This window comes from Bombus impatiens, unplaced genomic scaffold (genome assembly GCF_000188095.3).
Source record: "Bombus impatiens unplaced genomic scaffold, BIMP_2.2 scf_0418, whole genome shotgun sequence".
Taxonomy (NCBI): domain Eukaryota; kingdom Metazoa; phylum Arthropoda; class Insecta; order Hymenoptera; family Apidae; genus Bombus; species Bombus impatiens.
Genome location: NT_176837.1, coordinates 2,498,433 through 2,569,385, shown reverse-complemented (window position 1 = coordinate 2,569,385; position 70,953 = coordinate 2,498,433). Strand labels below are relative to the sequence as shown.

The 70,953-nt window shown below is 32.9% G+C and overlaps 8 protein-coding genes across 22 annotated transcripts in view; 2 read left to right on the top strand and 6 right to left on the bottom strand.

Annotated features, from left to right (window-relative positions):
- Positions 1-1,499: 1,499 nt before the first annotated feature.
- Positions 1,500-5,692, bottom strand: LOC105680892. Its single transcript, XM_024368345.2, has 4 exons — positions 5,106-5,692; positions 4,805-5,030; positions 3,962-4,464; positions 1,500-3,507 (listed from the first exon to the last, which is right to left on the bottom strand). The coding sequence occupies exons 1-4, from the start codon at positions 5,408-5,410 to the stop codon at positions 1,518-1,520; spliced, it is 3,024 nt and encodes a 1,007-aa protein (XP_024224113.1). The 5' UTR covers positions 5,411-5,692; the 3' UTR covers positions 1,500-1,517.
- A 20,571-nt stretch (positions 5,693-26,263) lies between these two features.
- Positions 26,264-28,768, bottom strand: LOC100747455 (N-acetylglucosamine-6-sulfatase). Its single transcript, XM_012386870.3, has 9 exons — positions 28,353-28,768; positions 28,226-28,285; positions 27,924-28,130; positions 27,682-27,843; positions 27,438-27,611; positions 27,176-27,377; positions 26,807-27,099; positions 26,606-26,722; positions 26,264-26,530 (listed from the first exon to the last, which is right to left on the bottom strand). Exons 1-9 carry the CDS (start codon positions 28,461-28,463, stop codon positions 26,363-26,365), a joined length of 1,494 nt encoding a protein of 497 aa, XP_012242293.1. The 5' UTR covers positions 28,464-28,768; the 3' UTR covers positions 26,264-26,362.
- A 147-nt stretch (positions 28,769-28,915) lies between these two features.
- On the top strand, positions 28,916-34,846 carry LOC100749125 (methionine--tRNA ligase, cytoplasmic). Of its 5 annotated transcripts, none has more exons than XR_004461878.1 (17): positions 28,983-29,379; positions 29,854-30,008; positions 30,094-30,210; positions 30,292-30,441; positions 30,520-30,636; positions 30,698-30,819; positions 30,905-31,021; positions 31,099-31,137; positions 31,215-31,379; positions 31,465-31,741; positions 31,822-32,203; positions 32,299-32,512; positions 32,595-32,831; positions 33,298-33,616; positions 33,692-33,916; positions 34,007-34,386; positions 34,548-34,846. XR_004461878.1 is itself a non-coding variant. In XM_012386867.3 (17 exons), the coding sequence occupies exons 2-17, from the start codon at positions 29,271-29,273 to the stop codon at positions 34,154-34,156; spliced, it is 2,895 nt and encodes a 964-aa protein (XP_012242290.1). In that variant the 5' UTR covers positions 28,997-29,113; positions 29,186-29,270; the 3' UTR covers positions 34,157-34,846. The 5 variants fall into 5 exon arrangements, 4 of the variants coding, with proteins under 4 accessions (XP_024224067.1, XP_012242291.1, XP_012242290.1 ...); XM_012386867.3 differs by having other exon boundaries at positions 28,997-29,113; positions 29,186-29,379; positions 34,007-34,846; XM_012386869.3 differs by adding an exon at positions 29,461-29,652 and having other exon boundaries at positions 29,006-29,379; positions 34,007-34,846.
- LOC100747334 lies at positions 34,422-40,975 on the bottom strand. The gene is made up of 16 exons (XM_024368358.2): positions 40,610-40,975; positions 40,168-40,295; positions 39,935-40,096; positions 39,477-39,688; positions 39,175-39,389; positions 38,721-38,992; positions 38,165-38,371; positions 38,009-38,099; positions 36,847-37,056; positions 36,469-36,777; positions 36,155-36,282; positions 35,921-36,085; positions 35,562-35,773; positions 35,244-35,458; positions 34,866-35,134; positions 34,422-34,777 (listed from the first exon to the last, which is right to left on the bottom strand). The coding sequence occupies exons 1-16, from the start codon at positions 40,901-40,903 to the stop codon at positions 34,429-34,431; spliced, it is 3,438 nt and encodes a 1,145-aa protein (XP_024224126.2). The 5' UTR covers positions 40,904-40,975; the 3' UTR covers positions 34,422-34,428.
- Positions 40,976-41,231: 256 nt separating this feature from the next.
- Positions 41,232-45,995, bottom strand: LOC100747215 (ionotropic receptor 75a-like). Its single transcript, XM_033321247.1, has 10 exons — positions 45,820-45,995; positions 45,563-45,741; positions 44,931-45,239; positions 44,673-44,800; positions 44,340-44,501; positions 43,890-44,104; positions 43,618-43,832; positions 43,109-43,377; positions 42,670-42,879; positions 41,232-42,508 (listed from the first exon to the last, which is right to left on the bottom strand). The coding sequence occupies exons 1-10, from the start codon at positions 45,959-45,961 to the stop codon at positions 42,382-42,384; spliced, it is 1,956 nt and encodes a 651-aa protein (XP_033177138.1). The 5' UTR covers positions 45,962-45,995; the 3' UTR covers positions 41,232-42,381.
- Positions 45,996-46,205: 210 nt separating this feature from the next.
- LOC100749003 (pancreatic triacylglycerol lipase) lies at positions 46,206-51,799 on the bottom strand. The gene is made up of 7 exons (XM_024368320.2): positions 51,609-51,799; positions 51,259-51,361; positions 49,700-49,848; positions 48,152-48,397; positions 47,317-47,523; positions 47,056-47,212; positions 46,206-46,586 (listed from the first exon to the last, which is right to left on the bottom strand). Exons 1-7 carry the CDS (start codon positions 51,652-51,654, stop codon positions 46,529-46,531), a joined length of 966 nt encoding a protein of 321 aa, XP_024224088.1. The 5' UTR covers positions 51,655-51,799; the 3' UTR covers positions 46,206-46,528.
- Positions 51,800-54,050: 2,251 nt separating this feature from the next.
- On the top strand, positions 54,051-55,658 carry LOC100748883 (cyclin-dependent kinase 7). Its single transcript, XM_003490251.3, has 5 exons — positions 54,051-54,290; positions 54,354-54,413; positions 54,496-54,604; positions 54,679-55,124; positions 55,201-55,658. Exons 1-5 carry the CDS (start codon positions 54,237-54,239, stop codon positions 55,546-55,548), a joined length of 1,017 nt encoding a protein of 338 aa, XP_003490299.1. The 5' UTR covers positions 54,051-54,236; the 3' UTR covers positions 55,549-55,658.
- Positions 55,659-60,016: 4,358 nt separating this feature from the next.
- LOC100746979 (phospholipid-transporting ATPase ID) overlaps positions 60,017-70,953 on the bottom strand; it is a 70,906-nt gene continuing 59,969 nt past the window's right edge. For 6 of the 11 annotated variants that reach the window (XM_033321289.1, XM_033321290.1, XM_024368310.2 and 3 more), the window contains 13 exons: positions 68,711-68,769; positions 68,376-68,588; positions 67,757-67,962; positions 67,511-67,666; positions 66,780-67,422; positions 65,927-66,103; positions 64,676-65,417; positions 64,406-64,598; positions 63,148-63,299; positions 62,694-63,046; positions 62,226-62,451; positions 61,905-62,140; positions 60,017-61,823 (listed from right to left, as the gene is read on the bottom strand). In XM_033321289.1, coding sequence (XP_033177180.1) covers positions 61,407-61,823; positions 61,905-62,140; positions 62,226-62,451; positions 62,694-63,046; positions 63,148-63,299; positions 64,406-64,598; positions 64,676-65,417; positions 65,927-66,103; positions 66,780-67,422; positions 67,511-67,666; positions 67,757-67,962; positions 68,376-68,588; positions 68,711-68,769 — 3,773 coding nt within the window. In that variant the 3' untranslated portion in view covers positions 60,017-61,406. Of the gene's footprint in view, positions 61,824-61,904; positions 62,141-62,225; positions 62,452-62,693; positions 63,047-63,147; positions 63,300-64,405; positions 64,599-64,675; positions 65,418-65,926; positions 66,104-66,779; positions 67,423-67,510; positions 67,667-67,756; positions 67,963-68,375; positions 68,589-68,710; positions 68,770-69,041; positions 69,335-70,953 lie in introns of those variants that run through there. The other 5 variants (XM_033321298.1, XM_033321293.1, XM_033321294.1 and 2 more) reach the window with 5 other exon arrangements.

The following is a 70,953-nucleotide window of genomic DNA, read 5'->3' as shown; positions in this document are numbered from 1 at the left end:
TGAAACATTAGAATTGATTCAGGATATGAACAAAATTTAAAAGTAAGATCAAGAAAATGATTAAGATACGAAAGTCTTTGGAAAATCAAAAAGAATATCGGTGTCTGAAAAAATTCAATACCAAAGAAATTCTTCCAGCAAAGTCTATTGTAAAAAGAATATTCTAGAAACAAAGTAGATTGTCAGTGGATATAGAAACTTCTAATATCTGGAAAAATCATGAAGAATCTTAATTAATAATCAAAAAATTATATCATAAAAATAATATCTTATAATCGAGATAGATTATCAAAAACCTTTGACGACTAATGTCCATTTTACACACGATGACTTAATGTCCGTCTTAAAATTATCAATTTACTTTATTTTCTTTTTTTTGTGTGTGTGTGCATAAGTTTTACAAATAACACTACTTTCGAAACCGATTAAACGACGGTGGAAAATTAGATTCTTTAAAGAAGTATTCCCTGCTTCTTCATTCCGTGATCAATTACGCAGGAATGTGTCTAGCATGATTTCCACGTTACACTATGGATCAGTGATTAGAATCGCTGAGTAGTTTCTCTGGCGTTGTAGTTGGAATTTAGTTCTACGTGCCTTGACGATTATATTATTAGTATTGTGCGATAGAAGTGAAACAGCAGTTAGCCCTGTGCGGTAGTAGCGCCGTTTCCTGGTCACAGTAAGTTTCGCCGCTAGAGGAAAGTTCCAGCCAAGTTCGGGGTAAGTACATAAATCCCGAGGGCGACCAAGAACTAAGACGTTCTCTTGCGGTACAACTTTAATAGGTTCCGCGCCGTTGCTACACTGAGACGTAAAGACGATCGACTTAAGCACGGTTTCTTTTATTTTCACTCTTCTGTTCGAAAGATTCTCACCTTTTCTTTCTTCCTTTTATTCGAAACCGACGAATCTTTTCCTTTTCTCTCTTGGTAATTTCCTTCGAATTCGATAAAGATATTGTTGATCGAGTGCTTAGCTAATCCTCCCATCACTATTGCAGATTTTTTATATCTTTTAATTTAGAGTATAGATAAAATGATTTGGTTAGAAAGTTTCGATACTTAACAAATATTCGATGGAATAGAGTAGATTTATTTTGATATAAATAAAGGTACTAAGCTACAATGAGATACTTAAATACAAGCTGAATGAAGCTTGGGAATATCTTTTGAAGTACATCTTTTCGTTACAGTCCACTATGATAACAAAACGATTGAAGATTTGATTTACCATGATTTATCATTCAATTAGTAAATACATAAAATTACTAATTTATAAAAATTTCATTTAACATATTCACAACATATGATAATCCCTTTATTAATCTTCTCAAATGAAGATTACATAAATACAATGACTTCAATAAAACTAAAAACCTTTATCGAAATAAGTCACATTCTAAAGACTAAAACGAGACTAAAAAATGCTAAAGTAGAGTTCGAACTAGACTGCATGTAGGTATTACATATGAACAATTTAAATTTTACAAAAGGAATTAAACAAGAATCTAACGATCATCCTCCACCTTTACAGCACAATTTATCGATAGTTCGTGCGGTTTCCGCTCTCTTATGCTTCCACTTTTTCATCTGTTTTTTCTTCTCCTCGTCGTACGGGCACTCGACTTTGGTACCTCTTTTAGCTCTATCCTTCTTCTCAGCTCTTCCAACAGGAAACACAGAAGGACCTACATCGACGACCTTCAATATTTCGATAGGGTTCAGAGCAAACTGACTGCATTCCGGTGAACCGATCGTCAACACTAGAACCGTGATGAATTTCAAAAAATACGTGGCTCTTAACAGATAAACTGCTCCCTCTCCGTACGGAAACAACGGCGGGCCCAAGGAGTTAACGTCACACATATAATAAGCGCCACAAAATTTAAACACGCCTAAACAGGAGCTTTCGCACGTTAAAATACCAAATTTATACTTGAGGAACATCTGTTCTAAAGATTGCCATAAATACTTGCCAGATTTCGCGTACAATCTACCACAAATCGCTGGCAGAACCTTTGCTTCGAACATCGTCTCGCCGATCTTAAAATGACTCATCAAATATCTGTTCCAACAATTCACGTGACTATACTCATTTTTTGTGGACTTAAATTCTGCTTCTAATTTGCTATGCGTGTAATATCTGTCTCCGCACATAACAATCACGTCCAGTGTCTTCGAACTCCAATACTCAGGCGCCATAATTCTTGTCATACCAGCGCAAACCACGTAACAAGCGTACGTTTGCATCCCGCGGTTTTCTCTCTCGAACATACCATCCGTGATATGAATCTCACCCCATAAAGAAAATAATTTGTTTGATTCTTCTACGACGTATTGATGCCAGCGCATCTTCCCTAGACCGAGTTCCTTGCTGCCCTTTTTCTTCTGAGGAACAGCTAGTGATTTTGTCCAAGTGATCTTGTACAGTTTCAGCCATGTTGGTTTTTCGATCGATTCCTTGAGGTCACCTTCCTCTTGCTCGATCGTGCACGGGTCTCTCATGTCTAGAGGATCGAAAGGACAATCGTCGATGGTCTTCTTCTTCACGTAGCGTTTAGGTGGCTTTGGTGCACCTCGTTGAAGCAATTTAAGATTGTGAATTTGGCAGCAGAGATGGGACACGTGGAAAATTTGGATCGTGAAGAATTTTTCTTCTGCCTCTTCTTCGGCTGTTTCTGGTTGCTGTGCAGCGCCCGCTTCCTTCCAATAACTTATTCCTGATGGCTGTGTACGAACCGATTCGTTCGGACCACTTGCTTGCCGTTCAACGTTGGGTTCTTCCGAAACGCCCGATTCTGTTGCAGTTTCTGCCTGTTCCATGGTTAGCGATGGTTCCGTAGGTTCAAGATCTTCTGCAGTTACTGGTTGCTCGGTTTCTGCTACTGGTGTATCAGTTTCTGGTTTCTTTTCTGGTTCCTCTTTGCTCGGTTTTGGAGTAGTATAAACGTAAGCTCTTAATAAAAGAATCATCAGATGCCTTGTAAGAGATTCTTTGGAGCAAAACTTCAAGATGCAAGCATATCCGTTATCGTCCCAATAGCCGAATTCGTCGCATCGATATGGATTGTATAAGTACCAGAATAGATTGTCTTTCCAAAATGCTACGGAGAATCGAGTGGTGCGGAATATACAGTTACGATAACGTACTTTAAGTTTGTCGAACCACTCCTGCACTCTCTTGATGCCTCTGTGAACTGGCGCTATTTGTTCATCGGTTATTTTCTCGGAACCGATTTCCAGTTTAACGTTCATCAGCTCCTTTCGTTCCAGGATCATTTTTCGTCGCATGTTCCTTTCCTCGTAATCCCATGGAATATCAGTGACGATTGGAACGTCGTTTAATTCTTGAATCAATCTTACTTCGATGCTGTATTTGTAGTTGTACACGACGATATCGTCTAGCCTTTGCTTGTCCTTGATATTGATCATACCCATGTGGGTGTACAGCAACCACGCGTGATCGTACACATAATCGATGTTCGCGCTCCAGGCATACTTGTATCTTATAGAAATACATCTATTCATTACATGTTATAGAGGGACAATTTATAATTTACGTGATTTAATGCGTGAAAGATTAAAGGTACAATACTCTATACGAAACAGTTCTACTGTATAATATTTCTCTTGTCGTAGAAATACCTCTGATTATTCTATGTAAACTTCATATTACGAATCTTTTATCGATTGATAAAATATTCGCACAGAACTTTCCAATTTCATCCAACAAAAATAAAAAGAAAAAAGAAATCTCTAAACCTCTAATTATTCCAAATACAATTTACGTTATTAATCTTCTATCAAAAAATTAATCAGACATTCACATAAATCTTTTCAATCTTTTTATAATACAATTCTACGATTCATCTAATAGGAAAGAAAATAAAAGATCCTAAATCTCAAAAGTGCAAATTCTCCAAAAACTTTAAGCTTTATGAGATGTGTTCAACAGATACCTCAGTTGTGTCTTAGCTAGAAGAGCAACGATCGCCTGATAAAAGCAGAACTTCCACGTCCTTTTGCGCGCTCGTAGAACTCCCAATTCTGGCAAATGCATACCCTTCAACCCCCGAAGACATACATCTGCGTAGATCCTGGTTCCCCGAGCTTTCGAGGGTAACTCGAAAATGATGTAATCACCGTCTACTAAACCGTGCTGTTCACCAGCAGCACGATCGACTAGCATCTCCTTGGTTGATAGGGGACAAGATTGTGGGATTCGAGCATGACCTAATTCCTTACGATCGGAATAATCGTTGTTCGGATCTTGAAAACCATCGCGTACATAGTCCGGATCGCAGGGAAACAAATCTTTTCGTTTCATTCGCTTCTGCCTTCGTCTCTCCAGCAATTCTTTTGCCATGTCTCTCGTCGTGCACGGCCACATTCCTGGCCATCTATCGTCATCGGTCTTTGATATCTGTGGCTCTACCGCTGTGTCGGATTTGGAGAAGTGTACCTGATGAAGTACTCGTAATTGAGGATCTTTTTATATTGGAATATTTCTGTATAATTTATTTTTAGTTATTCGTTATTTTGGGAATGCTCTACATATGCAAACGAAGTGTAATTTTAAATAAAAATTCAAGATACAATACCTAATTTGAACATTAAGATTTTAATAAAAAATATATAAAAATAGTCTTGCATGAGTGATATAATTGCCTGGAGCAAGACCACTGTAATTGATTTTCATCCCATAAGATCATTACTAATTATCGTTGACAAAATATGCCCAATTTGTCTCAAATATCTCTATGTAATTCATGTTATAAATTACACTTCGATTATTTACTAACAGGTATGTTTGTACGCATGTTCTTCCAGATTCGTATCATCTTCGATCGATCTAATTTGTCAGGCAATTTCGATTGATCCTTCAACTGGAAAACGTTAAGTGGTAAACACTTGTAATGGGTAGGCAGATCTTCCGACGATTGAACACGAGGAAATTTTCGAAGATCAGCAGGCTTTCTATGTTTAAAAATATCATCCTTCTCTCGTTGCTTGTAGTCTTCTACGAATCTGAGAAAATTGTGAAACTGGTCACACGAAACATTAAGCATATAAGAAATACGTGGCTGCTTCAGCATTTCTTACGTTTTCATGTAAAGTTGCCAAAGCGGCACGTCGCATTTCCATTTCTCTCTCATACATCGTTCCATCCAACTTTTCAGTTTCTTCTTCCCGTGTTTCTTTCTAACTTTTGTGGATGCATCTTCATATTCTACGACATCTTCGTCCTCTTCTTCCTTTATTGTTTCTTCCTCGGTTACGGTTTCTTCGTCTTTTCCTTCCCGCTCTGTATCTTCTGTACCCTCTGTATCCTCCGTAACCTCCATGTCTGTAGTGTCATCGAGGTATTCGGTCGTAGTATCTTCATCGGTTGGTTCAATCTCGGCCATTTTCCCTCGATTTCTTCTTATTTACTTCTCTATCGATGAATTATTAACTCTTGCACTTTAACTTTCCAACTTTTGCGCCTTTTAATTTTTCACTTGACAATTTAACACGATTTTACCGAATTTGTAGATATTGTATCTCAAGCAAATTAAGTCAACTCATTTTTAACTAGCATTAATATCAGGACAATATTTCACGATAATTTAGTTTATAAGATTAAAGGATCATTCTGAAGCTCTTTTTATGTCATTTTTTACATCTTTGTAAATGATTTAACCATGATTCGATAGAAAATTTTGATATAACCTGACAAGTGATAAGCGGAATCGACTACACACGTGACATACGTTTTTCTCGTGGAATTTGAATTTGTCATCGAAAAGTATTTTCGATGCGAAAAATTGAAAAATAATTTTGTTCTATATGTCAATCGATTCGACACGGATGGACATGCAAGCGGAGACGAAAATAGGAAGAGGAAAAAACACTGTAATAAAAATGCTTTATTGTCTCTCTTGCATTCTGCGAGTCTATTTAATAACGAAGGAATTGCGTCGCGCTTAAACATTTTTTCCCGCTTAAATATACTTCCCGAAATATGAATAGCTATTTGGGAACGTCGGAGCCAACCGGGGAAGCTGAATAAATGCAGCTTCTCAAAAGGGCTGACGAAAGATTTAAAGTGTTCCGTTCTGTGATTTTGTAATTATTTTCCTCCGTAGTAGACGAAACCTTAAAATGGCAAGCAATCTCAGCGCGCGAAGCCAGACCGTGACACAAAATTTTCAAAGTGTTTATAAAATTACGCCGGCACACGATAGAAATAACGTGAAACCTTACTTTTCGGGTAATATTCTGATCATTATTTAAGAGCCCTGCTCATGCATTGACCACAAATAATTCTTGTTGCAAATGTTTCGAAACATATTTCCGTCATTTAAATAAAAACATTTGTACTTCAAAATATATGTGAATAGATATACACTTTCGCTTACAAGTAACAATTAATAATTAGAAGCAAAAGTTACTACCGTTTCGTGATATCAACGAGCTATAAATTTACATTGTCCGTTAAAAAACGTTACAATAAGATATTTTATTATTTACCAAATACGCTGCTGCATAAACATATTTACAAAGAAGTTTGAACTAATTAATCTTGGTAAATATTACGATATAATATAATATATTTTTAATATGAATATAATTGACTATATTAACAAAGCAGGAAATTTCTATCTAAATAAATTATTGATGAATGATGAAATTAACTCGCCTTTTTCTACTGAAAAAGCGAAAATAATATAAAATATCGAAAAAGGTTATTTACAATATAACAAAATCTAATAAGTTCCAATCGAATCAATTTACAGAATTTAGTAGAAGATTTGAGACAAAATCAAAATATTTTATTTCTAAGCAAAAAGTAAAATAATCATAACTACATTAAGAATTATCAATAGAATTACTAAAAATATATCTCTGGCTAAATGACACGTATACACAGAGCGTCGAAATGGAGTGGTCTTCTCGAACTTTAAGTGCAGCTAGATATATTCTTTAACGGCTATCTATCTATCGAGATAACGAAAATGGAGCAGAGTGTCGTTTGCTCGATTTTTCTAGTAAAACGAGAAGAAGAGGTTCGAACGGGTCCACCGATGTATCCCGTGGGAATGCGAGCAGCAGTCGAAGTCAAAGTGAATTTGAAGCTGAAATCGGCCTGATCCCCGCAAGGTTCCACAGTGGAGCGAAGTTTTGCCGAGCAAATCAAAGATCAAGATAACTCGGTCGTTGAAATTTTAATGAACCAAACTCGCTCACAGTTCCATCGAGAAAAGGTGGATCGATCGGTTGAATACGGCTAAATCTCGAAAGCTGGTTGAAATGAATTATTATCCCACGAGAAGACGTGGCCACGTAGTAGGTATGAATTACCTGCGAATCAAGATAACACGAGGGAAAAAGAAACTTGGATCGAATGTTCCCGATGTCGACGCAGATTTCAATAACATCGGTATTTAAATTACTTTCGAAACACGATATTAACGTGTACTTATTCTACAGGTTTCCCCTACATTTGCATATTAATATTATTTGTTCCCCAATTAATAATTGCTTTGCAGAAGCACCAACTTTACTGTTCCATATACAGGGTGTGACAGAACTGTAGAAGCAAACCTAATTAAATAGTAAGATTGCCGGAGTAAAGGGTAAATAAAAGAGAGAGAGAGAGAGAGAGTTAATTATTCCATACATACAAACATCTTGTTATAAGCAGTCGTAATAAAGAATTTCGTGATATCATTACTTCGAGGTAGAATTTAAGTAAAAGGTTGGATATATCTTATTCGTGTGTCCCTTCCACCATTTTGTTGTGACGCTGAAGCTGTATATGTTCAAATTAATTAGTGAAATTTGCTTTTCAATATCCGGTTGTCAAATGTCGCTGTTTATCACAAATCAAATCAAGAATCTTTTAACTGAATTTCGACAAAATTACCTAATTTCTACTTTGCACAATCTTCCATTACAAATTGTCCATTTAAAATTTCGGTTCCATTAATAAAATCTGATCCATGAACTCACATATACTAATAAATTTTAGATATTTACGCAATTTCATATTTTCAAGATTTGTTCTACTCGTTGAACACTATACCGAGCGTTTTATTTTTGATTTATATATTTTTTGAATATTACGTATACCTCGTAGCAATCACATTCTGTGCATCTCTGCGTCCATAAAATGCATAAAAATTCGCAGTTTATTAATAAACCATACATCATTATATATCGCAAATATACATAAATAGCAAAAGTAAGAAGGAATTGAAGATCACAATGGCAGAACCGAAGGCGTATCCATCAAATCCAACGATTGGACCGTACATATCCGGTCCGGAAAGATTCATGAAGAGCAAAGAGGAGAGAAGAAGCGGATTGCCGCGTATATATGTACGTGCATGTATACGAAAGAGGGGCGTGGAGGGAGAATGCAGAATAAACAGTGCATTATATGCAATAACGCACAAAACGCCCCTACGGCTGTACAGCCATCTCCTTCGAAAGTTCCCGTACGGGAACGCGCACACGACCAATCCAATTAATTTTATTTTAATTACTGCATCGTCGAGCACACGCCGATTGTTATTGTTTCGGCGGCGACGAATCGACTGACGGTTCGTTATTTTCCCGCTGACAATTTCTGTCTGTTCTCACCGCGACGAGAGAAACGGTCACTCGAATGGGAACCAAATTTTTTTAAAGTATCCATAGACACTCTTCATTCATGAACGACAGATATACTCTCTGTTTCGTTTCTTTTCTTTTTTCTTCTTTTTTCGTTTCGTTGAATAATTTTGATAATTCTATGAAAGATGAATATCAATATCAATTATAAAGATATAAGCATTAGAATATTCGGAAATTCTCTTGCACAATAATTTATTAACTGATATTGATGAATCGATGCAAGATTAATACAACAAGTAGATATCTTAATATCTGTGTCTAATGACAGTTTATGTAAATTCGGAAGTTCGTGTCAAACCTGATGGTAACACTTTTCGCGTAATTCGAGTTATTTATACATGCGCTACTAAGACAAATATTTACAAGCAATCGTTAGCGTGTAATCACGTACGATTCGAGCGGGTTGTAGCTATCGAAGTGCTGTAATTACGTTAGCCATGTAAAAGTAGCGAACAATATTACCACACGGTGCGACACGCTTAATGATCAAACAATGTTTATGTTAGTTATGCGACATTATTATGCTATTACCATTGTATCAAGTGGATGTAGAAGTGACGCGTTTGATTTTCGAGTAATACGTTAGTTAACACTATATTCAATATAGAAGCTAGAATTAAATTTATGTTTTATATATGAATTTTGGGTAAAACGTTAGTTGCGTTATATTTAATATAGAAGGTAGAATTAAATTTATATTTTATACGTGACTTCTCTTTCTTTCGTTAGATGCAATTTAAAGATAAAAATATAGATAATTTAAAAATAATAGATTTTAAATGTTTTAGGCTCGTTATAACGAAGAATTACATGTGATTTATACGTGAGAAAATTTTTATTACAGTGCATCATCCCTACATACGAAACTACCTACTACACGTGTATTCCAACGAATCCCACGATCCACATCTGCATGTATTACACATACGCGGAAAAACGTAGCATCAGAATTCACACGAGTGTTTGCAAACATTTACAAAATTTCAACCCTCAATAATTAAATTGAGCAGAACGATTACATTGATACGATCCTCTCCAAATGTAATTCGAACAGGCGAAATCAATATACTTTTAATTATAGTCCTGCACTTCCTATCGACGTTAACAGGTATCATCTGTACTCTGCTAAACGTCTTCGATCTCTGGTAGTTTTTGATATAAATAATACATGGTATCATCAGTAATTATAAGGGAAACATTTGCAAAATTTCAAATAAAATACGTCTTAACCCTGGACTGATACAGTGTTTTTCCGGATTATCGAACGTCGCAATGAGGTCTTCTAGATTTTTCTACACTTGAACGTATAAAAAATTTGACAAAATTTTATTAAGATACTTTCAAATACGTAGTTTGATGTAATAAAATTCAAACGTCTAACGAAGATTAAAGTACTCTTTTATATATATATTTCGAAAGTTTTCTATTTCAAGAAGTTCAATTATTCCTTTTATCTTCAAAAAGGGAATTTCAAATTTTACCTTACACTCTAGCATAGACATAAAACAGCAAGATCGTGTCTAAAATTCGACGTTACTTTTCGCAGTGTTCACTTCCACCGATACTTCATCATATGCTGTCAATCTCGGTATCAATCTTGCATGCACGTGGCAACGATAAATTACCACGGTGGAATCGCGTCGGCGAACAGTCGTGAAACTAAACGGAGGCTTAAAATGTCCCCAGGAGAGATTTACGGGCGCGAGAACGCCGTCGGAGACGATGAAACGTACATTCGAGGTAAGAGAACTGTCCTGGTGGCCCCTCGACGGATCTGTCCCCGAGGCCAGTCCTTTTAATTACCCGACGTTAAATTCTTTATCTGGCTGAAACAATGTGGCGGGCTCGTGTTTTCAGACTAAACAAACCCCATGTTGATACGCGGTAATAGAATAATCTGGCAGCTGATTCCGGGGATATAGCCCGCGGGGATAGAAACCCACACGATTTCTGCACCCGGTCTCTGCGCCTACATCCCGCAACGAAAATCAACCCCCTACCCCTCGGCTCGGTTTTGCCTCACCATATCCGTGGTGCACCCTCGTAACCTCGTACGAGAGAGGCCAAACCCCCTTCTCCACGTGTTTACACACTCTGTGGCTATGCCTGGACAAATGGTTTCCGGTGGGGGAAGAACGAGCGGGGAGTGAGTCTATGGGGTACGTTACCATGCAACGTGTCGTGACAATAAACCGCGTTTGAATTACAGCCACGAGGCTTCCGTGATCTTTCCTTTAATCGTTCGTGAAACACCGTTAAACCCTCGAACAGATCCAATACCTACGGAACCGATGGGTGTGGAGAGAGTTTCATCTTCGATTATTCAATGTTGCAATTGAAATGATAATTTCGAAATGATAGGGATATACGGTGATGGGGAGAAGTTGACTGGTAATGTGAATCGTAGATTTAAGGGAAGTTTTATTTGTGATATAGATATAAATGGTTAGAAATAGCAGCGAAAGATTCGAAATCGAAATTCTCGGATTGATGTAAATATAGTTTCGAAATGGCATCTACGTTTCTATATATTGTATGAGATATTTTGGAAATCTTTTGGATACAGAAAAAAGGGAGAAATAGTTGATGTTTTATTGACATGGAAATCTAGAAGCGTGTTTTTCATTTCATTGCAAAATTAAAAAAAAGATAGCGTGTATCTCAGAGTGCAAAATATTTTCATATTATAAATTTGAAAAATATCTCTAAATTCTAAAAAAAAAAATTCGACCTGTATGTTGTACTACTAGACATAGATTTTAGATAGCAGTATCATCTTTTCTCTTTCTTTTTTTCTCTGATCTCAACAACAGGCTGCTTTATTAGCTTCTGTTATTTATCATTGTATAACCTATCAATTTCCGTCGCAACCATATAAATGAGAAAAACCTTCCTCAGCACCCGTTCTTCAGGATAATATGTACATGGGTATACTTACAGGAAAATACATGCACCGGTTGTTACGTGATCAATGTGCCTCGCAAAACATATAACTACAGGCGTATAAAATTTGAACATAGTGCCATATCTCTCTCAAGTCCCACAATAGCGGAACGATTGAAACACGACATTCCAGCCAACGACTGTTTTATTGCCCCCGACAGATTCAATATAAGCAATGTGACCGTCGAACTACTCCAAGATACTACGCGGCAAGTTCTTCACCGTTTTTCGCTGCCGATAGCTCTACTTCTATCGTCTTCTTACCCGAATAGAAACGAAGAAAAAATTAATTCGCGACACAGAATATGAAATCGGAGACCAAAATAAGTGGACAGACAATGGAGATAGATAATGAAATTTCGTCAAATACAGATTGTCTACGAAAAGAAGAGTAAATATTAATTTCAATCATTTACTGAATAATCTAAACTTAAGTAACTGAATAAACTTAAGTATATAACAGTACCGCTACCTCCATTGAGTTTCATTGATACTTACTTCCACTACCTGTCCATTTATTTTTGTATCCTATCGTGTAGTGAATAAACGTAAAAATTCGATATTTCAAATATTCTTGAGATTGTTTCATTTTTCGACATTTTTGATACTAACGAGACTTCGAAATATCAAAAGTTCTTTTGTCTTTTGTCCTTTTTCCTTTCATATTTTCTTTTTTTTTCTTTTTTTTAGTTGCGCCTTCTCTCCGTTTCCTTTGTCTGACCCCGTCGACGAATCAGATAGAAAAGAAAAGACAACGGGGCTGTGTAAAAGGACAGCGCACGATCCGTATTTGCAAAAAGGGAGTCTTTTCCTCGACGTTCACTTTGCGGAACGTTACCTGCTCTTCCTCGTACGTAACGAGATGACGTAGGAGGAAGTCGCGCGTGAAGAAGAGCGATGAACGCTGTTTCCTCGCTGCTGGTACCGGTCCACGTTGTTTTATTTGCTCGTTTCGCTCTCGCCATCCTAACGAGCAGTCTTCCTTTCTTCTTTGTCGGGATCTTTTTTCCAAGCCCCCGTTGAGACACCGGGGCGGAAAGAAGAACACGGAAACGGGCAAACAACCGCCTTCGTATTGAGAGTCATAAACTCTCGTCGCGCAGCTTTATGTAAACCATCGTTATCCTGATCCTCGGCCTTCTAGCATTTTCTTCTCCGCTCTTTAAATTATCTCGGATGCGATGCTCGTTTCGTTTAACGAGCGAGCATGCGCGTTACAAAAAGAATGTTTTGAACACACCGACTTTTCAACAATACAAACGTCTAATATGTAATTGTTTTCTGTTTACTTCTCTCGTAACTGTAGCAGAAAATTTTGCGAAACGCGATACTTAATCCGTCACATTATCACTTTTCTTATTCGACTAGGTAAATCAATTTCACTAATCACTTATTACTTCATGGTTGATAAACAGAATTCAATTTCAAGATATAACTATAGAAGAGAATCATCATGTACCAATGATTAAGATCTCCGATGTTTCAATCTGGATTATAGTTCTTGATGTAAAATTAGAATTTACAATAGGTAAAATATGCTGAATTCCTCTCGCAAGATAATTTTACCATTTACCATCGATTAATAAGCCCTGTAGTAAGTACTCATAACCGCATTGATCTTTAAAGAAAATCTGACTTTTCACCAAAAAGGATCTAATCCAATTTAAAAGAACGAGGAGGTAGTCTAATTACTAATTAAACTCTTTTCCTCGAACTTCTTCTCACCGAGGGAAGGTGGACTTCAACTTTTTATCGGTTTCGATCACCCTTCGAAAGGGTAGCCGGTTTTATTCGACGTTGATCTTCCCCTATTAAGGAAGACAGGCCGGATAATATTAATTTATAGGTTGATTAACTCGCTGTAACGAGGGACTAGCGTGGTCGGGCATTTTCAATGTTTTCTTGTAATCAAATGAAACGATGAACAAGAGCGTGAGCAGGTAACGCCGGGGGTGAGATTGAGTTTTAGGGTCGACTGAACTCACCTTTGTCGGAGCTGCTGTCGGAGCCTTTATCCTAAGGGATTTCATTTCCATTAGTGCACCGAAGAAGCTCAAACGGAGGAAACCTGCAAGAGAAATCCGTTCTACGTTAAAACCATGAGATCAATCGATTTGAGACAGAAGATTTCATTTGCTTTTATATTTAACGAGTCAAATTTTCGACTTTTCATTCTTCCAAGTATGTTAATCAAATACTTTATAAAGACGTTGATGTTTTGTTATTGGCGATAATATCACCTTAGATATTTGCAAGTTAAATAGGTAACTATGTCAAAAATTGTTCGTTCAAATTTATGCCAAAACAGGACAAGGAGTGTCTACTAATGGCCACATTACCGGTTTCAAAGAAAGACTATCGTCCAAGATATTGACTTCCGGTACCCTTAATTGTCCACTGTTTGCACCTTAATCTCAAGTGAAGAAATCAAACACGAGTTATATACGCACGTTAGGCTGTTATATTTTTAAATAGGATCCGTCTAGAACACAATATTTTTAGCATCAGCATTTTTTAATTCTGAATAAAATCAAACGCGAATTTATACTACAAGAAGTGTTCTGTAATTCTATTTCTAGCTCGAGAAAGTACACTCTAATAAGAGTAATGAAATGATACAACTGAATTAAATTTTTTAATTCAATATAATGGTTACAATTCATATGATTGAAATAATTCTCTCTTAAATCATATCGTTCAATCTTTTATCTTGTGATTTTCCTCTTGAATAGCTACTTTAAAATAATAAATATAAATAATAAAATTATATCTGAAGATAATAAGAAGAATATCCAATTTGTATTTAGTAATCTACGATCTTGCAATTTGGAAGTAGAGTTCAAGTTAAAATTTCTCCAATCTTCCTCCAATCTGATTCATAAAACACACCGTGACTATATTACTCATACATTGCAAAACAAATTTAAATATTGGGTTAAATCAAAAGATTAAAGAACAGCTATAAAAAGGAAGCAGCAAATATATAATTAATTTCAATTCGGACTATGAATTATTTAATCACGCGTGGCTCGTCCGTCAGCCGGGTGAATCCTCGAAAAGGATTAGCTCGCCAATGAGAGAACGCGTTATCGGAGCAGTCAATGGCACCCGATTGCGTGACAGGAGTCAAAGCATTCGAAAGCAACGAGTCCTTCATTCGGGACGAGAAGAGGCAGTTAATAGCTGGAGGACAATGGAGTTGGGGTTGGCTGTTTCAAGGATGCTGAGAGTAAGTACCGGGGGGTAGGTTTGGTCGCAGGCGTGACTGTGTGAGACCCTCGCTGAGATAATTGAGCCGTCAGCTGCATGAGCCCCGAGCGCCATGATAGCGCCAGCACCACCACCCTCGCCGATATATTTTCTGCTCGAAGCGCCAGAGGAACACTTAGTGCACGCGACGAGAGTCCCGGTTCGAATTACCCCAAAACCATCCCTTCGCTCTTTGCTCGAATCGTTATGATAATGTCATCGTCCGATCTCTCCATCGGTGTAAAAACTCGTCGAAATTTTATTCGATTTATGGATGAACGATATTTGAAAAATTACGTCATATTTGAAAAATGATGTCAATTATATTTGCGAGAAGAATTTATCAATAATGCTTAAACAGAAGATGATTTAATCCTTTCGAAATGGACTTCTTTTTTACATGATGAATGCAATAACATGTTTGGTAATATAGTACTCTCATAATAATGGCCTGCATACGTTGTTATAAAAATTCATTATATTTTTTCAAATCATAAAATACCGTGGTAGCGAATAAAGTTGTAACTTAATTAATTATGAAAGTAGAAGGATGATACTTTTAGATAAGTAGGTATAATAAAATCTTCAAAATTTTGACTTAAATCCTTACGATTTTCTGCCCGCCACATAATAGCACAGACTGTAAACTTTAAACAAATTTAAATGATACAAATTGAGCATAATTTTTAAAATTTTATATACAATTTCATTTTTGATAAGATCCGTTTCACTGACGTCAGAAAAATAACAACAATTCGATTGTTTACCTAAGAGTTGGAGCATATTGTACCATTAGTCCCATAAGATTAGCTTATTGAATGTTATTGTAATGCTTTATGATTTGTATGAAAAGATTAATTGTTAATTATGCATGAAATCGAGAAAATGAATAAACGAATGATTTTGCGCGCTTAAAAATTTTAAATAATATAAAATTGTACAGTATGCAAGATATATAACCTAAGATATGTATAATACAACGATATAATCGCGTACGAAAGATGCAACGCGCATGTTATATTAATATAATTAGCAATAAAGTTAGCGTTCATTTAACACGACTTGTGACTAGCCGTGTAGAACTAACGCTGATATTCTCTTCCAGGAATTATTTAAATCGGTCTCATCGTTGAAATAGCAAATCGGTGTAACTAATGTTATTGTTATTTCGAAAAAAGGAAAAGCGAATTTCCATGCTTTAGCAGTGTTAGAAAAATAGGAAGATTGCTGTGTTATAACGTGTACCATGAAAAAAAGAAGATAAAATGTAAACAGAGTTATGAGGACCGTATGAAGCTTTATTGTGAAAAGAATTTGGAATCTAAGTACTCGGCTGACGATTCGTTATAATCCCTGTAACTCGATGTAGGATTCAGTAATGCGAGCCGACGCGTGAAATCCCGACGGGTTTTCTCGTGATGAGAATTCAGCCTGGGAACCCTCGTAGGTATGCAACGATAGTCTGAATACGGTCAAAATGCTGTGAAGGTCGGACAATCTGCATAGTTCCATTCGCCCTTTGGAAACACATAAATATCTTTGTGAATTTAACTCAACTATCATTCTTCGACCTATTCCACAGTCAATGTTAATTTAACATTCTGTTCATGCGAATCCGAGTGATATTTCTTGGACCTCTAACTAGGTTACCAATTAATAATATTAGTTATACTCGTACACTTCTCTATATATATTCAATTTTATAATTTCATTTCAAATTCTTTATATCTGCATTGGTACAACATAAAAATAGTTATCTCTCTCTATCAAATACCGTATAATCCATGAATTTCAAACTAATAAAAGTCATTTAACAACTCGATCGCTTAAAACGTACACATCGACAATTAAGTCCATTGTAAAACCTTGTGAAGAGAGCAAACCAAGGACCATTCTTATCGAAAACAAGCCGACACCTTGCGAACGAGCCTTCGCCTTAAAAAGGAAAGGTTCCGACGAGGGAACAAAATAATTTAACAATCTTTCCATATAATCTGCCGCCCCTTATCACAGTCCTATAAAACGCATGGTACGTGTGTCGTTCGAGATAACGAGGAAAAAATATCATTGACCTTAAACGGAGGAGAGATCCGTACGAAGACTTGAATAAGAACAGAAAGGAATTATCGTTCGAACGCCACGCGAATTTCCATCATATTTTTCCCCTCTACCAAAAGAGGCGGACATCATTCAAAGCGTTATTGCAGACTTTTACAATGCGTTCGAGGGAGACAGAAAAGAAGAGGGATAGAGAAGAAGTAAAAGAGAGAAAGAGGCAGTAATGCGGACCGATTATCCGTCCCTAGACACAGATACCTCCCTCTTCTTTTGTCACCCCTCTTCCTTCCAGTATTTCCCCTTGAGGAAGTTCCAGCGATCCCCTCCAAAACGCCTGGGGAGTCGAGAGGACTCGTTTAGGTAAGCTGCACATTCCAGAGGGATGGAAAAGTAGAGGGGATCCCGTGAAGTCTCGACGTCCGACGGGGATGATGGTTTCCGCGGGGGCCACACCCACCACCCCTAGAGACAGCCAATCACATCCATGGGCCGAAGGGTTACCAGCGATTCGAAAGCTGTCATCGTGCCAGACCTGGCTTTGCCTGGCGTTTCACGATATAAATCTAGAATTTAAGGTCTTAAAACGTCGCTATTCCCTCCAACGCTGCTCCTCCTTTTCGACGCTCAAACGGCCCTCCCGGTTTCGCTGCGAACATTCCGCGAAAAAGATTCAACAAAAAGAATCCGCATCTGGAGGACTTCTTTCTCTCTCTCTCTCTCTCTCTCTCTCTCTCTCTCTCTCTCTCTCTCTCTCTCTCTCTCTCTCTCTCTCTCTCTCTCTCTCTCTCTCTCTCTCTCTCTTTCTCTCTCTCTCTCTCTCTCTCTCTCTCTCTCTCTCCCTCTCTCACTCTCTCTCTCTCCACACATAGCTGTTAACCGAAGCATCGTTTTCGGGGATTCTTTTGGAAATCCAGTGGTTTCTTCCAGAAGAGCATGATACTGGATATACTTTCGAAATATTTAACAACAGTTCTCTAATATGTAAGTATCACTCATAAACGTTTTATTATCCTGTTGCATAGTAGATTGAGAATTTGTCTGCATCCATGGAAAATTGAAAATACGCGGAATGTGCGCGATATGCTGGAATATATAAAATATCGAAAATACGGTACTCGTTATAATACTTAATAAGTAAAAGAAATCTCTGATTAGGTTCCATTTCTTTAGTTGCATTCACAGAGATATGAGTCTGCGCAAGTATCCATAATTTCTGATCTTCAAAAGTAAGTATTGTACTGAGACGTTTCTAAATCTTCCTTTCGATACTGAATAACGTTTAGAAAAGGGATAAACTTTATGTTAAAGAAATAAAGGGGAATAATTGACGAATGAGCGGACAAATGTATCCGTTGCAGTAGAAGATAAGCAGTCGCATAATCATGACGACACCGACCAACGAAACCATTGTTATTCGATTATCATGTACATAAGGATTCCCATTCGCTAGTTAAAACAAGGATTCCCAATGTTGCTGCTCGTGCCAAAGACACAGATGCATGCGCTCTCTCTCTCTCTCTCTCTCTCTCTCTCTCTCTCTCTCTCTCTCTCTCTCTCTCTCTCTCTCTCTCTCTCTCTCTCTCTCTCTCTCTCTCTCTCTCTCTCTCTCTCTCTCTCTCTCTCTCTCTCTCTCTCTCTCTCTCTCTCTCTCTCTCTCTCTCTCTCTCTCTCTCTCTCTCTCTCTCTCTCTCTCTCTCTCTCTCTCTCTCTCTCTCTCTCTCTCTCTCTCTCTCTCTCTCTCTCTCTCTCTCTCTCTCTCTCTCTCTCTCTCTCTCTCTCTCTCTCTCTCTCTCTCTCTCTCTCTCTCTCTCTCTCTCTCTCTCTCTCTTCTGATCTGAATCTGTTCGTTAATCAAGTCAGTAACTCAAAATGGCTTCCTGCCTAGTAACACCCTCGGATAGTCTCTTTTCGATGTCACCTCGGCAAATGCGGCTCTATCAATGCAGAATCTCTCGCGTCGTCGAACACGGTCTCTTTGATTTCCGCGATTACATTCTGAGTTGACAGGTGCGTGCTAACGTGGCTGGGGACGTTCCGTGTCGACACGTGTGCACATACGCATGAATCTGTCCACCGTTCCAACATTTCATCTGTCACGGTCGGCTCTATTTTATTATACATTCGCGCCTTCGGGCTCTCCGTTCCAAGTATCGATTCGTCCGCGTGTCGTCCGGAAAAAGAGCTTTTCACTTTGTCCGATGATAATCGATGAAATAAGAGGAGACCAAGGTATTCGTTTAAATTACATAAGGAGATACGTTGTATCAGCGAATAATTGATTAGGGGTTGACACTTCCTCTTTTGGATGATTGTTATCGATGAATACAGATATTGAACTTCTTCTGTAATAAGATTAATAGATAATAATATTAATCTAACATATGACTTCCGTTTTTGTATTTCGCCTCTTTGCATTTTTGTATAACGTTCTTCGTATCTATTTTTCTATTTCTTCTCTTTTTGTTTTTTATACTGTGCTTTGTATCGTTGCATATGTATTTATATGCTCTTTTAAAATATTGTTTTTCGGTGTTAAAAAAAAATCATTCTATTTGTAATAGGATCAGATTTGATAGGATTGACATGTGTGGATATATTCAATTATCTTAAGCTTTTTATCAATTTTCGAACTTAGGTGTTCATCTAAAAAGGAGAAATTCAGTTTACAATTTCAATTTACACCGACGTTCATCCCACGCTGTAACTTTTATCGTATTTCCAATTTTATACCAGTGATACAAAAATAAACGGCACAGCCACTTCGCGGTATAATCTAATACATTTGCCTATTTCAGTTGAATGTGCGTACGCGAATTTTGATTACTACGAATTTTGATTACTATTCAATATCGGTATTGTAACCGCGGCCGGAAATAATAGAGAGACCTCGAAACCGCAGAACCACACGTACGTAGAACCATAAACGGACAGACAAATTGTCTTTTAATCAATAGCGTGCAATGAAACTAGATATCGGAATACTCTAAATCATCGCTATTAGCAAGTGCGCATATTTTGATCACTATGACCGCATAAATCAAAAGTTCTCTGTTCTTTGAGACAGAAATTTGTTAATAACGATCACTTATTACGCAATTACACACATTACACAACGCAAATTACATTTCTTTTTTCTTAATTGAAATATTTTAGTAGATGAATTGATATAAATTTTATGTTTCCTAATCGTTGCACAATGATTTACTTATATTACATTCTTTTACTTCAAATTAGAGATTTCTGAACAGACGAAACATCGTCATGGTATTATCGAGAAAAAAGAGAAAAAATTGAGAAATCTAATATATATGCAAAAATGTCGGAGCGATTTATAACGAGACTCGATAGATATCATCTGACAATCCCCGGCAATACGCAAGCATTAGGGTAGAACGTGTATGATAGAAGCGTTGATTCTAGGGATGGCGATAATAAAAGGGGTTGGTGTACGACCGCAAGCGAGACCAGATAATTGCGCTGTCAGAGACACAGCCAGCTGGTTGCGCATTGATATCGACTACAATTCTCCAAACTATTATTTTCGCCTGTTGCCTCGGCTGATATATTATGCGACATCGCACGTCACAGTTCCCGATAAATCACATTCAATTTTCGTTGTTCGCGTCTCTCTCTGTTCGATTGAAAACGCGCGCGCGCGCCAAACTTCGTTTCATTTTCAACGCTACTTAATCTGAATCACTTATCCATCATAGTGAATTAACTTCATAAATATTTCATGGATGATAAAATAAATCTAGCAGAATTCAATTTTAGAATTCATAGCTATATACTAGAACTATGTTAGAATCGATAAATGAACCTTAAATAAATTCTATCTCGTCGTCGGTAAATAAACCACAGATCGTACAAAAAACAAGCAAGTTAAATTCACTCTAGTTGAATATTCACAGCAACGAAGCATTGAAAGGTCGTTGTAGTACATTCGCTTATACCGGGATTAAATGTGCAGCGGGCGCAAGCCACGTAAGTGTTATTGAGTTCATTTCATAAAGAGCATCCTTGGTAGTTCTTGTAGATAAGTTTCGAGGGCTTTAATAGACATTCGTATCATGAGAGCACCATTAACTCTAGATTACAGCGCTGTGGTATTTACACAGCCCAGGGGCGTAACGTAATACGTGCTGGGTCTCTTTCCTCTTCTCAACCCTTGTGCTTCTGACCAGGTTCCCTCTCTATCTTCCTTTGTACGTGTTTTCGTTCTCCCTTGTACTCCCTTTCTATCCTGATTTCCTTCTCTCTCTCTCCCTCTCCCTTTTCTGTCCCTCGTGTCATCACCGCATCATCCCTATTTGCTCGACTATCCCCTCGAAATGTATCACTTCGCCTCATTTAATATCGTGGGACGTAACCCGTAGTGACGCCATTGTTCTCGCTAACGGTGGATCACTGCTAAAATAATACCTGCTAATGGCTCCTGGTTTTAAACTGACAAACATTGGCCACGAGTGTAATAATATAATACGAGATAACCCGGCAATGGTATAGTTGCTCGCGTGCTGCCTTTATTCCCATTGCTTGTACGCCTAGCCATAAATTCATCGCGTTTGCGTCTTGAATCACGCGGTACTATATGCGCTCTTTGAGCGTCGAGTACCGAGCGAAGTGAGATCGAAGAGGGGTTGCAATCGTAGAAACGAGGCGTTGCTTTGACACTCGTAATTCGTTTCGATCAATTGGAACGGTTCATTGGAAACGAGTCATCTTAATGTCTTCTGGATCGTTCTTGTGTTAATGATGTAGATATCGAATAGTGGCGTCTAAGATTATTTCTTCTAATACGATAGAAATAGTTTACTTAGTATATATTATGTCTTCGTGTATAATAGAAATATTTAATTCAGTATTGCATCTTCTAACATGATAGAAACAGGCGATGAAATTTGTTTAACTATTGATTAAGGCATCTACCTCAATACTTTTGGCGTTTTTTACATTTGTATGCGTTAACTTATTTTTGTACATTTTTCCTACGATTTTCCAGGTATCGCGTAAACAAATAATAAAAGTAGTGTTACATTGAAGATAAAAATTGAACAGATTCAAGAACAAAATTATCAAAAATGAAGAAGCTACCAGGTGTAAACTGAAGAAGCTATATGTACACCTAGTTTACTATGCTCGTGAAACATTAAAATATTACTTCCAAAAGGTATATAATTTATATCCGGAAGCCTGATTATATCTTTTAAAAAAGCTACTCGGTAATGGTGAAATTTAATCGTTTAATATAAGTATCGAGGATGAACGAAATTTACCAGCAATTATCCCTTCATTAATTAATACATAGGAAAGGTATACGCGTATAATATGCATCTTTAGTATTTTGATCGTAGCTGTTTTACTCTATTCTTTTGACGAAACGAATGCTGCATTTTTTCACGGTACATTTATGGTAGAGCTAGCGCGGTTCTTGCGAAATTAAAAACTTTACGGGCTCGTTCATTTCGGCCTTTTAAGCGGCACGAGAAAAAACTCGTAAAACGCGGACATATTCGAATAGCGTTTTCATCTCGTGCACGATCCCGCGAATTCTCCGTCATAAAATCCCGACGCGATCTTCGAAGTACGTCCAGAAACATTTTATTATTTCCTATTCTCGCGTATTATACCGTTGTATAATTTCACAATTACGAAAAACAGAAAAAAAGGAAAAGAAGAAGAGAGAGAAACGGGATAGCGAGAGGGGTGAAAGAAGGAAAAAAGTAGGAGGACGAAGTACGTTGCACGCGGCTATGCACCCGACACAGCAGTAATTTGTAGTTTTTACGAGAAATTCTATATTTGCTCGAGCTTTTCATTAACCCGCTCGTGTTAACCGAGCTGCGACACGGTAATAAGGGTTGCATGAGCAAAAGGGGTTCAGCAGCCGACTGAGCGCAGCTATGAGTCGGTACAGTGAAGAGGAGAAGGCCACACGGTTAGAAAAAGCGAGGGAAAGAGCGACAAAGTGGGAGAACTTTCTGCTACTAATTAATTATTTCCGTGACAAATACCGGTAAGAGCAAACCTTACATCAAAATGAAAGAAGAAGACAGAATTGGTATACCTACGTACCGTATTTATTAAGAAGTGTCTGGTTTCCACGAAGAGAATCTAAAACAATATTCACAATTAGATTTTTCTAGTTGAATTTCGCTACAAAAATATTTATCGGTAGAACTAATAATAATTTTCTAGTAAGCCAATACCAATTCGTAACCACTACACAGTCTAATGTTAAATGAATGAATTATTTATAATGAATTAATTATAATGAACTTGTTAAATGAATAATACACAACATATATGTATCGTATACTATAAGTATATCAGGAAATGTATATTACGTATGTAATCACATTATTCACTTGACGCTTTGTTTATCTTTTACTACATTATTAATTTATGTCAGCAATAATTTTTCAACCTAACAAGTTATTCTTAAACTTACTCAAACTGACTCAAACAGACTTAAATTTCTTTGTCTACTTGCGGTAAACTCTAACTCGGTACTTTCTAACTTTTCAAAATGTTTAAATATTCATTCTTTACACTCTTTCGTCATTTTAAACAAGTACTAAGTCTCTGAATAAAAATGACATAGAGTGAAAAACGTTTAAGGTAGAGTCTAAATCATAGATCATAAGGAAGCATAGATACAATACTTTCATTGGAATAGTAAAACTGGCAGCTGTCACAGTTCACACAGAACTGGATGTTGCGTTTTAGGACTTGTAGGATACAAGAACAAAAGTGTAGACAGGATATCTCGAGAACTTAAGTACTCGACTAGATCTTCCAACACCTATTGGTATCTTGTCCGTTGCAGACACGAGTGGCGCTCGTTTCTCGAGTTACAAAACTTCGCTAGCCAAGGGCCGTGCCTAAAACAATATTGGTGGGGGCATCTAGAGCCAGCACGACCCCTACACATCAGATATTTATTTAAGACCGTCCGACACGGCTGCTTTGCTCTTGTTCACCGTAGAATTCCTGCTTCATATATGTGCAAATACATATACACGACGTGCAGCTCACTGACGAAGGTTACCAAGTAGTCGGGACTAAGTACCCCAACCCGAAATGTTGACCTAGTTAATAGCTTCGTGTTTGATTTGACTACTGTTGTCCGGATAAGCGGTTCCGTAATGCGAGCCCTGCGCTTTTATTATTATCGGCCATGAAATTCAATACTATTGAAATTATCTTCAATTAGGGATACTGACACACTCCTCTTTCTGTATTTTCCATATTTCTTTTAGTATATAGATTATTGATACATATTGTAACAACGTAGCAACTTGATTTTGCTTCTTATTCCTCTTTTTCTAAATAATAGGACAATTATATTAATTATATTATTCAAATACGTGTCTTAATAATGTTCTGTAAATTAATGTAAATATCACCAGGTATGCTACTTTCATTAATTTGTACTATATAAAAGATTTATAGTTATTTACAGTTATAATTGATAAAACTATGTTTTAAAGTATTAAATTAATTTAACAGAGAATCAGACTTATAGAGAACTAATATAATATTCTTCCTAGCGTACAGAATTTAATTCAGGAATCTTAATGAGGATTCTAAGGAATTGCAAGTTAAGCGAAGTTTAGCAAAGGAAATTTGTAACTCATCGTTTCCTGATTCGCCAAAGTATTTGATGCAAATTTATGTTTCTCAAATTAGCGTTCATCTTGAGAAAAGGGAAAATTAATGTGGACGAAATAAACAATGTTGTTTCTCTACCAGTTATAAAGACAAATTGAAATCTAATGGAAAATTCCATAATGGGTTCTATCGAGTTCGATTTAGATTCAAATTTTTATATTTCTAATAATCCTATCTACTACAAATAGTACGCACACATACAACGCTTTTTGATTCGAATAACATTTATTTAACGCTTTTTCGATTATCAATCAACGTTCCAACGGTATATATACATATATATAAATAAAATAGAATTTATGAATATTTTACTAACCGATCATACGTTCCGATTCGTTTCATAGTGTGGGTTGAAAATTGAACAGGACCAAAATCTCCGGGGGGCAGGAAAGCTAAAATCCAAAACTCGGAAGCCAACGAAAGCCATTGATCCTAATGCACAAGGAAGCGATCACTCGCTCTGGCGATCAATGAAGAGAGAAGAAAAAAAGGACTTTTCGCAAGCCGACTTACACGTCTCAGTGACGATGTAACGACTTCACAATTCGTGCCGAGGCCTGTTAATCCTCCACCCGATCGATCGAGCAGGGATTCATGCTGTTTGCCGAAACACCCGCAAACTCTCTTTTTCAATGCTGCATTTTCAGCTGTGCCTCTTTTCGAGTGAAACACACTATGATATAATTCGACTCGTGAATTCCTCTGGTCGGATATTTTACGCTGTTAATATTAATTTTGAAACAAAATTTATTCTTGGAATTGTGTTGTATGTATTTCGAAATTCATTTCATTTCGTAAAAATTTTTCAGAGTTATCGTGTTATCCATAAAAGTTGATCCATGTTATCGATTACGAAAATTGAAGTACAGATAGTTATTGATTGTAATGGTATTTTCAATTTATATTGATTTTTGTGTAATTGTATGGACATCATATTATCTTAAATTACCATCTGTGCAAACGATTAAACAGCCTATAGAATGGTTAACGTGTGTACAAACATTCCAACGTTCTTTTATGCAACATGAAAGGATGTCTCTTACGGTGCTTGGCACTGAAAAGCATCAAATCGAGCCACTTTGCCCTATAGTTATCCCCGTCGTTTAGGGTCAGAAGAATAGAGTCTGTATAAGTTTAAAAATTTATTAACCAATATTTGTTGAAAACAAATTATAAAATTTTATTCTTTAAAGCATAAAATATAAAAAATGACAGAATATTTTTTGACGTCGATCTTTAATAATTTACAGGATAATTTTACTATCATAATATTTCATAAATCCTTAAACGATTCAAAACGTTTTAATAGATTAAATTTATGGATATGGCAAAAGCATATTTCTACGTTCTGTCTTCATTCAGTTTTCTTTTTCTCCACCCCCGAATAGCGCGATTGCTATTCAGATATTCGAACCGCGGGGCTTTAATAAAAATATTTGCTAAGAAAACAGTTTGCCCGAGGTTCCCGGGAAGCAAGACGAGTTATTCTTATATCCAGATTCGCGGCGTATTCTTCGCTCATGATTTCCATAAATGCAGTAATTCGAAGTAAGACGGCCGTCGGCATTTCCAACTTTTAATGGTTCATATTTAATGGTTCATACGTTTATAGATATAGTAAACATAAAATAAATTCGTAAGAAAATGAATATTGGATTTAATAAATATTTCACTAATTACATAATAAAAGATCTTTATACGGACACTCATATTATAAATTTAAAATGTATATAGTCAAATAAGATATACTAATGAAATCTATAATACATTGAGACTTAAACATATATGTTTTCCATATTTGTAACAATACAATCTTCGTTTTTACAAATACTCATTCTTTTCAGACTTTTCCTCAATCTGTATCTATGATGACGCTTCATAGTATATCCAATATTTTCTAGTTGATACTTATCTGTAGTTATATTGTATGCTTCAATATAATGCTATAAAAAACAACAAATGTCATTAATAATTACTTTATTTTTATGTTACTTTATTATCCTTATTATTAACAGTACCTTATCGTCTTCAAAGATACAGAAAATATTGTTAAATTTTGGAGATACACGTCGTATGCAACTAAAAGTATTATTTGTAGCATCTTGACATTTGCATGCCATATCTTTGGAACATAACTGTGAAAATAATAAATTCCGCAAAAATAAAATTTATATCATATACATTTTGCATACAACTGTTCTTATATATCTAATACATACTGTAAGGTTTGGATCATAATCACTTGGACAACCTGAGGATGGAATACCTTTAGATCTTTCTCCTCTATACTCTATTAAGAGAGTTCTATCTTTTGGCAATATCTTTTTTAAAAATGACATTCCATCAGATGGACGTTGTATACCAGCTATTCCTAAAATTGTTGCAAATAAGTCAACACTGCTGACAGGTGCAAAAATCTTTGATGGTGTAATTCCAGGACCTCGTATTAATAATGGAACTTTAATATCTGTTTCATATGGTTGGCGTTTATCTATTGGCATACTGAACTGGCCTAAAATAGTATGTACAATCCATTTTAATTCATATCTGGTTTATGTTAAAATTTATTCAAACGCAAAATATACTACCAATATGATATCCATTATCTGATGTAAATATAATATAAGTATTATTTAAAAGATTTCCCACTTTTAAAGCTTCATATACATTCTCTACAAGTTCATCAACAGCTAGCAATGTTTCCCATCTCCTTCTATAGATTTCATCTAACTTAGGCAATAAATTATCAGGAAGTGGAGATGGCCCCCTTTGTACTAGCCAATGCTTGTCCTATTAAATAATACAGTTTAACATAGTGACATCAAAATTTGTATGAAAAATATTTTATACCATTTGAGTCTGTGTATTGAAATTAGGTGTTCTTTTAGCTATTACATCTTTATATTTATCAATATGCCTCATTGCTGGTATAAAAGGTGCATGAGGTGCAGGCGGTGCTAAAACCATAAGAAATGGTTCACTATTTGAATTATGTGCCTTAATGAAATCTATTGCCAGATCACTCTGAAAGAAGATAATTTTAAATATACTATAAAAGTATGTACATATATACACATGATTTTTCCATACTTACAATTACATCAGTAAGATAATCATTTGGTTCACTACCAAATTTTTTTTCAGTCCCATTAATAGATAAGGAATAATTATAATATTTTGAATTTCCAATAAGTCCAACCCACCAATCCCATCCTTCTGGTACATGAGAAGATCCACCTACTATTTTTTCTCCATACTTCATAAAATTTTTTTAATTAAATTAGAAACACTTTATGTTCAACTAATTACAGTTTATAATATTTTGTAGATATGTACCTGATTTAAATATTTTCCACCATAAAAAGTTCTATAAAGCATTTCTTTTTTCAAGTGTGCTGCAAATGTATTTGGTTCTTGTAGTTTTTGCCATTCGATACTGTTACATCCTCCACTAATTGAATTATTTATTACCAAATGATTATGTTGATATGTTCCAGTTAAAATTGATGCTCTATTTGGGCAACAAATAGGTGAAGCGACGAACTAATTATTAAAAGAAATATTTTATTAATATACTTTAATGTTAAACATGGTCCTAATTAATAATTATTTATTAAGAAATTAAATTTCCATCTTACACAATTTGAAAATGTTGCACCTTTATTCCCAATTAATTCCAGTGTACTTTGCATTGGTGTCTAAAAATAACAATTAATTAGTTCGTATGTTTATTCATTTTGTATTTCTATTTTTTTTCATATTTACCATGCCATCAAGAAATATATCTAAATCATCAGCAATGATTAATACAATGTTTTCTGCACAGTATGATAAGAATATACAACTTACAAATATACAAGTTAAAAAAATAGTCATTTTCTTTTAAATTCTAAATAATTGAAAATACATAAAAATGCAAGATATAAATAGAAATAAGGGTATTCCCCTAAACTTATTTCGCACGATTTACAAGAAAAAATAAAATTTTATAAGAAAAGCTGCTATAAGAAATATTATGTAAATTAAATTTATATTCTATGTTATATATCATTTGACATTAAATAATATTAATAATAAATTAAAATTGCTGTAGAATTCAAATGTTAAACTTGATTAAACTTCACTATAGAATCAAATTCTCCTTAATAATATATACAATTCACGCCAGAGGACACCACTATTCACTAAATTTGTACCTATATGTACTTATGTATGAAAATATTTATTAAGTACTGTATGAAAGAAAAATATTTAAAGATAAAAATGTCACTGTGCCTAAATTTATAGATTTTATTAGCATAAAGCTCTTGCAATGAATATTAAACGTTAGAATTAAAATGCTCGTAGATGCAATAACAACTTTCGGTATTACCAACTGTCATTTAGTGTATCTTCAATTTTATATTACGTTATATTAAACGAATGAACAATTATTCGTTGTGTGATTTCGTTCTACATAACCAAAAACATTCTAATGGATTTTGTTAAATAAGTAATATGAATGACAGTGTATATAAACTTTTGAGGTTAGTAGAATGAGGTTAGTTTCAAATAGATTGGCAATGTGCTGTGAAATTGTTCATGGTATCTGCTTACAGATTGCATTTACTTGTCGCTCACATGTGTCGGTTGTGTGCTGAAAATATTTTCATCTATTTATTGTGAATATTTATTAACTTATTAATGAAAATGAATATTTCAACGAACGAGGGCAATCCGAATACTTTAAAGTTAATAATTGCAGCTAAAGTAGCACAACATGCTGTTACCGTAAAAACGGTACAGCCAAAAGGTAAGAAATTTAATGTTTCCGCCCCAAGTAATCCGATTTCTGATCATATGATGAAATACCATATGTTTGTTTCACTTGTAGGTTGCTTTCATCATTTTAAAATTCATTGACCTTTTACAAATTCTTTAAACAATGTAGAATTTTTAATTAGCAGAGTTTAATATATATATATTTATCATATCATTTATGTTTCCATATCGTTATCTTGCTATCCTTGAAATTAGAGTGATAAAATATTTTGATTTCCATTTGGAATAACATCTGTCTATTAAAGTAGGTATATTTTGTTATTCGATGATTGTTCATTCAATAATCATTACATGACACCAGAAAATGGCTTTTGATATTATAAATCATATATTCAATGAAAAAATATAATTTAAATTGACCACTTAAACCAGAGGTTTATTATGATTTTTAAGTCATTTCAGTATATCAGTTAATATAAAGTGAGTCTTCTTATTTTATGTATAGTTGGCTTTTTGAGCCGTTTACCTTCTATTGAACTTTCATCTGGGTTAGTACTATTTAGTACTAATGCAGCAATGCAGCTCATAGTACCTTCTTCATCTCAAGAGTCAAAACTCCTTAATAATAAATGGTTGGAATGGGAAATATCTCGGTTACAGGTAAAGAATAATAAATTAATTATGAGTGTTTATGTATATAATAATATAAATTAATAGAATATTATAAACATCATACACTTTACAGCCAGCTATAGCATTTTATGGTAATACAGGAATTTACAAAACCACACAAAAGTCATGTTTATGGTCCTTATTAAGAGAACTTAATAATGCGTTAGAAGACAAACAGTACTTAATTAAGGTAATTCATAATAAAATAGCATTAGTGCGATATTAGTCAAATTATTGTTACAAAATTAAAGTTTTATTGAAATTATTTTAGGATAATAATGACTTATCATTGGCAGATATATGTATTTGGGTAACTCTATGGTCTACAGTAATGGTCACAGAAATTGGAAATGAATTAAATAAAGAATATTTATCAATTAAAAATTGGATATCCAGTATTGAATTGCTGCCAGTTATACAGGTCTTTTATCATTAATTTTATATTTTATATTGATGTTAATGTCAAAGTTAATAATATTTGTATATTTGATTGTTCTAGGATTCCATTGAAGAATACAAATTTGAAAGGGGCTCAAAAGCAATTTTCAGTATTCAAGCTGTATCTTGGTTTCCTGTTAATACTAATTCAAATCCTAAACCTCCTAAACCAGCTGATGTAAGTTTGCTATTAATATGTATATACTTTATATTTTTCTACATCTGATATCAACTATTAGTTGCAGCTTAGTCCAACTAAAGAAAAAGAAATGGAAGCAGTTAATCAGGAAGAAATACAAAATATTTCAAGCAATTGGTCTTCTAAATCATATCCTGATGTAAAAAACTTTCCTTATCCTGTGTAAGTTTGAATGTACATATAAATGATTTTATCTTAAAAGAAATAATATTTACGCAATTAATATAAATTTATCCATAATTTTTAGATTGCCAAAAAAAGGAGAAAAAAATATTTTAATAACATCAGCATTACCTTATGTCAACAATGTTCCTCATTTAGGAAATATTATTGGTTGTGTTCTTTCTGCTGATATTTTTGCCCGGTGTGTTTCATAATAAGTAGGTCTTATAATAGTATCATACAAATGTACATATTTTTAAATAACTTTCTTCTTTACAGATATTGCAGACAAAGAAACTATAATACCCTTTTTATTAGGTATGTACCACCTTTTCCACATGATATAATATAAAAATTAAATAATCAGTTATAATAAAAATGACACAAATTTTTAGTGGTACTGACGAATATGGTACTGCTACAGAAGCTAAAGCTTTGGAAGAGAAAACGACACCCCAAAATATTTGTGATAAATTTTTTGACATACATAATGATGTTTATCGATGGTTTAATATTGGGTTTGACTATTTTGGTCGTACTACTACACCAGAACAAACAGAGTAAGATGAAATTCGTATTAGCTGCTTAATTGATTTAAAATACAATTTATTTAGCTATTAACTAATATAATATTTTATATTCCAGAATTGTACAATCATTTTTCTTAAAAATTAAATCAGAAGGATATGTATTAAGTGAAACTGTAGATCAGCTTCTGTGCGAGTCCTGTGATAGGTTCTTGGCCGATAGATTTGTAGAAGGAACTTGTCCAAGGTGTAAATATGAAGATGCACGTGGCGATCAGTGTGATGGATGCGGTCATTTGGTGAATGCAACGGATCTTATATCTCCGCGATGTAAAGTATGTAGTAATAGACCTATTGTTAAAAAGTCGCAACAATTCTTCTTAGATTTACCGAAGGTAAGAATTTGTTTATGATACCTATGACATTATTTATTATAAGTATATCATATTTCAATGAAGAAAATATTACTTTGCAGTTAGAAAACAAGTTAAAAGAGTGGTCCTCAACAGTAGAAAAGGGATGGTCAAGCGTTGCAAAAGTGGTTGCAAAACCGTGGCTACGTGATGGACTTAAACCACGATGTATAACAAGAGATTTAAAATGGGGAATACCTGTTCCAATAAAAGGTTTTGAAAATAAAGTATTTTACGTTTGGTTCGACGCTCCTTTTGGTTATATCAGTATTACAAAAAGATATACGAAGGAATACCAACAATGGTGGAAGCCTACAGATGTACAAGTTGATCTATACCAATTTATGGCAAAGGACAATGTTCCATTTCACGCAATTATGTTCCCTGCTTATTTATTAGCAGCTAATGAAGGTTATACATTGATGAAGCATTTAATGGCAACAGGTATACATTTAATATATTAAAGACAAAAGAACTATGTATTGTTAAGTACTTTTCTATATAAACAATTAATTATTAATGATTTAACCTGGTTCTAGAATACCTCAATTATGAAGATACAAAGTTTTCTAAATCGAGAGGTATCGGAGTATTTGGAACTGATGCTAGGGATACAGGTATACCGGCTGATGTTTGGCGATTTTATCTTGCATATGTTAGACCCGAAACGCAAGATTCGAATTTTAATTGGGTGGATTTAGCGACTAAAAATAATAGTGAATTATTAAACAATTTTGGAAATTTTGTTAATAGGTATTTGTTTTTTTATGGTAAACGGTATGAATTCTGATTTTTATTTCTAGTAATGTTTTCAAAAACTACTTTTAATAAATAGGGCTCTAGTATTTGCGGAAAAATACTTTGATTCTAAGATACCGCCGATAGAACTTCAGGAAGATGACTTAATATTACTGGCATTAGCTCAGCGTGAATTATCATCTTATATACATGCTTTGGAACAAGCTAAATTACGTGATGGTTTGAAAAACGTTTTAGCAATTTCAAAACATGGAAATCAATACATGCAATTCCAAGAGCCATGGGTGAAAATTAAAGGAACAGATAATGATAAGTAAGTGCTATGTCCGTTTTAATTACATAATGAGATTATGCCGTTCGTAAGTGTACTGTAGGCCTTTACATGTTTTCATACAAATATTTTGTATATTTAAGCCATTAAATCTTTAGATGTTGTTGCATGCTGTCCCCATTTTATTCTATTACTTTCGTTTCAATTAGTGGGAATTCATATCATGTAAAATAATTTATTATATTAGAGATTAGAATATCTTTATTTCCTAGGTACCCTTGTTCAGTGAGGATTACATGATTTATGTTGCTGTTACATGACTTAATTTTATGCTGTAAAGTAAGTCCTGTTAATTGACTGTGACTGTTAATCAACTTTCATATATTAAATTATGTTGTACAGGTCTGTTACAGTACTTATGAATAACACTCGCTTAATAGAACTAAGTGGCGTCATTATTTTTAGTTTAAACATAGCGTAATTTTGTGCTTTTTTCTATTGTTTGTAGAAAAAGAGCTGGAACGATCATCGGTATTTGCTGTAACTTGGCATGTCTTTTATCAGCCCTTTTGGCTCCATTCATGCCATGCACCGCCCGCGAATTAAGATCCCAGTTAGGATTGCAAACCAATAACTATGGCTATATACCTGACGTTATCACAAGCATACTTCCCACGGGACATAAAATTAGTAAACCATCTCCGCTATTTAAAAAAATAGAGGATAAAGATGTAGAAATATTAAGAAGAAAGTATGCTGGTAAGCAAGAAACTACAAGTAGCAGTAGCGGAGATGTAAAATCATTGGATAGTGCAATTACAGAATTGGTTGGTGAATTTTTTAAGCAATTTTGCTAAATTTAATGCATTAGTCACATATGTTATACATTTCTTTATTTTTAGGACAATAAAGTTAAAAAACTAAAGGCCAAGTTCGATAAAAGTGGATGGCCATCCAGTCAAATTCAAATTTTCTCAGCTTTGAAAAAAAAGCTGCCTGATCTCATAAATGAAAAAAATAAATCCCCTGAATCGAAAAGTAAAAAACCTGAAACGGTTTCGGTACCTGAACAAAATGGAGATGTTGCAATAGACGTAGCAAGTTTGGAAGCGGCCATCGCTAAACAGGTACAATAAAATATTATATTTATGGACTTATTAAATGTTCAGTTTTTCAATTATTCTTTTTTTTTGTGCAATTGATGTTTCTACTTTTAGGGCGATCTTGTACGTCAATTGAAAGCTAAAGAAGAAAGATCTGTATGGCAACCAGAAGTAGAAAAATTATTGAAACTCAAAAAACAATTAGGAGATCTCACTGGAACAGCTGCAGCTCCGACTGACAAAAAATCGAAGAAAAAGAAATAAGCAAATTGCTAATCAACATGTATACATTTCACATCATTAAAATCTATGGAGGTTTCATATAATAAAAAGTCATTATACATTTCTTATTGCAACGTACGCACTTCGGAATAATACCACATAGTATTTTCACATTTAAGTAATGTAATCCATATAGTTTATTTAATAAAATTAATTTGTACATCGGGTAAAAAGTTATAAAATTGTAACTCACATAACTTCTTCTACCAAAGGTAAAGGAGTAACATAATTCATTTATTTTCTAATGAAAATTTTTATTTATTAGAAAAAAATTTTTTTTTGTTAGTTACACGAACAGATATTTTTGTCTTTACCGTAGTTTTAATCCTTGGTACAATATTTTTCTGATTACGTTTTTTTAATCGACTTTCAGATTTTTTTACTTGTTCCTGTTTTGTGCTTAATTTGCGGAAAACTACATTTTCGATGAAACAAATAACAGCTGATAAAATGATGCCAAAACATAAAACAAGTATAACTGGTATCGCTTCATGAATAGTTACACTAGATACATGATATTTATCTTTGTTGCAATAAGGTTTTCTGTAACTCCAACGTGACACTTCTCGCTTCCGAATCCCCGAAGTGGATATCTTAAGAATACTACAACAATTATATAATTACTAAACCGTTTAGAAAAATATATACTACATGTAACTTTTGTGGACTTATTCTTATGAAGTTTTCTTACCCTATTTTCGTTATTTCTTGAAACGGACTATGTTGAGTTGACCATAAACCTAACGAACAAGGACGAAGTAAATGTACTTCGGTAAGCTGACAAATCATTTCTTTATCAAAATTACGATCTATAAATGGATAAACGTTATCGGGCACCGCGTGATAAGCAAATCTTAAGTTCTTCATTTTTTCCACACCATCCTCTATCGAAAGAAATCTTTTCTTTTGTGGTATAGTTTCCCAGTGTTTCTGAAAATATTGAACATCTTCCGCAGAAGACTAGAAACATTTTTCCGGTTATGAATAATTAATATTTAACTATCCGTATGATAGAAACGAAATTACAAACAAAAGTTTGTTTTCGATAGCATGCAAAATTAAAACTCACTTGCAACAAAACACTGAAATATATATCCTTAAACGCTGCAAGACTCATTTTACTTTTTACTAATGAATACAATGAATCGTTCATTTTATCTAATGGTGCATTCAGCCGGCTGGATACTATTGCTGCTGAGTAATAGTTATATACAAGTAGACCAAAGATCATTGTATGAAAAAAAGCAACACGACTAGAAGATTGATTGCTAATAAATGGTAATCCTGTAATTAAAATATAAGTTCCATTTTTTATTCCATTTTAATAAATGAACATTATTATACGAACAATGTTATACGATTTATAACAAATTTTTTATTAACAGACCCTGTTGACTTAATGCAGCGGCAATAATGAGAACTGTGGACCCATAGTCAGAGTAAATAGCATCTTTTTCGAGTTTAAAAATTATCCACATAGCGAAAATTATGACGATTATTAATAAAAGGATCATGTACCAAACATTTCGTGAGAATGGTCTGAAGATTAGGTTCATGTCCACTTTTGACGAAGGTACAGTAAGAAACATAAAGCAGGTTCTGTAAAACATATTTAAAGAATTATTTTATACTTTCATATATTGAATATTATTGATTAAATATGTTTATAATGCTCAATGTATATTTTCATAACTTGACTTGAAAAATATATGTATGTATAAAAAGTATAGTCGATTGCTATAGTACCTTGCGGGCCAAACTTGCGTAATTACATTTGCATAATTGAGTCTTTCGATAGTCAAAATCGATGGAAAATATCCCATGTGATAGATGTCATTGTGAAGGCCAGCTATCAATGGTCCAAAACTGCTATCATTTTTGCTCCAATGATCCAGTTTTATCACCTCAAAGCTAAAAAAGAAAACCATAATATTGCATAAAATCATAACATTATATAATCTGAAAATGTTGAAAAATTACGTGAAATTGAATTGATCTCGAACGTGTTCCATGATAGCAAATCCAAACTTAGACCAATTGTCCATGCGTATATCATTCTTTTCTCGTAGATATTCCACCAAATCTTGATCCTTAGGTTTAACTGTTACCTATGTATAAAAGTATCACTAAGGTAAATGGATCTAAACAAATATTTTAAACAATGAATTTCTAAATGTAAATGTTATATTGCTTCAGTTTAATTCTTTAAGAGTTTAATTTATATTAATTTTATAAAATTAATATCTTACTATCTAAACAATGTCATTTTTTTAGATATATTTATTTCAACTTACAAGACCAGCAATCTTGATCTTCATCCTATGATAATTCCATCTTCTGGAAAATTTATTTGACCGCAGAGTAATCTGTAATCCATCGTTCCTAGACCAGGTACCAAGTTCCGTGACATTTAACAAACCACCGCAAGATTTGCAATGATTATATACGTCATATAAAATGTACTCATCATCCCTTGGTATAGCAATCGCGATATCCGTGATGATACTAAATGTACTGTCGTTTAATAAGTTGACAGTATGGCTCATATTTTCTCCCACGATCAACCATTGATGCAAATGATCAAACATGTAATGGGTCGAGGTCTAAATAGTAATTTTTGTGTATCAATCATCAAATGTAAGAAGTGTAACATTATTTAAGCAATATAATACCTCGTAGAAAAGTTCCATTACATCTTTGTCCGCGATTGAGCACTGTAGGTCCAAGAATATACCTAAATTCCAATAAATACTGTGCAAAAATCGGGATATATCGATTGTCGATGCAAATTGATTTATGGACACCCCAATCCCAGCATCATTGAGAAGTTTAACGATCTGATAATCATCTGCATGTAAATATTTATTATATACGGTGTAATTTTAAAAATGGAACGAAAATATACGAATGTGTATAAAATAATACGTAATGAAATTGTTGTTTAATTATGTGTATGAATTGTCACGAAATTTTCTTCGACCAAAAAATATTTTTCAATCGATAATTTCAATTTTCTGAATGTAAAAATAATTTTAAATTAAGAAAAATCTGAGAATGTAATAATATTTAAAACGATACCTTTGAAATATCTTTTATTTAATGTTCGCTCTTTTAAAAATACTATTTTATTTTAAAAAAATTGAGAAACTTGCTTCGCAGAATGAAAACTACCTACTTTCGATCTCTCCGCAGGAAAATCCAGCCACTCTACGAACATTCTTAAAAACGAAATAATCACGAATCATATCCATTTTACTTGCGTACAGTGCAACGATTAACTGTAAATAAAAGAAATTGTAAAAGCGCATGACACTACTGTTGTTAGCCTTTATTCACGATTGCAAATCGAACGACTACAAGTAGAGTATTCGTGCTACAGTCCCTGGCAGTCCTTCCTTTCCGTTCTTCTATTTTTCATGAGAAAACATGTCAGGTTTGATGTGATGGCTCTTTAGAAAACGAAACCGCTCGTGATTCTGAACTGTTTTATAGCATAGTAGTCTAGTAATATCCGATAATGACTATATCAGATCAATAGTCAATCGACTAATTTTACTTATATTTCAAAATTTACAATTTCTATGTCAGAAAGAATGTTGATCCCTTGCAAACAAATATATACATCATATAACTAGTTCTTTTATTTCAGTTTTTAATTTTATAAGTTAATTGAATTTATTAATTTAATTTATATTAATTATTAAGTTAATTTTATAAGTTATAAGAAATAAATAAATAAATAAATTAAGAAATATCAATTTAATTTTATAAGTTAATTAGCTTACTAATCGAAATCCTACTTTTTTATCGAATCAAAAACCAATAAGAATATTATGGATTTATATCTAATAAGTTACGTCTGCTGTTGCTACTGCTGAAACTTCCTTTCGCTTCGCTTCTCTTTCGTGCACTTTTCTCCATACTCCTATGAAGTATAAAGTGAATTTTTATTTCCATATTTACGATCGTGCACAAAGTGAAATAACTCACTTCATCGTATGATTGTAAATAATATTTTCCACGATGCAAATGATTCCAGCTACGAGCATTCCGAATGCCAATAAAATCAAAGCTGGAGCAGTTTCGTAGATCGTGATGCTCCTTGTGGACAAAGTGTCGGGTTGACACTGTGGCTTCCTCGATGACCAATGTTTGATTTGCCGATTACGAAGGCCAGTATTAAACATCTTTGTCAACCTAAAGAAAAGACAAGTAAGTTAGTTTTAAAATATTAAGTAAAGATAGTCATTAACAGTCGACGAATGTCTATGGAAATTTATATTTTTATGAAGACAAAACATTTAGTAAAAATGAAAATCAAGCAGAGATTCGAATGTATTTTTGTATTTGTGTAACTAACAGTTTAGCAACATTGACGTATTTCCATAATTAAATTATATTAGAATATAAAGAATATGCTTTATACGTTGAAACCAAAATGGGCAAAATGAAATAAATTGAGTGCTTGATAAATACATGAAAATTCGCACATACACACGCATAATCTAATTATTAAATGAAAGAAATATATGCTACGATTATTCACCCAATTTTTGCTATCTCAATGAACTGTCCATTGTGACTGGCGTACATTCCCATCACCGATTGTTTGAACAAATGAATCTCCGTCAATTCGCAGATTTTATTTGAATCGAACATTCTTTCGACGTAAGGGTAAGCTGTATTAGGATCTGTATGATACGCTAAAATTCCTTGACCGACTTGTCTGATACCCTCTTCTATTGGGAGATATCGTTTTGATTCTGGCAGAGGATCCCAGCGTTTCTTGCGAAAATAATCCGATTCCCAGTTCAGTTTCTGTTGATAATATCATTAATATCGTAATATTGATTTCATTTGCCTTAAACAATGTTTCCTATCACTTTAAAGGATTCTTTGATTACATAGAATTTTAGAGCCAGAAAACATTGTCAGATTTAATTCGAAGTTTCAATTTGTGACAAATTAATTTTTTACTTAAACGTAGTAATTAAACTTACGTATAAAAAGTAGTTTAGATATGGTACGGCTTCCGCAGCAATTTTTAGATTACTATCAGCAAGAACAGTTACAGAATCTTCCATCATATCAAGGGGTTCGCTCAATCGAGCCGAGACAATACTGGCAGAGTAATAATTGTACATTATCCAGCTATGTATAATTATTTGAAATAACGCTATACGGCTTGGTAAACGTTTCGGTAAAAAATTTGCACCTATCGAAATTTCAAATAGTTTTAATAGATCTTGATCTTAGCACGTATTTGATAATTTAACTTCCGATTGATATCTTTCATATGCACCTTGTTGAGACACGATTCCTATCGACAGCACCACCGCTCCTGAATATTTTTCTCTCTTGCCAATATCTTCGCGATTCATTATCATCTTCATAACGAATACGGAAAATAATCCGAAAACAGCAAACACGTACCACGTTTGCCGTGTGAAGGGTTTCAAAAAGATTTCTAATTTGATCTTATTCGTTGAAGTCGATAGCAGCATGAAACAGGGTCTGGCCAGAGATATAATTCTTCTGTTAGGTATCATCGAACATTTCTCGGGTTGTAGACATTAAACGGAGAGGGACTAAGCAAGTTTTTGTAGGTAATTTAAGTTATAAGATTTTCGTAATTTATATATCGCTATTGACGACACATTTACCATACTATTCACTATATCTGATACAATTAATAGAAAATATACATATCGGGTATAATTTATTTATCGCCTTTAGTTAACATGTCGGGTATTGTCTCACCTAATTGGCCATGCTGCGCCGATTAGAGTAGCGTAATCCAATCGTTCAGACACCATAATTCTTGGATTACTAGCGAAATCGATGTAATTCGACCGTAAGAATTCGAAAATCAAACCATGCACGCTGTGTCGGTCCCAATAAATTATTTCCGAGGCATGGACGCTAAAAAAAAAAAAAAAGAAGTAAAGATAAAATTCGCTGCGTCAACGAACGATTAGTATCGAATATAATACCTGAAATTAAAAAGATCTCCTGTATGCAAAATCATAGCGTGTACAAATTTATGCATACTATCCAACGATCTCGTATTTATGTCTTGCATGTAATCCTCGAGACGCATATTTTTTGGTCTGTATTGAATCTACGCATAATATAATTCGAGATAACACATAATTATTGATCTCAACTAGCGTTAATTAACGTTTGATAAACTGTTAATGTTGCTTCCTTGTACAGCCCTTCTACGCTCAATATTAATAACTACGCGATAAATGTATTTGTTTCCGATTAATTAAAAATTTTAGTGCATTGTATTTTCTTTAAAAAACCGTCCGAAAAATGTGTAAACTATCGTTTACAACTGATAAAGAACATTCGCAAATTAAGCAAGTTTGGCATTGAAAAAAAATCCAGGAGAAAATGTAAAAGTCTACAGGAATCGATAAATGGACTCACCACACCAGATATTTTTAATCTCATGCCGTGCATGTTGGCCCTTCTACTAATTAATGGTTGCGTTAAGAAAACTTTCAATCCAGACTCACGATGCCAGGTACCAAGCTCGGTAACGTTTAACGCACCACCACGATATTTGCAGTGATTAAAAACATCGTACAGATCATAGCCATTTTTGTTCGTTATAGCAAGAACAACATCAGTTACTATGTTATAAGCAGTATCGTTCAAGAAAGGAATACTGTTATTGTAATGCGAGCCCAACACTAGCCAATTGTACGAGTAATCGTACATTCGATATTTCGAGCTCTGAATTCAAATAAAAATCAATTGATATTCATTGTCAAACGATCATCGTTATAATCGTGAAAAACGAAGTTTCTCTTACTTCAGCGAAAATTCGTACGGCGGTCTCATTGCGACAACGCAAATCGATTACGACACCTACTGTCCAAGTTTCGCTTCTCATAAACCTACGGAAGTCGATTTTCACGCTGGGTTCTCTTATTATCGTAAATATGCCAGTGGTGCTTAGCGTTTTCAGAAGATTGAAGTCACCTATATATCGCACTGTTATATGAATTTGCCTAGATACTACATTTCTTCGAACAATCATTTTCTCCAAACAGAGAATTTTCACATTTACATTACGTTGTATTGGAAAATAATTCCATTTATATAATTCGTCAATATATGAATCGCCGTTTATAAGCTTCTAAGAAAACTGAGAGTGATAATACTAATTTATTTCATATATATTTATCAGTTCAGTATTTTAGATGTTTTATGACACTTTAATATCAAATGCGCTAAGTATATCATATTTCCAAATAATCAACGAAAGAGTTGCTTACCTACAATATCGCCACAAGAAAATCCTACGACATTTCGTACTTTTTTATACACAAAATAATCTCGGATGAATATATGATCCTGCGCGTTCGAAATTAAAACGAATTGCAATAAAAGGAACAAGACGGTATACATTATACTATTCTTTTCTCGAACCAAGAATTCTGTTCGAATATTAACACTGATCACATCGAATCGTTCGACATCGCCTGCCTTTCTATTACGTTATTTTATAATATTACTTTTGCATGACATTATAATGATGATAATAATATTAATAATAATAATGCAGGACGTATCATTTGGGATTCCGCTGAAAGACAAGCTTGTCGAACGATTTCGTGTAATTTGGCAAATTGCTCGAGTCACGAAAAGGAATGCATACAGCTCGATTAATCAATCATTCATTCGAACGTCCATTCGCAACGCGACAGTTCCAATGGAAACAAGCTAAGTCTCGCTATTGATCGAATTCCTGGTTACAGATCGACCGCATTATTACTTGCATTATTATTATTCATCTGTGTCGCGGTGTTTTATTCATTTCCTGTCAAAGGCTGCCTAAAATATGAATTTCACGACAAGCTAGATATTAATGGTATCGTATTGGAAGAGAACAGGAAAGGCAACGGATTTAAAAATTAATTACGCGATTGAAGATAATAGTAAACAAGCTACCGTAATCAATATCGATAATTAATTCAAGATCTGGCCATATTTAAATGTATATTTTGCTTTAATATTTTGAGGAAACTACGCGTGATCAAGGTTTTATATGTTTGAGAAAATCTAATAATTAAATGTAATAAAATACCGTATGTGTTATCTATAATAATTGGTAGAGAATCCTTCGTAGTTGTTCTAGCGACTAATCGGCAAATTCGCGCTTATGGCAATTATATCGCGGCAATGGGTAAGCTTTAGGGATTTTGAAAAGGGCTCCATTTACTAAAAAAGTTTCTCAGAGACTGATTCACGTTTCGTAAATATAGCAGAGGCGAAGTCCAGTCGATCAAGCGTTTCTTTCCCATCATGAAACTTGGAAGTCTAAAAAAGATTATTTTGAATAGTTTTTATACCATCCTACATAGATAGAATAATATTAACTAATTAATTAATGTTACTTATTGTACAAAAATTGAGAATTTAATACGTATATAGTATACGTTTCGTATATTAAATTCTCTTAAATTAAATTTGTAATTTACCGTGCTGGGAAAAGACAGAAGACGATATTCTCAACGATGCAAATGAGAATCGATAGAACCAGTGAGATACACAAGAACATGAAAATCGGTGCAGCTTCGTGAATCGATAGAGGTTCGGCGATAAGTAGGTTGATCGGACAAAATGGTTTTCTAGCCGCCCATCGCTTCAATTCGCGTTTCTGAATGCCAACGTTTTGAATTTTAATCAAGCTAAAAAAAGTAACATACGTATCTTCAAAAGATCTTTCGTTCGATCTTCGTTCGAGTTTTACATTTGTTACAGAAATTATGCATAAAACGTAATTTCAATTGATTTCTAAATACTCTGATCTTCTCGACTTTCTAATTAATTTCATGTTCTCTCGATTGATGCTTTCGAATCGTTTCGAAATACCTGCAATAGGTCGATCTACATTTACATGTATATTGACTTTCGTACCCTACTTTCATCAGTTCAGTAAAAGGGCTGTGATGCCTGGCATAAAATGCGAGAACAGCACGCAACAGATGAACCTCCGTAAGTTCGCAGATACTTCGGCGAGTGAACGACTGTTCGATGTAAGGATAAGCTGAATCGATCATCGTGTGATAGGCTAAATGACCCTCCGCCACGCGATTAAGTCCTTCTTCTAGTGATAAATATCTATCCGACTCTGGTATTTTCGACCACCGATTGTCATAAAAATATCTTACTTCTTTGTCTGGCACCTATGGCATAAAAATTGTAATATTGAAGAAAATTTTTTAAATATGAAGTCTTTTTCAATAAAAATTTGTTCTATTATATGTATATATTATTTGTAATATTAAACTGTATTCGTCCTGGAGAGTTACATTTTATTCCAAAATTATGTTCATGAAAATGAATTATTAAAAGATTATATTATTTATTTTATTTTATTTCGAAATATTTTGTTTTTAAATATGTAGCTGCATAAGAGGTATTACCCGAAGAAAGGAGCGAATATACGACGTAGGCTGCACCGCAAGTTTCATATTGCTCTTTGCCAAACTAATCAAAGAATCGTTCATCTTCTCGCCTCTGTTTTTCAAACGATTCGATACGACACTCGCCGAATAATAATTCAAAATTAATAAACCGACGAACAAGATTTGTAGGAATGCTATACGACTTGCGCAACGTGTTGGAACGAACGCAGAGCCTGAATGAGAAAATGTCGTGTCAAAAAAATCCAAAAACATCTTCTTTCATGATATACCTTGTTGGGACAAAGCTCCTATTGTGAGCAAAACAGAGAGGCCATAAATCTCTGTAGGAGTTTGCACGCCTTCTAATCTTAGTAAGATAACTAGAATTGTTGTCACGATTCCTATCATGGCCAGTATCACATACCATACTTTCACAGACAAGGGTTTCAGAAATTGTCCTGGTTTAATTTTCGTCGATGATATCGTGCGAAACATAAAACACGACCTACGACAATGAGATACAATTAATGCGAATTTAGAAGAGAAGATTAGAATAGTGAAATTACGATACGATCAAATTACAGAAAAAAAGAAAGAAAGAAGAACAACAGGAATTCTTGTACCTTAGACGATTATTCATGTTCATTGAAATACTATTTCTGAGAACATTATGAATACATATAAGATACAAGACACACTAAACGGTATGAAGAAGTATGAAGAAGCAAGTAGTAATGTACCGTATTGGCCAGACCGGTCCGATTATGTCTCCGTTATCTAATCTGCCGATCCTCATCGCCACTGGACTTGCCGAGAGGTCTATGAGTTTCTCTTTGAAAGCCGCGAAAACAGGTCCGGAATTATCGAATCTTCTTTGCGCATTTATTTGCACGATCTCCATACTGCAAAGTAGAAACCAACGAATGAATAAAAATTCTTTTGTTTGAAAAGAATCACAGATTAATATTTAGCGGTTGTCTTTAAAGTGCGTAGAACACATATTTAATACGGTTGAAAGGAAACTGTGCTGCTAATAGAATTTATAAATTTGTCGAATTCAATATAATTTTTACGTGAAATTGAAGATGTCGGACAAATGTTGTAACAATACGTAGAGAAATTTCGATCGCCCATATTTTGACTTCATGCTATATTGTAGCATCATCTCGTGAAAAGTCATGTTTTCTGGTTTAAAACCGATCTGTAAATTTCTTAGTTTATAGATTACTTTAATGACTATTCTATCTGTCGAAGTATACCATATATAAAATTCTAATTTCATTAATTATATTAATCGGATAATGATCATAGAAAGAACTGGCACAACTTACAACGATCCCAACTTTGAGTTTCATCCCGTGCAAATTCGATCTTCTTTCGAATTTCGATTCATTTAAGGTAACGTTTAATCCAGTTTTATTGCTCCACGTTCCAAAGCGCGTTACATTCATCGATCCTCCTCGATCTTTGCAAGGATTATACACATCGTATAAAATATAGTTGTTCGCTGATGGCACAGCAATTATAACATCGGTAGAGATAGTGAACGCGTCATCGTTTAATATTTCCAATACATGGGTCAGGTTCGAACCCAAAATTAACCATTTGTGCATTTCATCGTACATAGAATATTTAGTTGCCTATGTGCAATAGATATTATGCACTTTATTTTAATGTTTGATACTTGTGAGATTAGAACAAAAATAGAAAATGATTCAATACATGTGAGATTAAGACTTTAGTGGTACAATAATTCCCCTTTCTTAGAACAATTTAATGCGATTAAACCTTTGAATTCTTATGAATATGTAAATTATTTTTAGGTATAACAATTCTTAAATAACTAGGTATATTTAAAAAGGAAAAGAAAAGATCAAGAATAGATTTAGGACAGTAATATAATGATATTAATATTTCAGACATTTATGGAAGTAAGAAAAAATTCCGAGTATAAATTACTTACTTCCACAAGGACTTTAGTATGTCTCTTACGATCGCATCGAGAATCCAAAAAAACGCCCAACCAATTGTACTCCGCTCTTAAAACTTTTTTCATATCTAATCGCGATTCATCCGTAGAGTTCAATATTGAAATATACGTGGTGTACATATTGTTGAAGGTTTTTGCGAGTTTAAAATTATCTGTTTTTAACGAAATAAAGATAAGATCCTGTGTGTTTAATTAAAAAGAACCTTTATAGAAAACCTTTCGCTACGCACTTTCCATGTTGTCGCAAGAAAATCCAACGATTCTTTCCACTTTTCTGAATGCAAAGTAATCACGGATGAAGTTGTTTTCATTAGCGCACAAATTAGCAATTAATTGCACTATTAAAAGCAACGAAAAATACACTCGATTCATCGTACAGAATTATCTTCCGAAGGAACGTTTTCAGTACAACATTTGGTCGGTCTTGCGCTAATATTGTTCATGAATATTCTATTATCTCGTTAATATTGTATTTCTGCATTTATTAATCACAACTACCTTGTATTATTAATACAACAGCTCCATATTTCTTCGTAAACCTTCATTTCATGATCCGTCTATTGTTTCTGAATATTGTAATAATATTTGCTATAATGTGAATGACAAAGTACACAAATTTCAAAGTAACCAATACAACGTTTATTTCTATTTCATTCTGCAAAAGTACGCGAACGAGAGAAAGTGTCATTAACACGTGTCATTTTAATTAATATAATTTGTACTTTTGTTGTACGACATGAAACGATACCGGTTCGCCACCGATTTCGATTTCGTTCGTCCGATTAATTAAAAAAAAAAAAAAAAGAAAAATGTAGAATTCGAATAAAATTGCGCACGCTGCATAAATAAAGTAACTTGTAAATGACTAGTACAGATCATTTTGATGCCGCAAATACAGGATCATCATCATGTAGAGTTGTTCCAAATGTTCATTGTCGCTCATTCTATTGCGAACGGAGGTACGTCGTTCGTTGTTAAGTAAAATTTTCCTCGCAACCTGAAACGATTAAAACGAAATTAAGTTTGATAATTGAATGCGTAATAATGGAGGAGCTTATAACAAAAACGAATTATGATATATAATAAGAAGCTTATCGAATTTTTTAACTTTTCATATATGGTAAAATCAGTGAAAATAATCTATTCCCTGACTTGTCATTAAATGAAAATCAAACATTTCAATTCAATTTTATCAAAGTAATCTTTATCAACATTCCACAACTTTATGATTTACTTAAATATAGTTCCTTTGTAATATAATTACAGACACATTTATAACGATTGTGTAATACGATAAATATTTCGTTTAAAAGAATAGAAATGAAACAAATAATATTGAACAGAAATTAAAGATGTTAGAATATTTTTCCATTTTTTCGAAAAAGACAAGCATAAACGAGGACCGTTTTTATTATGAGCTCTTCAATTTTTATATGACACAAAATCAACAAAATTAAATATCTTACGACGTGGACGCGTATTCTCCCATCAGAACAATCGGATTATAATCGCAACGTCCTTCTATGTATTTCTCCCAATTTTCACAGGTTCTTGCTTTAAAACCAGCCGTACTGCCTATACTCTCTGTCATGTACTGATGAGCTCGCGAATGGCTGCAGTAAGCTGACAAACATTCGACGATTGTTAAATTCTAATTAAAGTTTGTCAGATACACTGTTTCATAAATAATTTTGTTGGAAGCTTAATGAAACAAAAAAGATGTTTACTTGTAGTTGGTAGAAACGAACAACCAGGTTGTGGAAACTTCCCATTGTTAGGATAAAAATCAGCGTGGCCAAGTGGAGCCAAAAATCCAAAGGCAGGTCCGCTCGTATGAATTACGTCCACGAATTGGGCATCGGTTGGATCTAATCTGTATTCTGGATCGACAATTCCGAAGACTGTTTCAAACAACGGACTAGCTGGATCTAGGCCTTCGAATCATACCACATCATATTAAAAATAAAAAGAGATAACATAAGTGTGTGATAAATTTAACCCTTTACAACTGTGAAATTTTGTTTGTTTGCAAAAAAAAAAAAGAAAAATTATGATTGATTACACTTTCTTGTTTCGATTTCAAGGATATAAAATAATAACTATCGTAAATAAATTATTTAATATAAACATAATGATATAGTAATAAAATACAATAGTACAATAATAATGAAGCAAAATGTAATTTAAAAGATATAGATTCGTGGATATGTAACTTTTAAATTGAACGACGCTATAGAGCAGTGTTGTCCAATCTTTTTAAGTCATCAGCAACACTTCGCTATACAAAAAATATTTTCAATAAAACATGGCAATTTATTTTTATTGTATATGACGATGCAGCTATATTAAAATAAATATACATGTTAAAAATATGTATATTAAAAAGGAAACATGTATGCTAAAAATCTTCAACTATAAAATACCTTCAACTATATTTCAACTATAAAAAAAACCACGGCGATTCCTTAGAAAATATTTGATGGTTTTCTTAAACTTAATTTGGAAGTTATAGAGGCTTAACAAACTCTAGATTAACAATGAATACATCCTAATGAAATATACCTGTTATTCTGCCAATACGTCCATCCAAGTAAGCTCCAGCGTATCCTGCCACGTGTGAACCCAAGCTATGACCACTGATGTGAACATCCTTGTACTCAAGATTCGACTCGCGATTCAAAAATTCTAAAAAATCTCCGAGGAACTCGCCCACTTTCCGTGTGTTGTTTGCCGCTACTGGATAAACGTCGGCCGCCAAAACTCCCCATCCGACTACTATCACATTTACATCTTCATGAAGTAGATACGCTGTAATCATTCACGCATAATCGTATATAACTTTGTTCGACTAGAGTCAACGATATTAGAGATGATATATTAAAAATCGTCAAAACGTTGAAATCATGACATTGGATCAAGTCTGACGCAAGTTCAATGTCAAGAAGCGTGCAACTACATATAGGGTGTTGCAAAAAAAAGAGTCTAAGACTCTGTGAATTGATAGCATTTACTTAAAGGAGTAAAAAATATTTCACAAGGTTTTAAAGCCTTTTAAATTGGATTAAATTCTATATATATGAATTATTTATTTATTGAAAATATATTTTATTAAGGTTTAAAAGGCTTTAAAACCTTAATAAATAATTTTAATTTGGATTAAATTCTATATATATGAATTATTTATTTATTGAAAATATATTTTATTAAGGTTTTAAAAGGCTTTAAAACCTTAATAAAAACCTTTAAAAGGCTTTAAAATCTTAATAAAATATATTTTCAATAAATAAATAATTCATATATATAGAATTTAATCCAAATTAAAATATGTTATCTAGGATTACTATAACAAATGTTTTAAATAAAACAAATATTAGCAATCATTACAGAATTGCAAGTGTTATTGCAAATATAATTCACGTGAAAGTCAAAGTACCTATTAAGCAGTTAATTGTTGACGTGCTTGTGATACTTTCAGGAGTATGATTATTTTATGTTATGATTTCTTTTGTTTCAATGGTTGGGATAATGATGGACTAAAATGATCGAATAAAATTATTTTGTGAAGTAACGCAGAAGAAATTTAAGCGTATCTGGAATAATTGAAGGATACAAAATTGTTTTGCGACAATTTCTGACTACAAAATATACCGTGCAAGGACAATGAAGGCAAAAAGGTAATACACATTTGTTAAGGAGGTTTTGAAAAAGTTCTAAATCGAAATTTCTCACAGTTACGTCAGGAACTTAACGCGAGAAAGCAAAAACTTGTTAAGTGATCAATTAACTTGTTATCGTGCTGACCCTTGAACCTGACGACGTCGATTCCGTGTTTACCGAAACGGATTGACCCTGATTGTAATTAAATTTCACTGGCTCGGCACCATCGACATTTCTAGAAATTCCTTAGAATTCGCTTTTCCTTCTTCCTCTTTCATTCTCGTTTTCTCGGCCTCTAGTTCGCTTCGTTTTAAAGCGACGCTAACTTTATTACGAATACAAAGTTTCATTAAATCGAAATTATAATTCATAACACGAGTAGCTATGATTCGATATTATGAGACAAAAACTTGTCTGTCTGCTAATTATCGAGAAAGGCTCGTGTTTACGTACCATCTATCAAACCTCGTACCCAGGCTTCGTTTCCGGTGTCACTAAATCCGTGAATAATGAATTTCGTTGGTCGACTTTCATTGAAGTGAGATGCGTAAAGAACCTCGGTGTTGTTTAGAAACAGCTGCTCCTCGCCAAACGGATTTTCTCTTTGCAAAAGGAAAGTTCTTTTATTATTTTAGCATTAAATTATTTTAAAATTACATTCTACAAATTATTATTCTATTTATTATTATTATTCTACAAATTATCCTACAAAAATTGAAACCGCTAATAATGCCAAATATTTCTGACTTAATGTTCTTTTATCAATAATTTCTCCTAACCTTTTAATATTACATAAATCCACTGATGTTATACGTTTTTCGAAATTCTTTTACATCTTTTTCCGATATTCTTCCCCGTCTGTAACGAAATGTTTGTGATTCTTGTCGTACCATAGCATACATAAAATAATTTATTCTATTAATAAGCAAAAAAGCATCTGTGTTTCCTAAAAAAGTTATTATAATTTCGCACGAAATTTAATCATAGTCTATCTCAGATTCATAGTGACAAAATACCTTTTTTACGTTGATTTACGATTTTTGTTTCAGTAAAACACTTTGTTTGCCATGGAGTTAATGATTCGAGTGGTCTTTATGAAACCATCTCCGACAATCGGAACGAGGAATTCTCGAGGCGCCGCCATCGCAAGTGGCGCCTCAATTTTCCTTCCCGGTTTTAGATCGAGTCGATCAACAAGAAAAGGCAAAGCAGTGCAAAAAGAATAAGAAAAGGAGGCGCGTCCACGATATTCACGCATCGATGATAGTCAGTGGAGCGTCAGCGCTGAGAATAGAATTTGCCGGCTTGCTGATTGCATGTATCGTTAAAAAATTGATGCATCGTTTACGAACGACGAACGATAAAGCTCGCCTCTGCACGGACGAAAAATTCGCAGCACGAACCGCGCGTTGCCAAGGAGAAGCGCGGATTTTCTTTAACGTATCACGTTCGCCCTTGCTTCGTCTCTTCTCTTTCCGAAAATATCTTAAAATTAAATCTTGAACTATGGGGAGCGTATACGTCCTTAAATATCGAACAATCATATATTAAAAACGTACAAATATTTATAATGTACAATCATTTTTATTTCCACTTATATGTGTTAAACCACAATTAATTATTTTAAGTACCTGCAAAAGCTGTCTTCATACTATATGTCGAAAAACTTTCAATTCTGAGGAAACTATAGTGAAAAAGTTAATATGTATTATGTTTAACGAAAGAATGAAAAAATATCAAAAAAGAAAAAATCGCTGTAATAGGTTTGTTCGAAACAGTGGAGAGATATTATATAAGAACTAACAAAATAAATAAAATAGGAGAAATAAAGCATATTGACATTGTATATGACATAACAAGCATTAAAGAATATTAACACTGAACAAACTTCTTTCCTTTCGACGGCTAGGAGTTATACCCTCGTGGATAACTATGTCCGCTGAGCTAACTTCAGTCATAACATTTGAACTTCCTTTAAATCGTCAAACAAAAACACTATATGTTCTATATACCTGGTGTACAGATTGAACATAGCGGGATCACGGGTGGTCTTGAACATGGACTTGATGACCGATTGCACATCGTTGAACAGTGTGTTTTGTGAATGCGCGAACGCTAGAACCACGAGGAAACAAAATTTGTTGAAAACGAAATATAAAAGTACATTATCCAAAGAGTCGCAGACTCATCTTAACCTTAAAAAAGACTATAAACTAAAGTCGATTATTATAAAGTTTGAATAAAATTCGGTAAGGTCACAATGAAGATAAATTCCAAATAGATTGAAATGTAGATACAATGAGAAGAACATTCGGTTCACTTTAGTAGACGTTAACGAAAAGATCCACGTGACTTCGTTTACCTGACAGAACGACCACTAAAAGGACGAGAATTTTGACGGATGACATGTCTCTCCGCGCGATACCGCTCGCCGTTGCACTGGATTACTACTGTAGCCGGCTTAGCAGTGGGCTACCATTCATCCTACTCCCGATTTCTCGTCTTTGATGTTCGATAAGCCCGGCAGCTATATTCATTTGTTTAATTAATACGACAGTTGCTCGAACGTGGATAGTTTCGAAAGTTGCTCACCCCTACCTCTTATAAGTAACCTTCCAAACTCTTCTCAATTTCGTAATTCCTACTACGACTTCGTTATTCGAGAAACGCTTTTTGCACTCTTTCGTGGGGAAAACGTGCCGATTATCGCTTAGATACATGTGTGTGTATTTGATTATACGTGAAATATTGGTTAGACTGTATATGTCGTGTTTCATCGTTTGAAACTGATATGAAAGTAGAAGACTACAAGGAAAAGTGTTTACTTTTTTGCTCTATGCAGAAACTTGACATGATTAAGTTCCATAATTATAATGTCTTGAAATTTTTGAAATGTCTTCACTTATACATATATACTACATGCACATACATTATGTGATAAATCATTACAAATTATTTAGTTTTAATGAAATCTTTGTTAGCTGTAAACCGGCTTGACCCAATTACAAGAAAGATTCCTATATTATTATTGTATCAGTATGATTGTTATTTGCACGAGTAACTAATGGAATTAAATTGAAGATATATCACTTATTGTAATTATTTATTATACTTGTTCATAGTATAATAAATAAAAAATGTATACAAAGTAACTAATGGAATTAAATTGAGGATATATCAATTATTGTAATTATTTATTATACTTGTTCATAGTATAATAAATGATAAATAAAAAATAAAAAATTTGCCAATAAAAAGTAAACATCTTCCATTTTTTCACTTATACAATTTTATATTTAATATAGATCACAAATCACGATTACATACTTTTTCTGAATAAAATATACATAAAAAACTAATTATGTATATTAGTAATGAATATTGAATTATATCATTTCATTGCAATAATCGAATAACATAATTCTATTTGTTAATTGGCAAGCAGCTATGTTAATGACGTCAAGCATAAAGATCAATACAGGTTACACGTATATTGTAATTAAACTACGGATGTTTACGCATATTTACGTATATTTTTATGAATACAGTTAAATATATGTAACCTAAATATCCTAATAAATAAATAAATAAATATATATATATATTTAATATTTTGCTGTACATTTATGCATATTTCAGTTTCTCACAAATGCATGAACGTCAGCAGTCTGATTATGAATACATTCATTAATGAATGAACAAATGTTTTGGTTTATTTTCATGATGATTTCAACGCAGTTTCTATACTGTTATGTTTACTTTGTTTATTTCCTTCAAACTATTCATTTCGTAATTTGAATGTCTGTCTCCACTAAAAAGTGTGATAATATTTTCGCAATAACATCTCTTATGTCTTAATGTTTAACATTTGGCAACGTGATATAGAAAGAACACATTCATTAAATGTGTAAACTTAAAGGAAGATGTCCCACGAACGTCGTTAAATTTAGAAAGTTTAATTATGATAGCGCGACTATCCCTGCTTTACTATCGTAAATGGTTATATCGTTCCTTTCCTCTATGTAACAGTCGAACGATCTTGCATGACAATTATTACATTTCTCCTTTATCAGTGCTTTTTTTTATCTCTATTATACCGACTATTGAAAAGTTCGATTACAATGCAGCGCCGATGATAATACTAGTTTCTTAACAATAAGAATATTTACTACATATAAAATTTTAATATTTAACATTTCTAAATTTATCCTATACGGTTTTTTAATAATGATGTATCCTTGAAGAGTATCAAGGATAAAATTTTACTCCATAAGAATTTTGTTGTAATAGTAGCGTATTAATATCATTTCAATGTTATCTATAATTGCGAACAATATCTAATATTGGATAATAATAAGAAATTGAGTTGCATTTGTGTGATTTTATTGAGTACTAAAGTAAAAGGTTATATTGGGGTGAAATTTCGCTTATCATGGCATTGGCGTTATTTGATGATAACTTTTAAGTGTTAAATGTATGTTAATGTCTCATCATATACAATTATTTGAATACACGGGAGGACAAAAAATGTAAAAACACATATAAACGATATATAAACGATAGTCACTAATAATAGATTATCTATTTCTTTTGGCATAAAACAAAAAGAAATATTTTTAATTTTTCATATCCTGTTTCAAAATAATTCGTTAGAAAAAGAAAGATCTTTTAAAGTGTTAGTAAAGATTAAATATTATTAATTTCTATATAGAATTATTATTTCTATATCAATTAAAATATCCCAAAATTATATTACATATTTCAATTAAATGCCAGGACATGTTCAAGCACGTGCAAATTGACGAATACAGCGACACGATGATACGAGGACACGACACAAGGTTTTCATTTACGTTTCATTTTGAAGCACATTAAACGAAGTATACTCATGAATGATACAAGATAGTATTATGTAAATTATTATGTAAAATATTTTTAAATAAGTAATTTATTTTTGAAAAAAATAAAAGTATTATTATATTTAGTAAATATGACAGAAAAATTGCGAAGATATGAGAAAATTGATTTCTTAGGAGAAGGACAGGTTAGTTGAAGATTATAAACTTCGTTATTAATGTTGTAAATATATTTATGAATTTTATTTCAGTTCGCTACTGTCTATAAAGCCAAAGATATCGAAACGTCCAAAATTGTTGCTGTGAAAAAGGTTTGTTATTTCACAATGATTTTATACACTGATCAAGTGTTAGTTCTTGAAGTGTCAATAATGTCATTTATGACAATTTCAGATTAAAGTTGGAAGTCGCGCAGAGGCTAGGGATGGTATAAATAGAACTGCATTACGAGAAATTAAATTATTGCAAGAATTAAAACACGATAATGTGATAGGTTTATTAGGTATATAAACGTATACATACGTTACAAGAATTTATATTGTAGTCAACATTCATATCATGTTATTGATATTTTAGATGTTTTTGGTCACAAGTCAAATGTCTCCTTAGTATTTGACTTTATGGATACAGATTTAGAGATAATAATAAAGGATAGTAATATAGTATTAACAGCTGCAAACATTAAAGCATATATGATCCAAACTTTACAAGGATTAGATTATTTACATTATAATTGGATACTGCACAGAGATTTGAAACCAAATAATTTACTGGTTAACTCTGAAGGTGTTTTGAAAATTGGTGATTTTGGTTTGGCCAAATTTTTTGGTTCACCTAACCGAATAAATACCCATCAGGTAGTAACAAGGTGGTATAGGTCACCTGAATTGTTGTATGGTGCAAGATTATATGGTACTGGAATTGATATGTGGGCAGTTGGTTGTATATTAGCAGAATTGTTATTACGTGTACCATTTTTACCTGGCGAATCTGACCTGGATCAACTTACTAGAATATTTCAGGTATATCCTTTTTATTGTAACCTGAAAAAGTTCTTAATTGCAATTATTTTCATATATTTACATACATAATTTTCAGACATTAGGCACACCCACTGAAGAAACGTGGCCAGGAATGACAGAATTACCAGATTTTATCCAATTCAAACCTTTTCCTGGTACACCACTAAAACATATATTTACTGCTGCTGGTGATGATCTCCTAGATTTAATTGCTAGTCTATTAAATGTAAATCCCTTGGAGAGATGTACATGTGATCAAGCTCTTCAAATGCCATACTTCAGCAACAAGCCTGCGCCAACTCCTGGACCTAGATTACCGCTTCCTACATCTGTAAAACGTCAGCCAGAGGAAAAGCCTAGTTTAAAGAGAAAACTACTGGAATCGATGGATGGTGCTTCCCTTGCAAAAAGATTACAGTTTTAACCATAAATTCAGTTAGATTTAATTGTAAATTGTTACGAGAACAAATTCATTGTTATTGTTTCCTTACTAATTTTACAATGAATAATCAATATAATATGCAATAAAATGAAGCAAGGAGATATAGACTGATTTGTATAAATGCATAATATACAAGTAAATTTAAAACATGAGATATAATATTAAACATCTACAATGAATTACTGCAGTAATATATGATATGCAATTTAATAATATATTTTTACAAAATTATTATGTAAATAACTAAAATCAAATAAACATCCATTTTATACGTTATTAACATTATATATCCTCGAAATACATGTGGCCTATATGTATACAAAATTAAAACAGGATGGGAATGTTATAGGCTGAAATAATAATACATATTTGAAAAATACAACATTATGCTGCATTACTTTTTATTAACTTAAAAACTAGTAAGAAATGTTTGATACGTGAACAATTTTGTAACTTGTGAAATATTAAATTTCGATAGCATAAAGAGGTGAATCGTTGATAACAAATTATTAAAACTGTAATCGCATTTCGCAGCTTTCCCTGTAGCGAGATTAATTATTCATCTTTCGCAATAAGTACAAACATTACCAGATTCTCATTTACTCGCTCTTGTCTCTATTTGACGATGTTCCACTATTTCCTTTCTCAAGAAAAGTATAAAGTATAAATAATGTTCCTTTAATATATCCGCTTTGTGGACAAAAAGGACACATTTATCATTTTTGCTAAATCTGATGATTTTGCATTGTCCATCTGTGATGAGCATGCAAGTAGTTTTTTACGAGTACCGCTCACGACTGATTGCATCTTCTCAATCAGCTTCTAATATCCGTGCATGATTTCAATATACATGTATCTATTACACACATACATAAATCTATTCAATACTGATGGGTAACAAAAAACGTAATATTTTGTAATGATACAAATTGTACATATCTTATATTAATGCACATATTAACATGAGTTGGCTACCTCTGAAATTGATGAAAAAGTGTTTCACATTAAAATCATGTTACAAGAATAAAATAAATTTCATATTTTAATATATTACATAAAGCTATAACAAAATTTCTTGTATTGTACACATAATTACATTAAAAGCATAAATTAAGACGACGTGTGCATTTAAATACTGAAGCAACATTTAATATTTGTTTTACATATTTTGTTAGATTCTGATATAGAGGTGAAAAGCTGGGAATTCTATATAAATAAAACGTGATTATTTTAAGATGTGTTAGAGGATTACCACCTGTTAGCATACATCTGCGATATATTATACATAAATGATAAAATTAAACCCGGATTTTACAATTAAGTTTAAACGTATTCGATTTTCTCGGAAACATCAAGAAGATTTACAAGTGTTTCAAATTAAATATTGATGTCTTCAAAGGTAAGTAATCTTTTAAAACATCTTAGAATATGCAAATAATAAATTCATTCTAACATATGGTACTGTGGTCCCTCTTATTCAGACTGAACTATAAGTAATAACTATGTAACACCTTCTGTAATGCATAATAAGCATAATTTTTTTTTTTAGGAGTATATACCATTATTTGCCAAACTCCAGGTAGTGAAAAAGCATGGAAATTGTTATCATTGTCATTTTCAATTTAGATCATAACATAAAAACGCAAGGATATTTTTGAAAGTAAATAAAAGAAGAAATAGTATTAATACAATTTCATGGAAAAGAAACAAAACTTCTACAGAGATAGTTTTTAGATCTTAGATATTACTCATTTTTTACAACACAAATTTCTCCTCTTATGCGAGTTATTTACACATAAAAAATAATACACTTAACAATGAGATTTTGCTGTACATGATGTATATACTTAAAGCAATGTTTAAATTTACAAAATTGATATTATACAGAGTATAGTATAAAAACAGAAAACACTGTTTAACACGATTTACAAAAAGTAAATCGTCCTTGTATTAATACATTTGTCGAAAATACAAAATTAAAACTATCCCTTATTATTTGTGACGAACCATTAACATGTAACTGAATATATGTTTGAGCGCAACAACTCTAGAGATTGCAGAAAAATTAATTTCAATTGATTGATCAATATTTTGTTCGATAAGTTAATTCATTTAAAGTCACCACCGCTTTCAATGTCGTATAATAATGTGATAGACACATACATACTAATTTTCTATCCTGCGTGCATTTTGTAAGGAACATTGTATTCGATATCATTAGTTTTTTTTCATATGCCCTCCTGCATGGCCCTACATATGTAACGTGCGTGTATAACTTTCTTCATTTCAGTAGGGCTTAAATTTTATATAGGATGCATTGTTTCATACATAAAAGTAGAATATATTAGAAATAGTACATAGGACATAGTATCAAAACATCAAATGAAATAATAAAATTCCTTCGACTATTAAACAAATAGAAATAATATATGTATATAATTAATTTAAACTAATAAACATCCAAAGGGAATAAAGATATTATTGATTATATGTAATATTTTCATATCTCTTTAATTACTGTTGTTAAATATATTATTGTCTTGTGTTAGCATCCCACGAACACGTACTTGAAAAACTGTAGTAAAAGATTATTTATCGGACATGAAATGTAATGAAGATTAAGCAATTGTACATGATATAAGTACAATTGCTTTCTTCTTTAAATTATACTATGTCCTAAGCAAATAGTTTTAAGCAGTAATCGATGCGCAGTCTATAGAGCACATGCAGCAGACAATTTGCTCTTGCACTTTGTTTCTAGACATTTGATTCAGTATTTAAAGTAACATATATAACAACTTATGCAACCAACAACATGTTATGACTACTTTATAATGCTTATTTTCCTTAATTTCTTACTTTTATACATTAAGTCAATGTATACCAAGATTTTTAAATAATATTAAAATATATATATAAATATATATATAAATATATATATAAATATATATATATATATAAATAAATTTTCCAATAAGTTAAATTAAAAGTAGACGAAAGTAATGTATACATTTTATAGCAGCAGCATTTAAACGTATGTAGAACATAGCATATAAAATTTTCTTAATATAAAAATAATATATTTTTTTAAATCACAATGTAATTTTATATTATTTAAAAATCGCAGTATTCACAGATTTTAGGACAAGGATGTTCTTTGCAAATGAAAATGAAATTATACCCTTTTAGGGATTTTAAAATAAGTAATACATACATTACGATATAACTGTCCGTAATAATAATATCACATCTCCAAATACTACTTAGCACAAAGTATTACAAAATAAATGTACATACATATAAATGAGTTTAGACAAGAAATATAGGCGGTGCATTTTCTAGGTAACTATGATCTTTCCTTGGGTATAAAGAAGAACATGTTTATAATTTCCCTAACACAAACAGTTTACTGCGTTATTCAATAAGGTCATTTTGTTTTCAATATTGAAGATAATTTCACAATTTTGCTTTATAAATATTTGTAAAATTATTTTTCAGTCCATTCGTATTATTGAAAGTCTGACATTAATTATAAAAAAACGTAATCAATACCTCACATCATGATTGATACTTGTCGCTTTAAAAACACATAACTTTCAATTTCAAAGTAAACGGAAATATCGTTATAGTGAAGAATACTTGATACATTTAAAGTTACGTATTGAGTTCTTGACATTAAGATATATCAATTCATTGAAACTTTTTACTTTCCCGTTTTATGACATTCCTGCGTTACATATATATGTTATGTTTACTTCTAAAAGCAGAAGATAGAAACGCAACAGTCTCTTGAATTAAACGTTTTCTTTCCCTCAATTAATAACTTTGGATCGGTACGTAATACAATACAAGTGGAATTTATACAAAGACAGTAATTAAATAATAACATATAATTCATAAAGAGAAGAATCTAGTTACACATATAACATACGCCGTCTTACATAAACGTAAATGAACAAAATACCATTGCAATGTGAAACACTCTGTGTAGCTTCTTGATTAGGCACAATGTTTGAAAGCAATAAATTCCTATTTATCTGTTTAAATAAAAAAATTCTTTGTGGAACACACTTTCCCAATACAGACTATATCTCCCTAGAATTCATATTAATATTAAAAGTAGAAATACATATTTCATTGCTACTACTGTTTTTTACTTTATTATATCATATATATATATTCAGTAGTCAGTCCAAGGCAAACATTATCCGCGATAGTATAATATAATATAGCTACTATTTTCATATTTTTTTTAAATTGATCTACCTATATATTACTTTCTTTTAAAAAATGTATACTTAACATTTAATATAATATATATATATAATATATATAATATATATCTATAATATATATATAAATAATATATATACTATATATATATAAATATATATATCTCTTTTTAAAATATTTACAGTCACTGTTATGATATAGTAATTTTAATTGTTTCTTGTGTATTCATATTTTATAAAGGCAATTATTATCATAACTATAATCCTTAACATATTACATGTATTGTGTAAACATGTTTTATGTTCATACTAGGACAGTATATAATACAAGTAGGGATATTACATGACTTTGACACCTTTACACGTATGTACACAGGGAGTGTCATGATCATACAAATCATAATTTATCTTATTATTGCGTTGTATTTTGATGTTAATTTTTAAATAAAAAATATTTTGTTTATGTTTAGAAGAACATCTCCATTTTTACAAGAATTCTATATTCTTGTGATTACGTTAGATTTTGAAGTATATCTTTAAAAATATTTCAAATATAAACGTGCTGGATGATGTTGATTTGTCATTATCATGACTTTGTTAAATCAACATTTCTATTCACAGTAACAAATTAGCAAATAATAGTAAATTGGTTAATTTCAATGAATGGCTAAACAATTAATATATACAGCAAGTAGATAATAGCAGTTCCTATCATACAATGGCTTTCAAGAAATTTGACTCCTTTTTCTTTTTTCACATAATAAGCAAAAAATGTATAATCATAAATCAGCCTGTGCATTTCTCTTTATGTGTACTATTTGAGAATTTTCCAGAAGTCATTGTCAATGGCTCGAAGAATTCTTTGAATTTGAGATCCTTTTTATTCTAGACTCTTTATAACATAAACCTCGTGTATCAGATTGAAGTAACTTATTTAAAATATAATTTTTACACGTACAAAAATGATCAGATTTATAAACTAGTTGCTACTTAATTTCATTTTGATTTGAGAAAAATCATTCTAAAGTTTTGCTGTTGAGGAACTATATACATATATAAAAAAATATATAAGTAGTAAAATTAACAAATATATATTTAAAAATATAATTAATCTATTTGCAGTATAAAATTTTTCTTAAGAGTCTAGAATAATTATTGATCATATAAAAAATGCATTATATTAAAATAATCTTTAACTAACAATAGTTTCTGGTGAAAAAAGAAATAGTATTTTTTAGTAGATACTAGTATGTAAACTTTCTTATGCAAACAATTAATGCTTTATTGTCATATGAAATTCGATTACTTAAATTTTTGAAGCATTGATACAGAAAGGTTGAATCTAATAAGTTAGCAGATATTTTTTAGTTATTGCAATCCATACAAGTACATATAATTTTTGTGTCTTACATGTAACAAGAACATAATGCAAATATAATGAAACATCATGATGTAATATAGTATTTAAAAAATTCGATTGGTGTTGAAATAAAAAATTAATTTGCAAAAGAATGTTAATTTTTGTGTATATTAATGTTGCTACGGCTTCACAAATCATTCATCCGAAATTTAATAGATGGTAAAAAGACTTACAATATAATGTCGAAATTATAGATTAATGGTATCCAATGTGTGCGAATTTTTGGATGCATTGTCCTTTGGTGACGTAGTGGCAACACTGACTTGTTTGTTGGTATTGTTCGTAAACGGCATGGCGAACTTAAAATCTGCACCATTCGGTAATTTTCGCATAATTTTGCCAGATGTAATGAGTTTGCCAAAACCTTCTTGATGCGCGAAAGCGTATCCTGAACGAAGAGATCGTCGTGTTCGTCTTGTAGATGGTGTACGAAGTATATCTTGACTTTGACGAGAGCGAAGTTGTGCCAATCTCTGCTTAAGTCTAACTCTGTCAGACAATGTTGGTCTTACATCTATGAAGAAGAATCTCCATGACAGTACAGGTATTACTAATATGATACACGAAATGACTGCCGTGAACCAAAATGTCGCTTCCGACATTGCCTAAAATCATGTACCCAAGTATTAATATATTATTATTATTAAAATATTTAATACAACAAATATTTAATACAAATAACATACCATTGTAAGACTGCCAACATAACTACCACCTATGACAAAGTTATAGAAATAATCTAAAATAAAATACCAAATGAGCGAGCCCCAAACCATAATATGATTAACAATTGTCCAATATGATGTATCAAGGGCTATTTGGACAGTCACGACTATGACTAATATAGTAGCTACAACACTTCCTAGTAACATATGATCAGAAAGTACATAGCCCTTTGGTGATACTCCATCCTTATACGTTCCTAAAGATACATTCAATCATAATCTTAATTGAAATGTTTTAATTTCAAAACATAGCAAAAGGGTGCATACATTATTTATACTTACCATATGGAACTAAAAATAATACACAGCTAGCAAAAAATCCATGTATAGCACTCCAGCAAAATTCTTTTTTATTAAAAAGTAAATTTTGTAATCCGGGTGCATAAAGTTTTGGGTACATTAAACTATTTTTATCATTAACATCTTGATCAAATATACCGACTGCCATTACAGGTAATGACGTATAAAAGAGGTTGTAGACAGAAATATACATAGGATCAAATACAGTCTGCAAACAAATAAATATTTGTAAGAATGTATCAAAAAGTTATCCTTCAACCAAATTTCCATTTTATAAATGTTTGAAAATCAGAATAAATTAAAAATTTGTTCAATTCCCCAATACTCGACTTTGGAACTAGTTGCTCAACAAAGGAATTCTGCGAATCACATTCGCCTTAGTCTCATCATTTTAGAACTATAAAATACATAACGGATATAGATGAGATTATGAATAAAATAAATTTATACCTGTGCACTAAATCCACAGAAAAAGGCAAACCAGATGTGACATAAGGTAAACGCAAAATTCTTATAAAAAAAATATCTAAGAAATTTGCTCATTCTATAGTATGACCATCTCCCATGAACGAGAAGTAATCTTTCCAAAAATCTAAACTGTCCTATGGAATAGTCGGATGCTAATACAGCTTGTAATCCCTCTTGCCCACTGATGCCAACACCTATATGAGCTGTTTTTATCATTGAAACATCGTTTGCTCCATCACCAATTGCCAGAGTCACAGCATTTTTATTTTTCTTTATTAATTCGACTACCATTGCTTTTTGTAAAGGAGTTACGCGACAACATATCACAGCTTTACCTAAGAATTTAGAATGTACAATGTTATAATTATATATAATATAAATATAAATAATTTTTTGTAATAAATATACGAGAATTTTTCTAAATAAATATACATACATTGGCTTGATACATCGAGGAAAAGTTGCTCAAGTTGTGGATGTAATGCATGAACTAAGGAATGCCCATTAATAACCACCGCGAATCCTGTTGCTTGTTCCATCTCATGCTCATCTTGTTCATCTCTGCTAGGATTGTATTCAGTATCGCTGCTATATATAAAAAATATAAAGTTTAAATGAAACAAGATGACTTTGGAATAAAATATGATTTACATTAACAGTGCTTTCTTAGAATCAAGTTTCATTTTTTCCCGAAGTTATCAGACTTTTAAACTCAACCAATGGTAAAATATAATATACAATTACTTGCTGAGAAAAAAAAAAGAAAAAAAAAAGGAAGAAATTTAATTTGTTCCATTGAATATAAAAATGATGCGTATTAATCATAAACAATACACACAGTGCACTGTATCATGAACTACTGAAATAATAACGTGACATAAGCAACATACTTTCGGTGTTGTTGTTGTTATTATTATCATTATTACTAAGATTAATTTTAAGCATACAGAAAGAGAAGGAGTGAGTTTCAAGCACATGATAATTATCATTATTCGTTTCGACTAATTAATGTTAATACATAATTATAGGATATTGAGAAGTACAAAACAAAAATTGGAGTATTTGAGAAAAAAACTGATACCTAACTCTACTATAATCAAATGTCTACATCATAAATAGAATAATCGACAAGCACGAGATAAATAGATTCTCAATATTTTTCTATAATAAAAAGAGAGCTTGAGAAAGAAAGTAATTGATAGTATACAGAACCTTAACATCTGTATATATATGAATATCTTAAAATTTGCATGCAAATATATAATTTAACTGTATAATTGAAACTTAAATCAATTTAAATATAATACAATTTATATTGTTGCATATATGATAAATTGAATTGACATGTATTGGTGCAGTTTAACTTATCAATACTTTTGGAATATCATATTGCATGCTAAAGAATATTTAAACTAATTGGTACTTATTAATAATAATATTATTGAGAATGCATAATTCGTGATCAATGATTTTTTATATCGAATCTTATTATTTGAACTTAATATTGAAGACAGAAAATCTAGATCTGAAATATTTATAAATTCTTAGGCATAACCAGACGAAGAAAGCATTACACAGAACATGATGCCACATTCAATATGAAAGAGAAACTTTTAAAATAAATGCGTTAATTAGTCAGATTGAGATATGGAAAAGGTTAATGATTGGTACTCCGTCTCTTTCATGTGCCTGACCTTTCCTTGTCCCACCTGAATGTGACAACGGAGAGAGTTGGCCGATTTTGATGACCAGAAGTTGTTTTGATAGTTTCCAAGTATCGCGATAACTGATTTTCAACACCGTCATAAGTAGTGGAATCTACTATAAAAACATCTGTAAGATCATCTGTCAGCAACTGGCAGGAATAGCCAATATTGATAGCTGTTTCTGTATAAAAATATAAAACAACGTAAATATTTATTTATGGCGTGTACAGCTTTAAGATAATGATTTTAAGACAATACCTTGTTTGTCACCAGTTAATACCCAGATTTTAATACCAGCCAGAGCTAAATTAGCAATAGTTTGAGGTACACCATCTTGCAACTTATCTTCAATGGCAGTAGCGCCTAATAATGTCATATCCTTTTCTATTTCTTCATAAATCGCATCCAATTTATCATCCCTATTTTCTTGACTCATGGCAGCTTCTTGATGACGTTGCTTCCAATCATTGAAAAATTGTTCATCTAGATCTCTGACCGAAAGGCACAATGTTCTTAAGCCCTCACCCGCAAATTTATTAAGATGTTCCAATGTTTTTGACGTGATATCCTCACTGCCTTTTTTTAATCGTTCATAAATAACATTGTCCGCTCCTTTGCAATATAGCCTAAGATGTCCGTCCTTCCTCAAAATTACAGACATTCTTTTCCTAACATTATTAAAGTCCAAAATGCAAAGTAGCTCGTATATTTCACGTTTTCCCATAACTTCAATTGTTATACTATTTGGAGATCTCTCTTTGAATACAAAACCAAAGTTTCTAGCGGCAGATACAAGGGCAGCCTCATCCGGTGACTGTGCTTGATATTCTAGCTTGCCGTTTTTTTCTTCCGGCATAACAGTATGACAAAGTGCCAACAATCGAAAGAAACTATGAACATCTTCGTTATTCCCTCTTACAGCATCGAGTAATGCAGAATCATAGAACTTGAATTCCGGTTCATAATCCTTGTTGAAGGAGAAATCCAATGCTGGGAATGTCTGTAAACGTACATTAAATTACAATTAAAAACGATTTTTTGTGTGCTACAATGTGTTAGTATGACACACAAAAGATAGTAAGTATGTGGAAACGGAAATGTTAGAAATTAAAATAAATACCTTGCCTCCATATAAATAGATTCAGTCAAGTCGGCAGACACATATGAGATATTATAATTTTATAATTTCTTTAAAGCATTGTGAAAATTAATGTCCAACATTTACACAGTTTAAGAGCAATTGAATTTACTTGTAAAGAAAAGTAGGGTACTATGCATGCATCTAATGTATTAGAAAATATAGACAACAATTGAAAAGCAACAGTTAGTAATTGCTACATACTTGCAAAGCCAAAACATTTGTTAAATTTTGTACATTTAGTAATTCTTTTACAACATATCTAGTTATCATAGCATACAGATAGGATAACAACAGAAAAAAATAAGCTGAATAATGCATAAAATTTTCTCCGATTGCGGAAGAGATGTGTTAATTATTGTCATGCGTACAGAAAGTTTATGTGGAACCATCGAACTGCCAATTGGGCCTGGCTCTCCAATTATATTGGATATCCTATCCACCTGTTCCAGTAGACGTACGTTTGGACCACTTATAGGTGTATAAACTTGAACAAATTCTTGTCCATTTTTCCATCGCATCGTAGGTGTTCGGGCAGCTTTGTTCGTCTACATGCAGCACACACATGCTAAGTGATGTACATGAAAACTTATGCAAAATATGGCCAAACTGTGAAATGATTCTATTGTTTGCATTTTGTTACCAAGAAGAAATTACAGAGCTAACAACTTTTATTTGATATTTACTCACTTAACATAGTTATACCATTAAATGAAATAAATAAAAATTTTCATTTTAATGAAATCTCAGACACCATGTCAATACATTATATCTTCACCTCATAAACAATTGCATTCTTTCTTGATAACAAATATGAAATGAATGAAACCGATGTGTGGATATATCAATGCTAGATGATTAAGTTTATTAAATATAATAATTTGTGATTTGAAAATACAACAAAAAGTCTGTAATTAAGCAAGTATCTTTTTTAAGAAACAAACTTGCCATTCCAAATCAATAAATTATCTATATTTCTTGATATAAGACATGTACATAACAGAGAAACTCAAACAACACTGAAGTATTGAAAAATATAAATCACAGTGAGTCTCATTGCAACGATAACAAAAATATTGAACTTAAAAGTAAAACGTTACATTTTTACAAAATCATTAAAGCTAGTGAAAAAGACGACCGATTTCTTTATACAACAAGCTAGTAATAACGTACCCCATCATCCGCATCGAGTCTGATTATGGATAAAGAGATAAACAGACTCACCTCACTTACATCGACGACTTCCCCGGTAACATCGTCGATAATGTCCCCATAACATTTTCCTGCCACAGAACACTTGTTAAAAGTCATGATATTCTGTGTTAATGTTCCGGTTTTATCGGAAAATATATATTCTATTTGTCCCAATTCCTCGTTTAATGTAGTAGTCCTTGCTTTAGCGTGTGTGTTCGTAGGTGCATAGTACATCTCTTCATCCCAGTTGATCAAAAACGACTGAACGAATCTGATAACTTCGACACTCACGTATAAACTGATTGGCACCACTGTGTTCAATACGATAGCATAAGAAAAGAACACAAGCAGAGCGATCACTGTGGCACCTGCCATAGGCTCGCTAGGCACCAACGAGTCCCAGGGTAGATACACTTGAAAATAACGGCCTACAAGACTTTCCCAAATACCACAGCCGATCATACAGAACAAACACATAGAAAGTAAAAAGAACACTATCCCGATGATGAGAAGATTCAGCAGCCTATCTATAGAAGTCCTCTTAAATTTGGTCTTCCCTGAGTTTTGCATTAATTTGGTATCCTTGCCTGCAAAGATGACCACGCCATAGCACCATTGCGTGTTTCGGAGCACGCAACCTCGTAATATAATTTTGTCGTTGTCCAATGGGTATCTGTAATGTATTACACATAAAACAGTTTTAACATATGTGTCTTTATATCGTGTTAAATGTAATAGAAATAACGGGAACGATTACTTACTTTCGTCCTTTCCACGTAAGAGTACCATCAAATTTATTCAACAAATTATTAGGAGTTTCGCAAACGATTTCTCCGTCAAATTGACCAATCAATTCATGACTATCCATCATTTCGGCAGTTTCAGGTAAACACTGCCGACACTTCAAATTCGTCTCCCTAAAATGACCAAATGTATTAGCATTTCCTTATTCTTCCCTGTCTTTAAGCAAAAATACTGTATCACGATTTCAATAAAAAGATACTAACCCATCTAATTCTGCGGTTTCGATATAACAAAGACCATTTGGCTCACTAGTAGATAAAAGAAGCACGTCGGCTGCGACAAATTGATCGTTTTCCATTCTAATTACATCGCCTACTTGCACTTGCGACCATTTCTCTTCACGAAGACTAGTACCTCGCAACGTTTGAGATTTTCGATTGTTCACTTGCGAGTCACTGCTGTGCCGTTGCTAAAGAAACGAAATGCGTTTAATTACGTTTTCTCATTAGGTTCCATACACTTCGTTTTCATAGTATCAAATTTTTGTAATCGTACGAAGATACCGCTAAATGATACAAAATTGAATATACTTAAATCTAATTAATTAATAGCTAACTGCTGCTATAGCAAATACGATAGAGTGTAAATATTTTTTCTAGCCACTGTATGATCTTAACTCTACTGTTCTTCTCGCTGTTTCTTCACGTTTGTATCTCTTGAGGTATCTTATGTAGAAAAAAAAACATGGAATACACAAAGATTATCTATTAAAATATAACATCAATTTTGGATTATATAGACTCAAGGGGAGCAGCAGTATCAGAAATATACTTTTTTTATTGGTTACCTAGAAAAATAATTTCGCAGTTTTGATCGACTTACAAAATCGTCGTAGGCATCTTTGACGGCAGTGAGCATGAGCACCCCTATAAGGGGTATGGCTGTGGTGATGGGGGTCAAGGAGGAGATAGCGGGGATCATCTGAAGCACCAGCAGGCATAGGAAGTAAAAGTTAGCGAGCCGCTGAAATTGCTCGAACAAATTTAACGGTAGGAACGTCAGAACCGAATACTTGGACGTCTTGATGTAGTTGTTCTGCAAGAAAGACGAAAAAGAAAAACAAAAATGAGACGAGTCTCGTCATTATCGGTACTGTTTTCTCGAGCTTCGATTATTGCATGGAAAAAAGGAATTACGGGACCGTATTTCGATCTTACCGCATAATTAAACTGTGAGTTGAACTCGCGATTATTGGCGCGAATTCTCCTCTCCGTTTCTGAAAAAGAAAAAGAAACAGACATGATATTGGATTGCGATAATTATAAGATCATCAAATTATACGTAGTTGTTCGCACAAAGAAAATCAATGATTCTCATTTTAAACGGTATGTGAACGGTCTGTGAAGTTTCCTTTTGCATTACGATAATGATCTCAATTTTAACTATGGTGTATAGTTATTAAAAAAAAAAAAAAAAATAAGTGTTTAAAATAAGTGTAAAAAAATAGGAATTGGATATACACCCGAAATTAAAATTAAATATACACACCGTTGAATCGATTAAAGTGAACTCATTCGTCGCATAATACATATACGAGAGGTGGCCAAGAGCACCAGGTATTGCGGATTGCATTTTGGAAACAGAATGAATTACAAGATTACGTAGGAATCACCAAGTTGAGTAATGCGCTATAGTTTTTCCCTGACATTCGTACATTATTGTAACAGTTCTATCCAAATGTGCGCTAAAATGTATAAATGCCGTTTTTTCGTTTCGTTATCCACGCGGTCTGATTATTAATTTTACTGCAAACTCTTAGCAGGAAATATTGAACGCCAAATATACAATATTATATCTAATTAAACGTTAATCTTTTTTAAGTGTTATCAGATGTTTCATGTAAAATACTAATTTCTATTTCAAATTATATATAGAGAATCTTGTATATTTAAAATAAAGCTATAAAGAACTTTTGGAGGCAAATCGTATTGTGTCATTTTTAGAAAATAGTTTCGTCATCATAAATACTATATCTAAATCATTATATATATATATGTCCTGTTCTGTCTTTTATGGAGGTTGAAATGACCTTGTTCCAATAATAGAATAATAAATATTCGATAGTACTGTTAACATTTAAACAATTTTTATAATTCAGATTTTCTATGGTAATTTAATTATAATATTGGCAAAAACTCAATAATATGAGTTGAGTGAAATGTAAAAAAGGAAATGTAATAATGCAGAAATTGTACGTTTGCAACTTTCTTACATTCCTCTATTAACGATTAAGATATACGCGGAATGTATTTATTATTCTACTCGACGTTTTGCTGCAGTCACAATAATAACCTCGTTCTACCAATTACGCAATACGGGCATTTTATCCACAAAAAAGTAAAGATCTTAGTCCTCCGCTACTTGTATTTTGAATATTCCTAATAAGAATAAGCTAGTATATTGCAGCTAGAAAATGCTACATAAAAAGATTGCGGAGAAAGTATAGAGTGCTAATTTTTCATACGAAATTTTATTTCTCAAGAAAAAATTGCAATTCAGTATACAAATTGCAAGTATTGCAAATTTATCGGGTATCATTATAAAAGCGTAATACATGGAACGTGATTATGTCGAGAAAAGAAAGAAGTTATTTTCGATAATTTTGATATTAATAAACAGAAGAAGAGTGTCGAAGAAGAGCAATTTTATCTTATTGTTTAATTTTATTATTGTTTAATATCGTAAACACGAACGGCGATATAAGTAGTGCAGAGCGATGTCCATTAGACCGAGGTATCGGTGAGGTCACGCTTAAGTGCACGCGTACTTGAATGAATCTTCAGCATCGATTTGCTCGAAAACAGAATTTCGTATAGCAGAAAGCCGTTCTACATTTCGCATTTATTTTTTCAATTTGCATGGTTGAGTTCCATGATATTTGGGATGAGGCAATAAATATTGTTATGTAAACCTTCAATAATAAAAATGATTTAAAAAAAAGAGAAGCAGAATTTGAAAGGAGCTATTACATCATCAAGATCGTAAAGATTCCTTCATTCGAAAGCTTTCTTTTTTTTTCAAAATTTTCGTAATTTTGCACATACTTGAGGTAATAATTCTCATCTTTTCATCTATACATTTTCCGAACTTCTCGATAAGAAGTGTCATAAAATACTTCGAAATTATTTTCCAAAAAGACACATTGGAATGAAAGAAGCATAACACACCGATCGATAGCAAAACTATCAAAAATTCAAGTTCGAAATTGGATCGTCAAAAGAATTCAAAGACATTTCTTGGTTCTCGGGAGACCAGCTCGTATAAACAATCTTTATCGCGGAATTTAGTGGAATGCTGTTCACAGGTGGCGCCTCTTACGCAGCTCTTTCCCTTCACAAGTCTCAGCTATAGGAGAAAGGAAGCTCAGAAAGGGAACAGCGAATCTAATACCGTTTCCTTC

Coding starts and splice junctions, on each gene's coding strand:
- LOC100749003 (XM_024368320.2), bottom strand. CDS start 51,654: ATGTCATCCGTCAAAATTCTCGTCCTTTTAGTGGTCGTTCTGTCAG. Junction 48,398..49,699: donor GGTACGAGGTTTGATAGATG/GTACGTAAACAC, acceptor GAATGATTACAG/CGTATCTACTTCATGAAGAT. Junction 46,587..47,055: donor GGAGAATACGCGTCCACGTC/GTAAGATATTTA, acceptor TAATCGTTTCAG/GTTGCGAGGAAAATTTTACT.
- LOC105680892 (XM_024368345.2), bottom strand. CDS start 5,410: ATGGCCGAGATTGAACCAACCGATGAAGATACTACGACCGAATACCTC. Junction 5,031..5,105: donor TGGCAACTTTACATGAAAAC/GTAAGAAATGCT, acceptor CAATTTTCTCAG/ATTCGTAGAAGACTACAAGC. Junction 4,465..4,804: donor ACATGCGTACAAACATACCT/GTTAGTAAATAA, acceptor GTACTTCATCAG/GTACACTTCTCCAAATCCGA.
- LOC100749125 (XM_012386867.3), top strand. CDS start 29,271: ATGAAAATGAATATTTCAACGAACGAGGGCAATCCGAATACTTTAAAG. Junction 30,820..30,904: donor AAAAACTTTCCTTATCCTGT/GTAAGTTTGAAT, acceptor CATAATTTTTAG/ATTGCCAAAAAAAGGAGAAA. Junction 31,138..31,214: donor TATAATACCCTTTTTATTAG/GTATGTACCACC, acceptor ACAAATTTTTAG/TGGTACTGACGAATATGGTA.
- LOC100747215 (XM_033321247.1), bottom strand. CDS start 45,961: ATGAATCGAGTGTATTTTTCGTTGCTTTTAATAGTGCAATTAATTGCT. Junction 44,105..44,339: donor GGACCGGTCTGGCCAATACG/GTACATTACTAC, acceptor TCATTGTCGTAG/GTCGTGTTTTATGTTTCGCA. Junction 43,378..43,617: donor ATATTCGCTCCTTTCTTCGG/GTAATACCTCTT, acceptor TTTATGCCATAG/GTGCCAGACAAAGAAGTAAG.
- LOC100748883 (XM_003490251.3), top strand. CDS start 54,237: ATGACAGAAAAATTGCGAAGATATGAGAAAATTGATTTCTTAGGAGAA. Junction 54,414..54,495: donor AAATTGTTGCTGTGAAAAAG/GTTTGTTATTTC, acceptor TGACAATTTCAG/ATTAAAGTTGGAAGTCGCGC. Junction 55,125..55,200: donor AACTTACTAGAATATTTCAG/GTATATCCTTTT, acceptor CATAATTTTCAG/ACATTAGGCACACCCACTGA.
- LOC100747334 (XM_024368358.2), bottom strand. CDS start 40,903: ATGTACGATTACTCGTACAATTGGCTAGTGTTGGGCTCGCATTACAAT. Junction 39,689..39,934: donor GGCGCAGCATGGCCAATTAG/GTGAGACAATAC, acceptor ATCTCTGGCCAG/ACCCTGTTTCATGCTGCTAT. Junction 35,135..35,243: donor ATTTCAGTGTTTTGTTGCAA/GTGAGTTTTAAT, acceptor AAATGTTTCTAG/TCTTCTGCGGAAGATGTTCA.
- LOC100747455 (XM_012386870.3), bottom strand. CDS start 28,463: ATGACTATTTTTTTAACTTGTATATTTGTAAGTTGTATATTCTTATCA. Junction 28,286..28,352: donor ATATATTTCTTGATGGCATG/GTAAATATGAAA, acceptor TGTTATTTTTAG/ACACCAATGCAAAGTACACT. Junction 27,378..27,437: donor TCAATACACAGACTCAAATG/GTATAAAATATT, acceptor ATTATTTAATAG/GACAAGCATTGGCTAGTACA.